The sequence below is a fragment of the Zalophus californianus genome, chromosome 3 (assembly GCF_009762305.2).
Source record: "Zalophus californianus isolate mZalCal1 chromosome 3, mZalCal1.pri.v2, whole genome shotgun sequence".
Taxonomy (NCBI): domain Eukaryota; kingdom Metazoa; phylum Chordata; class Mammalia; order Carnivora; family Otariidae; genus Zalophus; species Zalophus californianus.
This window is the reverse complement of record NC_045597.1, coordinates 91,366,668-91,438,756: the sequence shown is the minus strand read 5'-3', so window position 1 is coordinate 91,438,756 and position 72,089 is coordinate 91,366,668.

Here is a 72,089-nt window from a genome sequence, read left to right as displayed (position 1 = left end):
TTCTAATATTTTTTAGTGTATTATTCAGGATTTTCTGCATACATTACCTTGTGATCTGTGAATAGAAATAGTTTTTTTATTGTTATGTTAATCACCATATATTACATCATTAGTTTTTGGTGCAGTGTTCCATGATTCATTGTTTGTTCATAACACCCAGTGCTCCATGCAGAACGTGCCCTCCTCAATACCCATCACCAGGCTAACCCATCCCCCTACCCCCCTCCCCTCTAGAACCCTCAGTTTGTTTTTCAGAGTCCATCATCTCTCATGGTTCGTCTCCCCCTCTGACATACTCCCCTATTCTTCCTCTCCTGTTATCTTCTTCTTTTTCTTTTTTCTTAAAATATGTTGCGTTATTTGTTTCAGAAGTACAGATCTGTGATTCAACAGTCTTGCACAATTCACAGCGCTCACTGTAGCACATACCCTCCCCAATGTCTATCACCCAGCCACCCCATCCCTCCCACCCCCAACCACTCCAGTAACACTCAGTTTGTTTCCTGAGATTAAGAATTCCTCATATCAGTGAGGTCATGTGATACATGTCTTTCTCTGATTGACTTATTTCACTCAGCATAACACCCTCCAGTTCCATCCACGTCGTTGCAAATGGCAAGATCTCATTCCTTTTGATGGCTGCATAATATTCCATTGTGTATATATACCACCTCTTCTTTATCCATTCATCTGTCGATGGGCATCTTGGCTCTTTCCACAGTTTGGCTATTGTGACATTGCTGCTATAAACATTGGGGTACACGTACCCCTTCGGGTCCCTACATTTGTATCTTTTGGGTAAATACCCAGTAGTGCAATTGCTGGATCAAACGGTAGCTCTAATTTCAACTGTTTGAGGAACCTCCATACTGTTTTCCAGAGGGGTTGCACCAGCTTGCATTCCCACCAACAGTGTAGGAGGGTTCCCCTTTCTCCACATCCCCGCCAACATCTGTCGTTCCCTGACTTGTTAATTTTAGCCATTCTGACGGGTGTGAGGTGGTATCTCATTGAGGTTTTGATTTGGATTTCCCTGATACCGAGCGATGTTGAGCACTTTTTCATGTGCCTGTTGGCCATTTGGATGTCTTCTTTGGAGAAATGTCTGTTCATGTCTTCTGCCCATTTCTTGATTGGATTATTTGTTCTTTGGGTTTTGAGTTTGATAAGTTCTTTATAGATTTTGGATACTAGCCCCTTATCTGATATGTCATTTGCAAATATTTTCTCCCATTCTGTCGGTTGTCTTTTGGTTTTGTGGACTGTTTCTTTTGCTGTGCAAAAGCTTTTTATCTTGATGAAATCCCAATAGTTCATTTTTGCCCTGGCTTCCCATGCCTTTGGCGATGTTTCTAGGAAGAAGTTGCTGCGGCTAAGGTCGAAAAGGTTGCTACCTGTGTTCTCCTTTAGGATTTGGATGGACTCCTGTCTCACTTTTAGGTCTTTCAACCATTTGGAGTCTATTTATGTGTGTGATGTAAGGAAATGGTCCAATTTCATTCTTTTGAATGTGGCTGTCCAATTTTCCCAACACCATTTGTTGAAGAGACTGTCTTTTTGCCATTGGACATTCTTTCCTGCTTTGTCAAAAATAAGTTGACCATAGAGTTGAGGGTCCATTTCTGGGCTCTCGATTCTGTTCCATTGATCGATGTGTCTGTTTTTGTGCCAGTACCGTACTGTCTTGATGATGACAGCTTTGTAATAGAGCTGGAAGTCCGGAATTGTGATGCCGCCAGCTTTGCTTTTCTCTTTCAAGATTCCTCTGGCTATTCTGGGTCTCTTCTGGTTCCATACAAATTTTAGGATTATTTGGTTCCATTTCTTTGAAAAAAGTGGATGGTATTTTGATGGGGATTGCATTGAATGTGTAGATTGCTCTAGGTAGCATTGACATCTTCACAATGTTGATTCTCCCAATCCATGAACATGGAACGTTTTTCCATTTCTTTGTGTCTTCTTCAATTTCTTTCATGAGTATTTTATAGTTTTCTGAGTACAGATCCTTTGCTTCTTTGGTTAGATTTATTCCTAGGTATCTAATGGTTTTGGGTGCAATTGTAAATGGGATAGACTCCTTGATTTGTCTCTCTTCTGTCTTGTTGTTGGTGTATAGGAATGCCACTGATTTCTGTGCATTGATTTTATATCCTGCTACTTGACTGAATTCCTGTATGAGTTCTAGCAGTTTTGGGGTGGAGTCTTTTGGGTTTTCCACATACAGTATCATATCATCTGCAAAGAGTGAGAGTTTGACTTCCTCTTTGCCGATTTGGATACCTTTGATTTCTTTTTGTTGTCTGATTGCTGTGGCTAGGACTTCTAATACTATGTTGAATAGCAGTGGTGAGAGTGGACATCCCTGCCGCGTTCCTGACCTTAGGGGAAAAGCTCTCAGCCTTTCCCCATTGAGAATGATATTCGCTGTAGGTTTTTCATAGATGGCTTTTATGATATTGAGGTATGTACCCTCTATCCCTATACTCTGAAGAGTTTTGATCAAGAAAGGATGTTGTACTTTGTCAAATGCTTTTTCTGCATCTATTGAGAGGATCATATGATTCTTGTTCTTTCTTCTGTTAATGTATTGTATCACGTTGATTGATTTGCGGATGTTGAACCAGCCTTGCAGCCCAGGGATAAATCCCACTTGGTCATGGTGAATAATCCTTTTAATGTACTGTTGGATCCTATTGGCTAGTATTTTGGTGAGAATTTTTGCATCCATGTTCATCAAGGATATTGGTCTGTAATTCTCTTTTTTGATGGGGTCTTTGTCTGGTTTTGGGATCAAGGTAATGCTGGCCTCATAAAATGAGTTTGGAAGTTTCCCTTCCATTTCTATTTTTTGGAACAGTTTCAGGAGAATAGGTATTAATTCTTCTTTAAATGTCTGATAGAATTCCCCTGGGAAGCCATCTGGCCCTGGGTTTTTGTTTCTTGGGAGATTTTTGATGACTGTTTCAATTTCCTTAGTGGTTATAGGTCTGTTCAGGTTTTCTATTTCTTCCTGGTTCAGTTTTGGTAGTTGATACATGTCTAGGAATGCACCCATTTCTTCCAGGTTATCTAATTTGCTGGCATAGAGTTGCTCATAATATGTTCTTATAATTGTTTGATTTCTTTGATGTTGGTTGTGATCTCTCCTCTTTCATTCATGATTTTGTTGATTTGGGTCATTTCTCTTTTCTTTTTGATAAGTCTGGCCAGGGGTTTATCAATATTGTTAATTCTTTCAAAGAACCAGCTCCTAGTTTCGTTGATCTGTTCTACTGTTCTTTTGGTTTCTAGTTCATTGATTTCTGCTCTGATCTTTATGATTTCTCTTCTCCTGCTGGGTTTAGGCTTTATTTGCTGTTCTTTCTCCAGCTCCTTTAGGTGTAGGGTTAGGTTGTGTATTTGAGACCTTTCTTGTTTCTTGAGAAAGGCTTGTATTGCTATATACTTTCCTCTCAGGACTGCCTTTGCTGTATCCCAAAGATTTTGAACAGGTGTGTTTTCATTTTCATTGGTTTCCATGAATTTTTTTAATTCTTCTTTAATTTCTTGGTTGACCCATTCATTCTTTAGTAGGATGCTCTTTAGCTTCCATGTATTTGAGTTCTTTCCGACTTTCCTCTTGTGGTTGAGTTCTAGTTTCAAAGCATTGTGGTCTGAAAACATGCAGGGAATGATCCCAATCTTTTGGTACCGATTGAGACCTGATTTGTGACGTAGTATGTGATCAATTCTGGAGAATGTTCCATGGGCACTAGAGAAGAATGTGTATTCCGTTGCTTTGGGATGGAATGTTCTGAATATGTCTGTGAAGTCCATTTGGTCCAGTGTGTCATTTAAAGTCTTTATTTCCTTGTTGATCTTTTGCTTAGATGATCTGTCCATTTCAGTCAGGGGGCTGTTAAAGTCCCCCACTATTATTGTATTGTTGTCAATGTGTTTCTTTGCTTTTGTTATTAATTGCCTTATATAATTGGCTGCTCCCATGTTCGGGGCATAGATATTTACAATTGTTAGATCTTCTTGTTGGATAGACCCTTTAAGTAGGATATAGTGTCCTTCCTCATCTCTTATTACAGTCTTTGTTTTAAAATCTAGTTTGTCTGATATAAGGATTGCCACCCCAGCTTTCTTTTGGTGTCCATTAGCATGGTCAATGGTTTTCCACCCCCTCACTTTCAATCTGGGGGTGTCTTTGGTTCTAAAATGAGTCTCTTGCAGACAGCATATTGATGGGTCTTGTTTTTTAATCCAATCTGATAGCCTGTGTCTCTTGATTGGGGCATTTAGCCCATTTACATTCAGGGTAACTATTGAAAGGTATGAATTTAGTGCCATTGTATTACCTGTAAGGTGACTGTTAACTGTCTGTTCTCTGTGTTCGTTTCTGCTCTTTGCTGCTTTTAGGTTCTCTCTTTGCTTAGAGGACCCCTCTCAATATTTCTTGGAGGGCTGGTTTCGTGTTTGCAAATTCCTTTAGTTTTTGTTTGTTCTGGAAGCTTTTTATCTCTCCTTCTATTTTCAGTGATAGCCTAGCTGGATATAGTATTCTTGGCTGCCTATTTTTCTCCTTTAGTGCTCTGAAGATATCTTGCCAGTCCTTTCTGGCCTGCCAGGTCTCTGTGGATAGGTCAGTTGCCAATCTAATATTTCTACCCTTGTAGGTTACATATCTCTTCTCCTGAGCTGCTTTCAGGATTTTCTCTTTGTCTCTGAGACTCGTAAGTTTTACTATTAGATGTCAGGGTGTTGACCTATTATTATTGATTTTGAGAGGGGTTCTCTGTGCCTCCTGGATTTTAATGCCTGTTTCCTTCCTCACATTAGGGAAGTTCTCTGCTATAATTTGCTCCAATATACCTTCTGCCCCTCTCTCTCTCTCTCTTCTTCTTCTGGGATCCCAATTATTCAAATGTTGTTTCGTCTTATCGTATCACTTATCTCTCGAATTCTGCCCTTGTGATCCTGTAGTTGTTTCTCTCTCTTTTTCTCAGCCTCTTTATTTTCCATCATTTGGTCTTCTATATCGCTGATTCTCTCTTCTGCCTCATTTATCCTAGCATTTAGTGTCCCGATTTTTGATTGCACCTCATCAATAGCCTTTTTGATTTCGATTTGGTTAGATTTTAGTTCTTTTATTTCTCCAGAAAGGGTTTCTCTAATAACTTCCACGCTTTTTTCAAGCCCAGCTAGTATCTTTAAAGTTATGATTCTGAACTCTAGGTCCGACATCGTACTAATGTCCGTATTGAGTAGGTCCCTGGCTGACGGTACTACCTCTTGTTCTTTTTGCTGAGGTGATTTCTTTCGTCTTGTCATTTTGTCCAGAGGAGAATATATGAATGAGAGAACAAAATGCTAACAGGTTTACAACGTCCCCAGCAAATATACTGTATACAAATCAGAAAAGACCTGAAACCAGGAGAAAAGAAAGGGAAAGAAAGAAAAAAGAAAGAGAAAAAGAAAAAAAAAGAAAAAAAGATAAAAACAAAAACAAAACAATACAAAAAAAGCAGAATATGATCAAATATGATCAGGCTAGTGCATAGATCAGTGCTACACACTAGTTTTTGGGCATATTTTGGTCTGTTAAAAAAAAGAGCCTCCTAAAATTTTAAAGGAAGAAAGACATATATGTACAAAATAAGGGTTGATACAATGAAGGGATGGAAGATGACTGTAAAGATGAAAATTATAAAAGATTTTATAAAAGGACTTGGTAAGATAAGTTGTTTGAAAAAAGAAAGAAGATTTAAGAAAAAAAGAAAAAAAAAGGAAAAAGGGAGAGAATGTGATCAGGCAGGAGACTAGAACAAAGCCATACACTAGTGATTTAGGGTATATTTTGATCTGTTAGAAGAAACTGTACCTCAAAATTTTAAAGAGAGAACAACTTATATATATATGCCAAAAATAAGGGTAACTACTATGAAGGGATAAAATATGACTCTAAAAATGAAAAATAGAAAATGTTTTTTTTTTTTTTAAAAGGGATTGATAAGATGTTGGTTGAAAAAGGGAAAAAGAAAAATAAAAAAAAACAGTCAACAAAAATTAACTTTGATGAAATAATGAATCATGGTAAAAAAAAAAAAAAAAAGCCATGAATCTATGTGCAGTATTCCCCTAGCGCTGGAGTTCTCCCATTCTCCTTGATCGATCAACTTAGTTTTGGCTTGCTGGCTGTTTGTGCTGATCTTCTGGGGGAGGGGCCTGTTGCTGTGGTTTCCAAATGTCTTTGCCAGAGGCGGAATTGCCCCGCCCTTGTCGTCCGGGCTAAGGAAGCTGCTCCGGTTTGCTCTCAGGAGCTTTTGTTCCCTGCAAGCTCTCGGTACAGCTTTGGAGGACCAGGGCAGAAATGGTGGCCTCCCAATCTCCACCCGGAGGAGCTGAGAACTCGGGGCCCCGCTCCTCAGTGTGCCCCCAGGGAAAAGCAGTCACTTCCGTGTCCCCGGTCTCCGGCCGCACTCCGTGCTCACCCGGCCCGTGACCGAGCGTTGCTATCTCTGGCACCCGACCCCGCACGGAGTCTCCAAACCCAGCAGATCCCTGCAGTGCGTTCCCGCACCGCTCCTCCCCGGGAAGGAAGGGGAGTCTCCCCGGATCTGCTGCTTGTTGGGTCCCTGCTGGGGGAGCCGTGCCCCGACTGGGCCGCAGATCACAGTTTATGGCAACCCCGAGCTGAGAGCCCGCGCCTCGGCTCCGTCTCTGCAGCCGGCTTCCCCGCTCTGATACCTGGGAGCTCTGGCGCACTCAGGCACCCCCGGTCTCTCTGTGACCCCGAGGGTCCTGAGACCACACTGTCCCGGGAGGATTCCACCTCCCGCTTAGCCACTGCAGCGACGTCCCTCCGCCGAGCCAACTTCTAAAAGGTCCGATTTTGTGCTCCGCGGCTCTATCACTTGCCAGAAGCGGCCGGCGGAGGCCCCTCCCCCGCCGTGTATCCTCCCGAATATCGCCTCGGATTCACTTCTCCGCACGCCCTACCTTCCAGTAAGTGGTCGCTTCTCTGTTCAGAGAGTTGTTGCTACTCTCCTGTTCGATCTCCTGTTGAGTTCGTAGGTGTTCAGAATGGTTTGATCCCTATTCAGCTGAATTCCTGAGACCAGACGAAATCTAGGTCTCCTACTCCTCCACCATCTTGCTCCGCCCCTCCCTGTGAATAGAAATAGTTTTGCATCTTCTTTTTCAATCTGGATGCCTTTTAATTCTTTTTCTAACTTACTCGCCTGAATTAGAACCTCCAGTACAATGTTGAACACAAGTGGCAAGAACACACTTCCTTGCCTTGTTCCAGATCTCATGGGAAAAGCATCAAGACTCACAATAAAGTGGGACATTAACTGGATTTTTCAAAGATGACCTTCATCGGATTGAAAAAGTTCCCTTCTATTCCTGGTTTGTTTAGTGTTTTTATCATAGAAGTGGGTTGTATTTCATCAATGTGCTTTCTGCATTTATTGAGATGATTATATATATATATTTTTTATTCTATTGACATGATTTCTGGATGTTAAACCATGCTTACATCATCCCTGGGATACATTGTACTTGGTGATAGTATATAATTCTTTTTTTTTATATATTGACAGATTTGGTATACTGGTGTCTTGTTAAAGATCTCTGTGGTCCATATTTCATAAGAGATACTGGTTTGTAGTTTTCTTTTTTCATGATGTCGTCATGTGGTTTTGGCATCAGGACAATACTGGCCTCATAAAATGATTTGAGAAGTGTTTACCTTTTCTACTTTTTTTTTTTTTGCAAGCATTGGTGAAGAATTTGGTGTTTATTATTCTTTAAACATTAGGTAGAAATTACCACTGTGTAGACTTTTCTTTTTGGGTGTCCTTTTGCTTACTAATTCAAATATTTTTAACTTGTCTATTCACATTGGCTATTTCTTCTTGATTTGGTTTCAGTAGTTTATCTCTTTCCAGGAATTTATCAATTTTATCTAAGTTATCTAATTCATAGGGATAAAATTGAACATAGCTTTCCTTTATAATCCCTTTTATTTTTGCAAGGTTGAAAATATTCCCTCTTTCATTTCTGATTCTTATTTATGTATTTATTTATTTATTTTTTAAAGATCTTATTTATTTATTTGACAGAGAGAGATACTCAGTGAGAGAGGGAACACATAGGGGGAGTTGGAGAGGGAGAAGCAGGCTTCCCGCTGAGCAGGGAGCCCGATGTGGGGTTCGATCCCAGGACCCTGGGATCATGACCTGAGCTGAAGGCAGACACCTAACGATGGAGCCACCCAGGTGCCCCTCATTTCTGATTCTAGTGATTTGAGTTTTTGTACTTTTTTCTTGGTCAACTTAGCTAAATGTCAATTTTGTTGATTTTTTTTAAGTATCATACTTTTATTATCATTATTCTTGTTTTTCTAGTCTTTATTAACTTCTATTTATTTTTTATTTTCTTTTTCTTTTTTATTTGCTTTAGGCTCAATTTTCTCTTTTTTTCTGTCTTAAGATTTAAGGTTAGATTATTATTTGTGGTCTTTCTTATTTTTAATATAAATATTTAGAACAATCAATTTACCTATATGTCTGCTTTGGCTGCATCACATAAATTTTAGACTGTTGTGATTTTATTATCATTTATCTCAACGTATTTTCTATTTTTCCATTTAATTTCTTCCTTCACTGATTAGTTTTTTGGAGTGTATCATTTAATTTATACATACATTTTAGTTTCTCAAATTTCCTTCTGTTATTGATTTCTTATTTTATTCCACTGTAGTAAAAAATAACGTATTTTGTTTTAACTTTATCTTTTTGAATTTATTGAGGTTTGTTTTTTGGGCTCTCATATGGTCTGTCCTGGACAATGTACCATGTGCACTTAAGTAGAATGTATATTCTGCTATTGTTGGTTGGAAGGTTTTATAGACATCTGTTAACTCAAGTTGGTTTAAAATCTTATTCAGGGGCCCGTGAGTGTCTCAGTCCGTTAAGCGGCTGCCTTCAGCTCACGTCGTGATCCCAGGGTTCTGGGATCGAGCCCCACATCCGGCTCCCTGCTCGGCGGAGAGCTTGCTTCTCTTCTCCCCCTGTCTGCCTCTCTGCCTACTTGTGCTCTCTCTCTATCTCTGTTAAATAAATAAATAAAAATCTTAAAAAAAATAAAGTGTTATTCAATTCCTCTATTTTATTTCTGATCTTCTGCTTAGTTGCTCTTTTCACTACTGAAGATGTGGTTTGAAGTCTGTACTATTGTTGAATGGTCTATGTCTTACTTGTTTCTGTCAGTTTTTTAGTTTATGTGTATAAGGGCTCTGTTTTAGGTGAATGTATATTTATAATTATTATATCCTCTTGGTGAATTGGCCCTTTATCACCATGAAATGTCTCTCTTTTTCTCTGGTAACATATTTTTGTTTTAAAATCTATTTTGTCTGAAATTATTGTAGCTACTCCAGCTTTCTTGTACAGTAGTCCCCTGTTATCCATGGTGGATATGTTCTAAGACCCCCAGTGGATACCTGAAACCATGGATAGTACTGAATCCTATATATACTACATTTTCTCCTATACATACATACCTATGATAAAGTTTAATTTATAAATTAGGCACAGTAAGAGAGTAACAACAATAATACAATAGAACCATTATAATATATTGTAATCAAAATTATATGCATGTGGTCTCTTTCTCTCAAAATATCTTGTATTGTACTCATCCTTCTTCTTGTGATGATATGAGATGATAAAATAAGATGAATGACATAGGCATTGTGATTCAGGATTAGGTTACTACTGATTTTCTGATGACATGTCAGAAGGAAGATCATAGGATTCTTGACCACAATTTACCACAGGTAACTGAAATCACAGAAAGCAAAACCATGGATAAAGGGGAAATACTGTATTTTCTGTTTCATGATATATTTTTTCCATCCTTTTACCTTCAATCTATTTGTATATTTGAATCTCAAGGGTATCTCTTGTAGAAAGTATATTGCTGGATCTTTTTTAAATCCGTTCTGCCAATGTGCTTTTTTTTCTTTTCTTTTTTTTCTGTTTCAGAAGAATTTATTTATTTAGATCATTTTTAGGGTCACAGCAAAATTAAGAAGATAGAGATTTCCCATATATCTCCTGATCCTACACACCCATAGCCTTCCTTATTATCAACATCCCCCCAACACAGTGGTACATTTGTCATATTTGATGAAACTGTATTGATGCATCGTGTTCACTCAAAGTCCATAGTTTACCTAATGGTTCACTTTTGATGTTGTATATTTCATGACTTTGGACAAATGTATAATGACATGTATCCATCACTATGGTTTCATACAGAGTATTTTCACTGCCCTAAAAATTCTCTGTGTTCTTCCTATTTATCCCTCCTTCATCCCTCGCCCCTGGAGACCACAGATCTTTTTACCTTCTCTGTATTTTTGCCTTTTTCAGAATGTCATATAGTTGGAATTATATGGTTTATCATTTTCAGATTGGCTTCTTTCACTTAATAGTATGAATTTTAAGGTCTTCCATGTCTTTTCATTTTTTGATAACTCATTTATTTTAGTGCTGAATAATATTCCATTGTCTGAATGTATCAGTTTATTTATCTATCTACTGAAGGACATCTTGGGTTGCTTCCGGGTTTGGATAATTATGAATACAGTTGCTATAAACATTTGCATGCAGGTTCTTGTGGGAACATAAGGGTTTTTTTACATTAATTAATTAATTAATTAATTATATTTAAATTCAATTAATTAACATATAGTGTATTATTACTTTCAGAGGTAGAGTTCAGTGATTCATCAGTTTTATATAATATCCAGTGCTCATTACATCATGTGCCCTTCTTAATGCCCATCATCCAGTTACCCCATCCCCTCACCTCCCCTCCCTTTCTAAGGTTTTCATGCCTTTTGTTAAATACCAAGGAGCTCAGTTTTGGGGTCATACAGTAAGAATATGATTAGTTTTATAAGAGACCACCAAACTGTCTTTGAAAGTGATTCTATCATTTTTTGCATTTTGACCACCTCCTGTAGCTCCGTGTCCTCTCTAGTATGGTATTTCTGCCAATGTGCTTTTGATTGGACTATTTAATCCATTCATTTTTAATATTATTATAAACATAGGTACATTTATATTTCTGAACTTTGTATTTTGTTTTTGTTTTTGTGGCACTAAAAATAATAGCTTTCATCTACCTACTATATTGTACACAAAAGCAACTGTCGTCCTCAGTGATTTTTGATAAAATGTTTTCATATATACATATATCTGTTTAGGTTGGTTACTTTTGTCTTTTTGTTAATTTTTGTGTCAAAAATGTATTGTGTAAATCGTGGCCTAAAAATATATCTGATTATTTGGTAGTCAGTTTAGAGGAATTGTTTTTCATTTTTTATGTTCAGTTATTACATATATTTTTCAAAATTAAGTTTTTCAAAGCTACAGTATATCCCATTGACATTTTTATTGAAAAAGCATTAAATTTATAAATTAAGTTGAGATTGACTTGGTGTCTTTATAACATTAAGTCTTCTCCTATACAGAGATGGCATGATATATTTATTCAGATTTTCATTTATATTAATAGATAAAGAATTATTTATGTAAGATATAACCTCTTTCTTATTGTTAGGTTAATTCCTAAATACTGTATTGTTAATTTTATTGTTGGTATTGTGTCTGGTATTTTATTACTCTTTTCCCATTTTTCTTTTTTCATTATGGGAGTTGAGAAACACTTCTGATGTTTTGTTACCTAGCAATTTGGCTGAACTTTTTTTTAATTAGCTTTAATATTTTGTCAGTTTTGTTTTTTTGTAAGTGATCATATCATCTGCACATACAGTAACTCTATTTCTTTTTTTTCCAATCTTGATAATTGTTTTCTCTAATTATAGGCATCCTTTTCATATTACTTAATTTAAATGAAATGTTTCTTCAGTTTCTGTATCAAGATGTTTGTTGTGAGGTTTCTATAAATACAATTTGTCAGATTGTAGAAATTCTCTTCTAGTTCTATTTATCTGTGAATTAAGTTTGCAAATACATATTAACCTTATCAAATGCTTTTTAACCCTCTACATTGTGATTTGGTGTTTTTCTCTTAAATCTGTTAATTTGGTGAGATAAAAATATAGTCATGTAATTATTTCTTTGGTTTTGCATTCCTGAGATGAACCTACACAGTTATAAAATTACGTTTTGCTTAATATACTAGGGGGTTGAATAAACTAATAAATTATTTAAGGTTTTTGCATCTCTGCTCAAAAGAAAATCAGCTCACTTTTTAAAATCTCTTTGAATTTAATTCTGACTTACGTGTCAATGTAATTTTAACTTCACTTAAAAATCTGGAAATTTTCTCCGTTTTTCTAGTTTTGGGAACAACTCATATGTATGACTTTGTTCTTTGAAGTGTGGGAAAATCCACCTGTAAGCTATTTAGGCCTGGGGATTTAGGGAGGTGGGAGACTGCTGACAATTTCATGTTTTTAATTGTTATTTTTCTATTTAATTCTTCTATCTCTTGTGCCAATTTCAGCAGCTAGTGTGTTTCTTATGCTATATATTTTTCCATGTTAAACATATTTTTTGTCTGTGGCCAATCCTTTTCCAAATATTTAATTTTTTTTCTATATTTGTGGTTCTCTCTGCCTCCTTCTCTTTCTTGTTCTAATGACTTCTCCCTCTTTCTATTGTTAATGTTTATTTGTTCTGTTTTACTGATATGTCATTTCAGAAATTTATTTTATGTTAATAATTATTCTTATTGTTTTCTCTACTTTGTAGATCTGTAATATCTTTTTTGATTCCTTTTCCTGTGTCTTTCAGTTTATTATTTAATTTCTTGAGGCAAATACATCAACTCATTCATTTTCATTTCTTTTTTCTAATAAGTATCATTTTTCCCACTAAGTAAACATTTGGATATTTTGAAATTTAACTGAAATTTGCACTAAGTACTTCAGAGTTGGCTCATAATTTCACCTTTAACTCACTGGTTAAATGGAAGTATGCTTTTAAATTTTCTAAATTTGAGGATGTTTTTAGTTATCTATTTGATAGTGATTTTTTGATTGATTGGATTGTGATGAGAGAAAATAGTTTGTGTATTGAAATGTATTAAGACTTCTTGCATGACCTTTTTCATTATTCCACATATTTGAAAGAAATATTGAATCTTAAAGAATGGCAAAAAATTGTAAACATATCAGTTAAACTGAACTTGTTAAGCATGCTACTCAATTCTTTTATAACCTAGGATAATTTTGAGAATATTGTATTTTGAGGCATGCATGTATATGTTTGTGTTTGTGTGAATTCCAATTACATTTGTAGATTATATATTTTTCTGTTACTTGTCATATAATATGTAGTCGAAAGCTATATAATTATGTGATATATGATTATGGTTATTGTATCCACTTGGTATAGATCTTTCCTTTAATCAATATGCTCTGATCCTTTTTATCACACTTTCATTTTTATTTGAATGTTATTTTGTCATATTAAAATGATCAACTTGCATTATTTAACATGTTAGCTATTCCTTTGTTTTCCCCTCTTTTTGTTTTCAACCTTCTTGTGATCTTTTTTCTTCCTATTTAAAAATACATATTATTAGTTCTATATTATTAAAACTTATGAATGTATGCTTTTAATTTAATATCTCAAATACCAAATACCGTTTGTAAATTCAGTTATATATACCAAAATGACAGATGAAGGTGAACTTATTTTTCCATTTTCCTTCATATTTTGCAATTATCATGCTTTTTCTTTTTCTACTGCTGCTTTGTAAATTACACATTTTATTTTTTGATAGTAACACCTAATTATTAAGGACTGTATGTGTGCAGATTTTCCCAATTATTAAGGATTATCAGTACCTAGATCATCTGCTAATAGGAAAAGCTATAGTTTTATCATGCTTTGTAACTAAGCTACCTTTAACCTCCCTGAGCCATTGTGTTGACTTTGTCTGGTTTTAATCTCAAGTTGTTACAGGTGTTCCTTGTGAATATTTTTAACTATCAAAAATATTAATCCCCCAGTGATATTTCATATGTTCTAAGACACATTTTAAAAAGCAACATTTGTTTTAATTAAATTAGTATCCATCTGAATATAAATGCGGTAGGGAAATATCTTGTCATAGTTTAATATTTTGGGGGGCACATAAAATAATAGTACATCACCTAATGTCATTTCTGGTTCAACTAAATATGATGTTTTCTTTGCCTGTCTTTGATACCCATTCTTGTTTTTTCATGGGATCATTTAACACATCATGTAACACTTCTCCTCAAAGTTTTATCAGACAAAATCTCTGTCTCATACTCTTTCTGGGTCTTTGTATGCCTTTGTAGGGGAGAAGCTATAAACCCTTTCAATCAAAATCTGTCATTTAAAAATATATATATTGATTTAAAAATATATTATTATAACTTTGTTCCTATTTACTCTTCTGTTTAGACAGAATGGCTCTTCTGTTTTTACATTTTTTTTTTTTTTTTTAGTTATCATTCATAGTTTTCACCCTTTATGCTACTTTTGGAGAGACCCTCTTAATCTTATTTTTCAGTTTACTAATTTGCTCTATGAATCTATCTATTCCTTAATTCAACCCATTATTATCAATTTGAGCACTAAGTATTAAAAAAAACAGTTTCATCTTATAGGTGGAAAGGAATTGAATGACATATGCAACCAAAATATAAAGTTTTCAGTTACATTATGAACATGGCTTAGCTCTAATCTGTTCTGTAAACTTTATGCTTAGACTGACTTCCATCATGGTAGGAAAAAATGGTTTTAGGTCTTGTGCCACATCATCCAGAGTAATTCAGAAGCATCTTTTTCTCCCAAGTTTGCAAAGGAATCTTGATAGTCACTTTGATTTGACCACCTTAGGTTATATACCAACACACAAATCAATTACTGTGGCCAGGGAGCCAAAAAATGTTGCTTGGTTATTGAAGGCCATATTCTCTTTAAGAACCACACAGGTCCTGGGGGAAATCATGGGCCTTTGGCAAATTAGGGTAATGATGCTAAAGGGGCAACCAGTTGGTGCTGATGAATTACTTTGAAAACATTATTTTCATGTCCAATGTCTCCAATTGTTTCTTATTCATACAGCTTGTTCTTTCTTCATGTTTGTAAATGCCTTTTATTAAATTTCTGAAATACTGTGCTTCCTTCTATTATAAATAGGTTTTTTTTTTTGCTCCCCCCCCCGACAATATTTGACCTACATCAATACCTTATGACTGTTTTGCTCCAAGCTTAGGTTTATTTTCTCTAAACTATCTGCTGTCTAGACTTGCTCTTCTCTTGGTAAAATGGAAGACTGGAGATTAAGACAGTTGTGTGAACTGAGTATTGTGGTATGGACTCAAACACCTTGTTTTTCATGACTTTTTTGTACCAAAACATATTCCTCCATGTACCAAGGCACTTCTCTTGCACCCTACCTTAGTTTTAATGGCCTGGTCCAAAGGAAAGTTGTGTGGATACACACTAATTGGTCTATGTGCACCTGTTCTTTTCTTTGCCTGATTCTGGCATTATCTTCCTGTCTCCAGGTGACACCATTGAACTCTTACCAGGGACATGGATGTGGTGAATCTTCAGGTGAGGGGCACACAGAGGTACATGTTTGTAGGACTCAATATTATGAATGTTTATCTGGTCAGCAACACCAACCAACATTCTCAAATACCATCAGCTTTTGCTCAGAGTGTTCTGTCAGGAGGCAAAAGGTGTAGCTCCAGGCTTCTACAGGTAACCTCCTTCAGCTGGTCTCAGATTCCACTCAGGCATGTTGGCCCCTACCTCTATCCCTCTTCCAGCCACCATTCTCCCTTACAGAGAGACCCCACCATCATCGGTCTTCCAAGTATTCCTCTAAGTGTGGTTCCCACTAGTGTCCATTCTGATACCTTGTGTTTCTCTAGTGTCTCCACTTTTGGTGTGAGGAACAGTGCAGGCAGCTGCAGCATAATATTGTATCTAGATCCAAATTGGAAGCCTTTTTGATTCCTTTCTGATAAAGGTGAATCTCTTCTATCATTTGCCCCCTCTCTTCTGACAAGATGGATAATCGGGGTTTGATTTCTTATCACTCCATGGGAGGTGAGACTTTTAAATAGGCTTATTTACTCAGAGAAAAAGAAAAATATAATGGTGTGTAATTTCAAGCACAAAAACACTTGACACATATATAATGATATACATGTAGCTCTCATATATCACAATCTATGTGAATACATACCACACTTGTAAGACCATACTCCATAACATAAAATAACATCTAATGGTACAAATTGTTCTTGTTCTTTGTGGTGGGCATTTAAAAAATAAATGAATAAAATCAGGAGGATCTTCTTAGGAACTTTGAAAAGCATCTGACAAGGGCACAGATCATCAAAGAGCTTTCATCATAAGGGTGAACTGAAATTTGTAGAAAGAAAAAGTTAATGTGCTAGTCATATAATATCAGAGAATGTTACACCAATCATAAAATGTTGTGATTTCCTATTCTCATTGTTGGTTTACTTTGAAAAATTTATTCTCCTTGTTGCTGATATTTAAAGTCAGTTCTTTAAGTAAACTCTTAAAACAAATACGGTATATAAATGAATTCAATGACTTTTTGTTTCACCAAATCAAGGTCTGTTTGGTTTTCAAGTTTTACATTAGGCTGAAGATACAAGCAGCATTAATTCAGCTAATAGTACGAAGATTTGCAGGCCTTTTTTTATTACAATAATTTTGCCAAAGTTTTTGTGAGTTTTCTTTTTTTCTCTTACATGTATGTGTACACACACTTAAGATATTAGGCAGTGTAAAATAAGCCATATAAATTACTTTGTTCTATTTCATTTCTCCTTTGCAGTTTATCATATAATCTTTTACATGAAGGCTTACTCTATCAAATTAGTTTATTCACTAGCTTTCTTTCATGCATGCTTTGTGCTTTCCCACTCCATTAATTTGCTAATGAGAGTTTTGAGCTGAAAAAAATCTTTGGTCCTATTTATCTACATCTTAGTCATGTCTGAAATTTCACATTTCTTCCTTTTTCAGAAAACTTTCCATACAACTCGAATTCTAATTGACTGTGAGATTATCCTCATTTCACTCCCATAATTTTATATGTCCACTAAAAATCTCCATGATTGATATCTCAAAGTCCTGTAACATATGGTAAGAAACCTGTGGTCTGAGTAGGGATAGACAGGGAAAGCTTGAAGGAAAACACTTTGATTGAATTAAGAAGACAAAAACCAAATCAATGATCAGTCAAATAGAGAGGACTGAGGGACAAGGTCTTGAGACAAAATTGGAATGAAAGAAACAAGGAAGATAGAAAAATTTTGGGTTGAGTAGGCAAAAACAGGTAATGTACATGAATTTAGAAGTTGTGATCTAGCATCACATACATTTTATTTTATAACATTGCTACTTACACATGTAATTGTATGTTCAGTACTTAACATTCTTGGAGACCATGACCTCCTTGAGGACAGGGATTATGTGTGTTTGCTCAAGAATGACTGTCAGAGCCTAGAACAATGCCTGGGTAAGATGGGGTCAATTGAGAAAGCATTAGGACCAGAAAAACAGTGTTTAGCTAAAAATAAAACAAAACTCTTTTATTTCAAAGATTATGGTGTTATTCTGGGAAGAAACTAGTAGGTGCTTAACAGACAATGGTTCACCGTGGAGAGGAGGAATTCAGCTCCCATAAAGCCAAATGATTGCTTGATACATAGAAACCAAAAGAAAAAACTCAATTCAGACTAAGTTTGAAACTTCTTAGTAAATATGAATCAGCATATTCATTGACTAAATGCTGTCTACCCTTGTATTGTCAACTCTAGTCTTCTGGCTTTTTTTTTTTCCCCAAACACTATCTGTTTTATCCCTACAGTAATTTTATGGGTTTACACTTACCATTTTTGTCAATATCACAAAACACTTTGAGATTGTAGCTGGGTACAAATGCTTACTATCCAAGGAAACCACAAACATGACTAGCTGATGACTTGAAACTTGTTCTTTTCTGTTGTTTTCAAGTTATGCTTTTTAGTTGTAAGAGTGCTGACACTTCAGGTCTCACCACCTTGGATGTTCCCCTCCTTCCCCCCGCCCCGCTGTCAGGACTCTTTGGGATGTGAGAAGAAAAAGCATAGTTTTGTATGTGCAGATGAAAAGCAAGGTCATGTTATAGAAACTCTAAAACATATGTTAATAGTAAGAGTGCAAGATCTTTTGGATTGTCATTATAAGAAATGGAGCTATGTAAAGTATATATTTTTCTTTATATTTGAAATTTTTACATCTCGTTCAGACTTGAAATTGTAACAGTTTTATTTCTTTACTAATTTCTTCAGTGTCTATTCATTCTTACTTGTTCAAAACTTAATTTAAAATTTAAACCTTAAAAAATTTAATTAATAACACATCCAAAATTTCATAGAAGGTGAAACAGGAATCAAACTCTATTTTTTTAACTATAAAAGAGCTAAAATCCCAAGTCACAAAACAGATTGAAGAACAATGAAATAAAATCATTGATGATCAACTACAAGTGTATATGGGTGGAAGCAGATGGGGTAAGATATTCTATCTTCATTATATATTACCTCTACCAATACTAATAATCTCAAAAAGCTTATAGGGTCAGGTGGCAGGAGCTCTTTTATACCTTATTTGGTTCAAAAAGTCAGAAAAGAGGACCTAAATAAAGATTCAGGCACACAATAATAGTAATAGATTTTAAATATATTTGATATTAAAAATAAACACTAAGAAAACTTAAATAATTAACTTTTGGGGGTGCAGAGAGGGAAGAAAAAGATCTATATTAATTTCATCTTATCTCCTGCTAGAAAATTAATAAATAGTGTCTGAAGAAATACAGGTTTATAAATTTATCCATTGCTGGATAGCAATCCACCCCAAACTTCAGTGTGTTAAAAAAACAATTTTTTTTGTTTTGTTTTTACTTACACACAGGTCTGTCAGCCATTTGAGCTGGGATTAGCTAGACAGTTCATCTGTTGGTCTGTTTTTTTTTTTATAAAGAATTTATTTATTTATTTATTTGACAGAGAGAGAGAGACAGCAGAACAGCAGAAGCCAGGGGAGTAGCAGGCAGAGGGAGAGGGAGAGGCAGTGCTCCCTCCTGAGCAGGGAGCCCGACATGGGGCTCCAGCTTGATTCCAGGACCCTGGGATCATGACCTGAGCCAAAGCAGACACTTAACCGACTGAGCCACCCAGGCACCCCTCATCTATTGGTCTTAATCAGAGACTGTGTCTACAGTTAGCTATTCCATATGGTTACATCCTCCATTAAGCTACCCCAGGCTTCCTATTGTGACAGTTTTGCATAACAGAGAGGCATACATCATTACGAAGTGCTTTTCAAGTCTCTGATTGCTTCATGTTTACTGATGTCCCAGGAGCTGAATAAGTCACATGGTCAGATCAGGAGTCAACAGGGGAGGGGGCCACACAAGAGTATGGACACAGGGAAGGATAATTAACAAGAATATATGAAGTTATAGTTATAAAAATAATCACTACAACAAAAATACAGGCCTTCTTAATTTAGAAGAAATATATGTCCTTCTCAAAAAAAAGAGACCAGATTTTGAAATTTATATATATATATATCCTATAGTATCAGAAATTAGAATATAAAACATGATAGAACAGAGGTCTCCTAAATCTGTCATAGCAATAAATTTAAATGAGCTAAATTTTCCTACTAAAAGATAAATGTTTTCAAACTGCATCATATAATAAAACTCAATTCTATGCTATGTAAAAAGAAAACTTTAAAAAGAATTCAGAAACATTGTAATTTTATGTTACTGGAAAAAGCATGGTACAAAGTTGTATGTATAAATGTATTTAAACTATTTTCAATGTGCCTGTAAATACTTAAATATTAAAATATAAAGATGAATAAAAATTTGCTACTGAAAATTAAAAATAAAAAAGATGTTAAAATCCTTTTCAAAGTAAATTGTAATCATAAAATTTTAGGCAAGATAGAATTAAACAAGATAACAAAAAACATTTCACCATATTATAGGACTCAGTTTACAAAAGAGATATAGTGTTATTTATGCACCAATAGTGTAGTCTTGTCAATATTTTAAGCAAACACTATAAGTGGTGCATAGATAAATCTAGGAAAAAAAATTGTATAAGTAAAATCTTTTGATTGATTTCTTGCCACCATAATGAAGACCCAAACATATAAATAGATTGAAAGTGAAATGATGCAAAAAGATATTCCATGCAAATAATAACCAAAAGACAGCTGAGGTAGCTACAGTGATATCAGACAAAATCAAATTTAAATTAAAAAAAAGATTACAAGAGACAAAGTAGGACAATATATATTAATACAATATTCAATACAGTAAGAAGATATAACAGTCACTAACCTAGTAATAGACCATCAAAATATATGAAGTGAAAATTGATAGAATTGGAGGGAAAAATAAACTAGTCTTCAATAATATTTGCATACTTCAAATATTCTCACTCTCAATAAGGGGTAGAACAATGAGACAGAAGATGGTTAAGGACATGATGACTTGACCAATACAACAAATCAACCAGATATAAAAGCCACATACAGAACACTCTATCCAACAACAGAATACACATTATTCTCAAACGCATATGGAGAATTCTCCAGAATAAACTCTATGTTAGGCCACAAATTATGTCTTGGCAGAGTTAAAAAGATAGATTTTATGCAAAGTATGACAACAGGATAATGTTAGAAATCAATAACAGAAGGGAAACCGCAACATTCACATGTATGTGAAAATGAAAAACCATGCTCTTAAAACAAGTGGTGGATCAAAAAATATCTTAAGCAAAATTAAAAATACTTAGAGATGAATGAAAACAAAAACACAGCAAACCAAAACTTATGGGATGCAGCAAAAGTGGTGCTCAGGGATATATTTATAACTATAAAAACTTACATTAAAAAACAAGAAAGAGCTCAAATCAACAACATAACTTTACAACTTGAGGAACTAGAGAGAGAGAAAAACAAATTAAACCCAACAATAGTAAAGGAGAGCAATAATAAACATTAGAGCAAAATAAATAAAATGGAGCAGGAAAATAATAAAGAAATTCAATAAAACTAAAGTTGGTTTTCCAAAACCAACAATTGTTCCAAAACAACAATAAAATTGACAAATCTATAGCTAGATTTGCAAAGAAAAAAGAGAGGAGCTTCAAATTATTAAAATTAGAAATGAGAGTGGGCACATTACTACTGATTTTATAGAAATAAAAAGAATTTTAACAGAATACTATAAACAGTTGTCCACCAACAAATTGGATAATCTAGGTAAAATGGAAAAATTAATAGAAACATGAAACCTACCAAAGCCTGCATTCCAAAGTAATAGAAAATCTGAATAGACATATAACTACTAAGAAGATTTAATCAGTAATAAATAATCTTTTGACAAAGAAATGCCCTGGACTTGATGGCTTCACTGCTGAATTCTACCAAACATTTAAAGAACTAACACCAATCCTAAAACTTTTCCAAAAAACTGAAGAAGAGAATACTTCTTAACCCATTCTATGAAACAAGTATTGACCCTGAAACGAAGCCAAAGATACTACAGGAAGACTATAACAAATAACTCTTATGAACATATATTAAAAATTTTTTCAACAAAATACTGGCAAACTGAATTCAAGAGTTTAGTCAAAGGATTATATATCTAATCAAGTGGGATTTATTCCTAGAATGCAAGGATAATTCAACATACGAAAATTGATCAATGCAGGGGTCTCTGGGTAGCTCAGTCAGTTGAGCAGCCAACTCTTGATTTTGACTATGGTCATGATCTTAGGGTTGTGAGATCCAACCCACTTTAGTCTCTGCTCCGTGCAAAGTCTGCTTGTCCCTCTCCCTCTGCTCCTCCTTGTGCTCTCTCTCTCTCATTCTTTCTCAGAAAGAAGAAGAAAGAAAGAAAGAAAGAAAGAAAGAAAGAAAGAAAGAAAGAAAGAAAGAAAGAAAGGAAGGAAGAAGAAAGAGAAAGAAAGAAAGGAAGGAAGAAGAAAGAGAAAGAAAGAAAGAAAGAAAGAAAGAAAGAAAGAAAGAAAGAAAATAAATTTAAAAAATCTTAAAAAAAGAAAGAATTGATCAAATGCAATACACCACATTAACAGAATGAAGGGAAAAATAAACATATTTCTGCATCATAAGTAATGCAAAAAAGCATTTGACAATATTCAGGGCCCTTTCATGATAAAAAATAAAAAAAAACCACTCAATAGACAAGTAATAGAAGGAATCTACTTCAATATTATAAAAATCACATATAAAAAACACAGTGAATATTATACTCAATGATAAAAACTGAAAGTTCTTCTCCTAAGATCAGGAACAAGAGAAAGATATCTACTTTTGACACTTCTATTTAGCATAGTACTAGAAGTCCTAGTTAGAACAATTAGTCAAAAAAAAAAAAAAAATAAAGGTATCCAAATTGGAAAGGAAGAAGTAAAATAATCTTTGTTTATAGATGTATGACCTTATATGTAGAAAACTTTCAAGATTCTATAAAAAAATACTGATAGAACTAATAAACTAATCCAGCAAAGTAGCAAGATACAAAATCTACATGCAAAAACTAGTTGCATTTCTGTACACTAACAATGAACAATCTGAAGAGGAAATTAAAAAAAGTTTCATTTACAATAGCATTACAAAGCATAAAATACCTAATAATTAACCAAGTAGGTAAATGACTGTACAGTGAAAACTACAAACATTGTTGAAAGAAATTAAAGACATAAATAAATGGAAAGATATCCTGAGTTCATGAATTTGAAGACATAACATCATTAGATAGTAATACTACCCAAAGCAACCTACAGATTTAGTGCAATCTGTTTTCAAAATGCCCCCCAAAAGTTTTTTTTTAAATAGATTCCACACCTAGCATGGAGCTTAATGTGGGGTTCAATCCCATGACCCTGAGATCAAGGCCTGAGATAAAATCAAGAGATACTTAACCAACTGAGCCACCCAAACACCCCTCAAAATGTTTTTTTGTAGAAACAGAAGAATCCATCCTAAAATTCATACCCTTTAGAGTCAAAATAATACTGAAAAAGACTAATAATGGATTTATACTTTCTGATTTCAGAACTTATCACAAAGTTTTGATAATCAAAACAACATGGTACTGGCCTAAAGATAGGCCTATAGACCATTAAAATAAAAATAGAAAATCCAGAAATAAATACTTGCATATATGGTCAAATGATTTTTTTCTTTTATGATAGAGCAGACTCTTCAATGGGAAAAGACAGTCTTTTCAACAAATAGTGCTGGGAAACCTGGATATCCACATGTAAACCAATAAAGCTGGACTTTTATTTAACACCATATACAAAAATTAGCTCAAAGTGGATCAAATACCTAAATATAAGAACTACGAGGGCACCTGGGTGGCTCAGTCAGTTAAGGGACTGCCTTCGGTTCAGGTCATGATCCCGGAGTCCCAGGATCGAGTCCCGCATCAGACTCCCTGCTCAGTAGGGAGCCTACTTCTCCCTCTGCCTCTACCCCTCCCCTGTCTCATGCTCTCTCTCTCTCACTCAAATAAATAATTAAAATATTAAGAAAAAAGAACTATTAAAAGAAAAAAAAGAACAAGTACAGTGAGGATGTGGAGAAATCAGAACACCTGAACACTCCTGGTGGGAATGTAGAATAGTGCAGCCACTATGGAAAACAGTATGACAGGTTTTTTTTTTTTTAATTAAAAATAGAATTACCATATATGATCCAGAAATTCTACTTCCAGATATAGACCCAAAAGAACTGAAAGTGGGTCAAAGAAATACTTGTATACCCATGTTCATGACAGCATTACTCACAATAGTCCAAAGCTGAAAGCAGCCTAAGTGTCCATCAGTGGATGAATGACTAAACAAAGTGTGGTATATACACGCAGTGGAGTATTGTTTAGCTTTAAAAAGGAAGTAAATTCCGGGGAGCAATGCAAACAAAAAATGAAACTGGACCACTTTCTTACATCATACACAAAAATGAATTCAAAACTGATTAAAGACCTAAATGTGAGACAGGAAATCATCAAAATCATCAAAGAGGCAGTAACCTCTTTGACATTGGCTGTAGTAATTTCTTTCTAGATATGTCTCCCAAGGCAAGGGAAAGAAAAGCAAAAATAAACTTTTGGGACTACATCAAAATAAAAAGCTTCTGCACAGTGAAGAAAACAATCAACAAAACTAAAAGGCAACCTACAGATTGGGAAAAGATACTTGCAAATGATTTATCTGGTAAAGGGTTAGCATACAAAATATATAGAGAACTTATAAAACTCAATATCCAAAAAACAAATAATCCAATTAAAAATGGACAGAAGGCATGAACAATTTTTTCCTTCAAAATTTTATTTAAATTCTAGTTAGTTAACATACAGTGCAAAATTGGTTTCAGGAATAGAATTCAGTTGTTTATCATGTACATGCGACATCCAGGGCTCATCATAACAAGTACTATCCTTAATACCCATCAGCCATCTAGCCCATCACCCATTCACCTCCCTCCATCAACCCTCAGTTTGTTCTCTATTGTTAAGAGTCTCGTATGGTTTGCCTCCCTTTCTTTTTTTTCCTTTCCTCATGTTCATCTGTTTTGTTTCTTAAGTTCCACAAATAAGTGAAATCATATGGTATTTGTCTTTCTCTGACTGACTTATTTCACTTAGCATAATACCCTCTAACTCTACCCACATTATTGCAAATGGCAAGATTTCATTCTTTTTGATGGATGAGTAATAGTCCATTGTATATACACAACCTCCCACCTGTCAGAATGGCTAAAATCAACAACACACCTGTTATTTCTTATGCTGTTGATTTTAGCCATTCTGACAGGTGGGAGGTGGTATATATTTTTTTTAAAGATTTTATTTATTTATTTGACAGAGAGAGAGACAGCGAGAGCAAGAACACAAGCAGGGGGAGTGGGAGAGGGAGAAGCAGGCTTCCCACGGAGCAGGGAGCCTGATGCAGGACCTGATCCCAGGACCCTGGGACCATGACCTGAGCCAAAGGCAGACGCTTAACAACTGAGCCACCCAGGCGCCCTGGGAGGTGGTATATTAACATGCTTTTGATTTTGTATTTCCCTGATGATGAGTGATGTTAAGCATCTTTTCATGTTTCTTTCGGCCATCTGGATGTCTTCTTTGGAAATATACCTATTTATGTCTTCTGCCCACTTCTTAACTGGATTATTTGTTTTTGGGTATTGAGTTTGATAGGTTCTTTAAAGATTTTGGATACTAACCCTTTATCAGACATGTCATTTGCAAATATCTTCTCCCATTCTGCAGGCTGCCTTTTAGTTTCATTGATTGTTTCTTTCACTGTGCAGAAGATTTTATCTTGATAAAGTCCCAGTAGTTGATTTTTGCTTTTGTTGCCCTTGCCTCTGGTCATGTGTCTAGTAAGAAGTTGCTATGACCAAGGTCAAAGAGGTTGCTGCCTGTGTTCTTCTTTAGGATTCTGATGGTTTCCTGTTTCACATTTAGGTCTTTCATCCACTTTGAATTTATTTTTGGGAATGGTGTAAGAAAGTGGTCTCACAAACCCAGACACATAGGTCAATGGGACAGAATAGAAAATCCAGATATGGACCAAAACTATATGATCAACTAATCTTCAACAAAGCAGGAAAGAATATCCAGTGGGAAAAAGATAGTCTTTTCAACAAATGGTGTTGGGAAAACTGGACAGAAACATGCAGAAGAATAAAACTGGAACAGATATTTCTCCAAAGAAGACATCCAGATAGCCAATAGACACATGAAAAGATATTCATTATCACTTACCATCAGAAAAATGCAAATCAAAATTACAATGAGATATCACCTCACACCTGTCAGAATGGCTAAAATCAACAACATATGAAACAACAGGTGTTGGCAAAGATGTGGAGAGAAAGGAATCCTCTTGCCCTGTTGGTGGGAATACAAAATGGTGCAACCACTCTGGAAAACAGTATGGAGGTTCCTCAAAAAATTAAAAATAGAACTACCCTATGATCCACTGTTAGATAGTAGGGAGGGAGAGAGAGAGGAAGAGAGAGAGAGACAAACCAAGAAACAGAATCTTAGCTATAGAGAACAAACTGATGATTACCAGAGGGGAGGTGGATGCAGGGCGTAGGTTAAAAAGGGGATTAAGGAATACACTCATAATGTATGGAAGTGTTGAATCACTATATTGTACACCTGAAACTTATATAACACTGTATGTTAACTGGAATTAAAATAAAAACTTAAAAAAGGAAGTATATTCTGACACCTGTTACAACTAAATAAACCTTGAGGATGTTATTGTAAGTGAAATAGCCAATCACAAAAAGACAAATACTGTATAATTCCACTTATGTGATGTACTTTGAGTAGTTAAATTCACACAGGCAGAGAGTAGGATGGTGGTTTCCAGGGGTGGGGACGGGGTGGGCGGGCGGAGAATGGAAGGTGACTATTTAAGGGGTATAGAGAGCATCAGTTTTACAAGATGAACAGAGTTCTGGAGATGGATGGCTGGAGTTCTGAGAGAGTGATGGTTGGACAATAATATCAATGTTCTTAATAGTACTGAACTGTACACTTACAAATGGCTGAGATGGTAAATTTTGTGTATTTTACCACAAAAAAGTTCTTTTTAAATTAATACAAATATTTGGAGTTAGGTTGAACAGGTACAGTGATTCAGTTTTGCAAGATGCAATAGTTCTGGGGATGGATGGTGGTGATGGTTTCACAGTAATGTGCATGCCCTTAATACTACTGAGCCATACACTTAACAGTAGTTAGGATGTTACATTTTATGTTATGTGTATTTTACCACAATAAAAAAATTGTCATATAAAACCTTATCACATGAAGTTTTCATATGACTTTTTTTTTTTTTTTTGCATTAAACATGTGTCTGGCACAAATCTTGTAATGGTGTTAAGGTACATATTTGCTTTACACTAAATTCAAGGCTAGTAACAACTTCAATAAGGAAGCAATAGACACTTCTCTCCCCTTTCACTTTATGGAATATACAGAGTGAGAAGATTTGTGTTGTTGTCACAAATTTCAGCCTAGAAATTTTGCCCAGGCTTTAAAAACTGTTCATCACTTTATTGAAAACATGAAATTCCTAAAAACAAACAACTAGCACCAAATAAGTCTTAAGAATATCATGGTGGAGCCATACAGAAATAAAGTCATTTCCAACTTCAGTAAAACTCCAGAATTTGTTCAAATTTATTTAAAAATGCATGTTTATTAAAGAAACTGGGGGAAAGCATCCAAAGGAGTAGAAAAGTGTTCATAGTTCACAATCACAGTTACATGTGACTTTTGTATTACTTCTTTCCAGAATATTTCTATGCATTTTAAGTAGTCTTAAGTATACTGTAAAATGTGGAATTATTTCTGGCTTTTTCACTTTATATAATAATGGTTTCTCACGAGCATTTGTTTCTGAGACTGTGCCGTGTGTCTGGTTAGATTTGTTAATTAAGAAATTATTAAGCGCCCAGTGTGTTCCAGACGATTCTGTATACTGAGGAAGTTACAAGAAAAATGGAACTCATGAAATTTAGAGTCAAATTTACAATGCAGATGAGCAGATTAAGGTACAAATCCAAGGGGTTTTCCAGAAGGCAAAATCTGTAATATTCTCAAGCAGGGTTAATCAGTCCTTCCCACTGTACTTTCTAATTCAGGCCCTCATTCCTTTATCCTCAATTCTAAAATCCTGGAAGCTCTTAACTGATTTGGTGGTGAAACCTGAGCTGACCTGAACTCTTTGGGGAGCAAATACGAACTGAGCAGATGTGATGCTATTTATAGTCTCTAGCACATTTAGCATGAATGTTCACAGATTCCCTGAAGAATCATCAATGTGTTTGCTTATTGACTGCTGCCTTAGACAAAGGGCATCATATGCTTTAAGTCATATAAGCACTGCATTATCTTTTCTTAAAATTAAAAAGTTCCAGATTCCAAAACAAATCTGTTCTAAATGTTTCAAATAGATTATGGGCCTGCACTTATTTCTTCCCTGGTTTTTATATCAGTGGATTGCAATACTTCCATGTCATCCTTGGTAGACTCTGATCTTCTGGAAAAGTTGACTTATTTCACTTTTGTACCCCCAGTACTTTGTGCATAATAGATGTGTAATTAATATTTGTTGTGGCCTGCTGTATCTGGCAAGAATATCAGGCACTGAATCGTGCACACTAGGATAAGGAGAAGCATTCTGGGACCCATTTCTGAGGCTTTAGATTTGCAGGGGCTATCCTCTGATGGCATTTCAGGGCATGCCCATCATTTTCTTCCTTGGAGGTTGAACTCCAGCTAAAGTTTTAGATTTTTAATGTTACATAGCAACAGTGCTGAGGATGTCAAATTCTCATACACTTTTATCATTTACCATGTTTCTAGATGATCAGATCATCTGGTTTGACAAATACTGTTATATTGGAATTTTGCTTTCTTGCTGTGTCTTGAATCCATGACTTTAAGTCAGGGACTCATGTTCGGGTAATCTTTTATTTTCTTGTTCAGGTTCACTGCAGCTAGAGTATTCTTTCTAAATGTAAACTTTTTTTTTCAAATATAAATACATCTCCTTTGATTAAATCCAAAATTACCTCTAATTTCAGTTATTTTCCATTTTCCCAAGTTCCAGCAGCTTTGTTCATTTCCTTCTGCAATTGGCAATCCACTTTCTTCAAATTCTGAGCTCTTTGGAGAGAGGCATCTTACTTTATTCATTTGTGCATTCCAGTGTTCAGAATCATATTTTATATATGTAGATACTGAGCAATTTTTGGACAAACTTTTAAAAATTATTGCCAGTGTTCTTTTATGCACATTTAGCTACACTAACAAATCTTCAATAAAACAAAACAAAACAAAAAACTAAGTGATAGGAATGAGGCAGTACATGTAAGATATTTATGGCCAGAGGACCGCAGATCCCACTCAGCTCCACTTTGGTCATAGACCACATGGGGAGGAAGTGAGTTGCAAGTGACTGGCAGGAACAAGTGCAAAGCTGAGATCTGGTGCCCATTCTGCTGAATCTCAGCTGTAGTCTTGCCTCCAATTAAGCTGAAAATTATGATAGACCCTAGGTGGATCCCTTGCATAGAACAAGCACTCATAAAACATCTATTGATTGGGGCACCTGGGTGGCTCAGTTGTTAAGCATCTGCCTTCGGCTCAGGTCATGATTCCAGGTCCTGGGATCGAGCCCCGCATCGGGCTCCCTGCTCAGCGGGAAACCTGCTTCTCCCTCTCCCACTCCCACTGCTTGTGTTCCCTCTCTCGCTGTCTCTCTCTCTGTCAAATAAATAAATAAAATCTTTGAAAAAAAATAAAACATCTATTGATTATTACCCTGAGAAAACAGATCCCTATTAAAAGGAAATGCTCAGATTGGCAGAAAAGATATGTGAAATAAGGCTAACCCTTACCATCACCATATTTCCTTTAAAATCATGCTTGAAAACCAGTGTGGTTTCATTTCAATCCCTTAAAGAGGTGTTAATTTCTACTCTTCGCTTTTAAGGGCCTGAAGAGGAACTGGGAAAGGCCATTTGGCAGGGACAGGACTGGAAGTTAAAGCAAGACATCAGAATTCTTAGAAGAAAAGGAGTGAGGAGTCATTCTTATATTTGTTACTTGTATGTAATTTCCTCTGGCCGATTTTAAGAAATTTTTTATTACTGGTTTTCAGAAAATTGCTTATGATATGCCATACTCTAATTTTTTTTTCATGTTTCCTTTGCTTGGGGTTTGTTGAGCTATTGGATCTATCCCCTTATAGTTTTCATTAAATTAGGGAAATGTTTAGCCATTGTTTCTCCCAATACTTTTTTTTTTCTGCCTCCCTCTCTCTCATCTCCTTTAGGGACTCCAAATATATTAGGTTGCTTGAAGTTGTCCCATGGGTCACTGATGCTGTCTTTTTCCCCCCACCAGTCTTTTTTGGTCTGTTTCCTTTTGATTTGTTTCTCTTGACATATCTTCATGTTTATAAGTTTTTTCTTTAGCAGTGTCAGTGTCTAATCTGCTGTTGACCCATCCATTGTATTTTTCATCTTTGACACCACAGTTTTCATATCTAGAAATTCAAATTTGATCTTTTTAAATATTTTCCTGCCTTTTCTGAACATATTTAACATTTTCTCTAGTTTCTTGAGCATATGCAATGTAGTTATAATAACATTTATTGCCCTTGTGTACTAAATCCATTATCTTAATCATTTTTAGGTTAGTTCTGAGCGATTGATTTTATTCACAATTGTGCATCATGCATCATTCTTTCCTGATTCTGTACATGCCTAATGATTTTTTTTATTATGTTGTGTTAATCACTGTACATTACATCATTAGTGTTTGATGTAGTGTTTCATGATTCATTGTTTGCATATAACACCCAGTGCTCCATGCAGAACATGCCCTCTTTAATACCCATCACCAGGCTAACCCAACCTTTCACCCACCTACCCTCTAGAATCCTCAGTTTGTTTTCCAGAGTCCATTGTCTCTCATGGTTCATCTCCCCATCTGATTATTTTTTATTGTGTTATGTTAATCACCATACATTACAACATTAGTTATTTTTTTATTATGTTATGATAATCACCATACATTACATCATTTGTTTTTGATATAGTGTTCAATGATTCATTGTTTGTGTATAACACCCAGTGCTCCATGCAATACATGCCCTCTTTAATACCCACACCAGGCTAACCATTATCCCCACTCCCCTCCCCTCTGAACCCTCAGTTTGTTTCTCAGAGTCCATAGTCTCTCATAATTTTTCTCTCCCTCCAATTTCCCCCCTTCATTCTTCCCTTCCTGCTATCTTCTTCTTCTTCTTCTTTTTTTTTTTTTTACCATATAATATATTATTTGTTTCAGAGGCACAGGTCTGTGATTCAACAGTCTTACACAATTTACAGTGCTCACCATAGCATATAACATCCCCAATGTCTATCAGCCAGCCACCCCATCCCTCCCACCCCCCACCACTCCAGCAAACCTGTTTGTTTCCTGAGATTAGGAATTCCTCATATCAGTGAGGTCATATGATACATGTCTTTCTCTGATTGACTTATTCGCTCAGATAATACCCTCCAGTTCCATCCACGTCATAAAAAATGGCAAGATTTCATTTCTTTTGATGGCTGCATAATCCATTGTATATATATATATACAATGGATATACAATGGAATATATATATATGTGTGTATATATATATATATATATATATATATACACACCACAACTTCTTTATCCATTCATCTGTCAAGGGACATCTTGGCTCTTTCCACAGTTGGCTATCGTGGACTTTGCTGCTCTAAACATTGAGGTGCACATACCCATTCGAATCTCTACATTTGTATCTTTGGGGTAAATACCCAGTAGTGCAATTGCTGGATCGTATGGTAGCTCTATTTTCAAGGTTTTGAAGAACCTCCATACTGTTTTCCAGAGTGGCTGCACCAGCTTGCATTCCCACCAAGAGTGTAGGTGGGTTCCCCTTTCTCCACATCCTGACCAACATCCATCATTTCTGACTTGTTAATTTTAGCCATTCTGATTGGTGTGAGGTGGTATCTCATTGAGGTTTTGATTTGGATTTCCCTGATGCTTAGTGATGTTGAACACTTTTTCATGTGTCTGTTGGTCATTTGGATGTCAATGTCTGTTCATGTCTTTGGCCCATTTCTTGATTGGATCATTTGTACTTTGGGTGTTGAGTTTAAGAAGTTCTTTATAGATTTTGGATCCTAGCCCTTTATCTGATATGTTATTGCAAATATTTTCTCCCATTCTGTCAGTTGTCTTTTGGTTTTGTTGACTGTTTCTTTTGCTGTGCAAAAGCTTTTTATCTTGATGAAGTCCTAATAGTTCGTTTTTGCCCTTGCTTCCCTTGCCTTTGGTGATGTTTCTAGGAAGAATTTGCCATGGTTGAGATCGAAGAGGTTGCTGCCTGTGTTCTCCTTTAGGATTTTGATGGACTCCTGTCTCACATTGAGGACCTTCAACCATTTTGAGTCTATTTTTGTGTGTGGTGTAAGAAAATGGCCGGTTTCATTCTTCTGCATGTGGCTGTCCCATTTTCCCAACACCATTTGTTGAAGAGACTGTCTTTTTTACATTGGACATAATTTCCTGCTTTGTTGAAGATGAGTTGACCATAGAGTTGAGGGTCCATTCTGGGCTCTCTATCCTGTTCCATTGATCTATGTGTCTGTTTTTGTGCCAGTACCATACTGTCTTGAGGATGACAGCTTTGTAATAGAACTTGAAGTCTGGAATTGTGATGTTGCCAGCTTTGCTTTTCTTTTTCAACATTCCTCTGGCTACCTGAGGTCTTTTGTGGTTCCATACAAATTTTAGGATTATTTGTTCCATTTCTTTGAAAAAAGTGGATGGTATTTTGATGGGGATTCCATTGAATGTGTAGATTACTCTAGGTAGCATTGACATCTTCACAATGTCTGTTCTTCTAATCCATGAGCATGGAACATTTTTCCATTCCTTTGTGTCTTCCTCAGTTTCTTTCATGAGTATTTTATAGTTTTCTGAGTACAGATTCTTTGCCTCTTTGGTGAGATTTATTCCTAGGTATCTTATGATCTTTTTTTTTTTTGGTATCTTATGATTTTGAGTGCAATTGTAAATGGGATCGACTCCTTAATTTCCCTTTCTTCTGTGTTGTTGTTGGGGTATAGGAATGCCACTGATTTCTGTGCACTGATTTTATATCCTGCCACTTGACTCAATTCATGTATGAGTTCTAGCAGTTTTGGGGTGGAGTCTTTTGGGTTTCCCACATAAAGTATTATATCATCTGCAAACAGTGAGAGTTTGACTTCTTCTTTGTTGATTTGGATGCCTTTTATTTCTTCTTGTTGTCTGATTGCTGTGGCTAGGACTTCTAATACTATGTTGAATAGCAGTGGTGAGAGTGGACATCCCTGCCGCGTTCCTGACCTTAGGGGGAAAGCTCTCAGTTTTTCCCCATTGAGAATGATATTCACTGTGGGTTTTTCATAATGGCTTTTATGATATTGAGGTATGTACCCTCTATCCCTATGCTCTGAAGAGTTTTGATGAAGAAAGAATGCTGTACTTTGTTAAATGCTTTTTCTGCATTTATTGAGAGGATCATATGGTTCTTTTTCGGACTTTTATTAATGTTTTGTATCACATTGATTGATTTGCAGATGTTGAACCAACCTTGCAGCCCAGGGATAAATCCCACTTGGTCGTGCTGAATAATCCTTTTAATGTACTGCTGGATCCTATTGGCTAGTATTTTGGTCAGAATTTTTGCATCCATGTTCATCAAAGATACTGGTAATTCTCCTTTTTGATACGGTCTTTGTCTGGTTTGGGGATCAAGGTAATGGTGTCCTCATAAAATGAGTTTGGAAGTCTTCCTTCCATTCCTATTTTTGGAAAAGTTTCAGAAGAATAGGTATTAATTCTTCTTTAAATGTTTGGAAGAATTCCCCTGGGAAGCCATCTGGCCCTGGGCTTTTGTTTGTTGGGAGATTTTTGATTCCTACTTCAATTTCCTTAGTGGTTATAGGTCTGTTCAGGTTTTCTATTTCTTCCTGATTCAGTTTTGGTAGTTGATACCTCTCTAGGAATGCATCCATTTCTTCCAAGTTATTTAATTTGCTGGCATATAGTTGCTCATATTATGTTTTTATAATTTTTTGTATTTCTTTGGTGTTGGTTGTGATCTCTCCTCTTTCATTCATGATTTCATTTATTTGGGTCCTTTCTCTTTTTTGAAAAGTCTGGCCAGAGGTTTGTCAATCTTGTTAATTCTTTCAAAGAACCACCTCCTAGTTTCGTTGATCTGGTCTACTGTTCTTTTGGTTTCTATTTCATTGATTTCTGCTCTGGTATTCATTATTTCTCTTATCCTGCTGGGTTTAGGCTTTATTTATTGTGTTTTATCCAGATCCTTTAGGTGTAGGGTTAGGTTGTGTATTTGAGACTCTTCTTGTTTCCTGAGAAAGGCTTGTATTGCTCTATACTTTCCTCCTAGGACTGTCTTTGCTGTATCCCAAAGATTTTGAACAGTTGTGTTTTCATTTTCATTGGTTTCCATGAATTTTTTAATTCTTCTTTAATTTCCTGGTTGACCCATTCATTCTTTAGTAGGATGCGCTTTAGCCTCCATGTATTTGAGTTCTTTCCGACTTTCCTCTTGTGATTGAGTTCTAGTTTCAAAGCATTGTGGTCTGAAAATATGCAGGGAATGATCCCAATCTTTTGGTACCAGCTGAGACCTGATTGGTGACCTAGGATGTGATCTATTCTGGAGAATGTTCCATGGGCACTCGAGAAGAATGTGTATTCTGTTTCTTTGGGATGGAATGTTCTGAATATATCTGTGAAGTCCATTTGGTGCAGTGTGTCATTTAAAGTCTTTATTTCCTTGTTGATCTTTTGCTTAGATGATCTGTCCATTTCAGTCAGGGGGGAGTTAAAGTCCCCCTCTATTATTGTATTGTTGTCAATGTGTTTCCTTGATTTTGTTATTAATTGGCTTATATAAGTGGCTGCTCCCTTGTTAGGGGCATAGATATTTACAGTTGCTACCTTTTACTTGGATAGACTCTTTAAGTATGATATAGTGTCCTTCCTCATCTCTTATTACAGTCTTTGGTTTAGAATCTAATTTGTCTGATATAAGTTTTGCCACACTAGCTTTCTTTTGGTGTCCATGGCATGGTAAACAGTTTTCCATCCCCTCATTTTCAATCTGGGGGTGTCTTTGGGTCTAAAATGAGTCTCTTGCAGACAGCATATCAATGGGTCTTGTTTTTTAATCCAATCTGATAGGCCTGTATTCTGATTGGGGCATTTAGCCCATTTACATTCAGGGTAACTATTGAAAGATATGAATTTAGTGCCATTGTATTGCCTGTAAGGTGACTGTTACTGTATATTGTCTGTGTTCCTTTCTGGTCTATGTTACTTTTAGGCTCTCTCTTTGTTTAGAGGACCCCTTTCAATATTTCTTGTAGGGCTGGTTCTGTGTTTGCAAATTCTTTTAGGTTTTGTGTGTCCTGGAAGCTTTTTACCTCTCCTTCTATTTTCAATGACAGCCTACCTGGATATAGTATTCTTGGCTGCATATTTTTTCTCGTTTAGTGCTCTGAAGATATCATGCCAGTCCTTTCTGGCCTGATAGGACTTTGCAGATAGGTCTGTTGCCAATCCAATGTTTCTACCATTGTAGGTTACATATCTCTTCTCCTGAGCTGCTTTCAGGATTTTCTCTTTGTCTCTGAGACTCCTAAGTTTTACTATAAGATGTCAGGGTGTTGACCTATTTTTATTGATTTTGAGGGGGGGTTCTCTGTGCCTCCTGGATTTTCATGCCTTTTTCCTTCCCCAAATTAGGGAAGTTATCTCGGACATCTTACTAATGTCCGTATAGATTAGGTCCCTGGCAGTCGGTATTGCCTCTTGTTCTTTTTTTTAGGTGATTTTTTTTGTCTTGTCATTTTGTCAGAGGAGAAGAGATGAATGAAAGAACAAAATGCTAACTGGTTAACAATATCACCAGAAAAATATACTCTATACAAATCAGAAGAGTCTTGAAACTGGAGGAAAAGAAATGGAAAGAAACAAAAAGGAAAAAAAAAGAAAAAGATAAAAATAAATAAACAAACAAACAAAAACACAGAATGTGATCAAATATGATCAGGGTGGTGCATAGATTAGTGCCACACACTAGATTTTGGTTGTATTTTGGTCTGTTAGAAGAAAGTGCCTCCCAAACTTTTAAGGAAGAAAAACTTATATGTGTATAAAAATAAGGGTTAATACAATGAAGTGATGAAATATGACTGTAAAATGAAAATTATTAAATATGTTATAAAAGGAATTGATAAGAAGTTGGTTGAAAAAAGAAAGAAGAGGATTAAAAAAAAAGGAGAGAATGTGATCAGGCAGGAGACTAGAACAAAGCCATACACTAGAGATTTAGGGTATATTTATGTCTGTTAGAAGAAAATGTATCCCAAAATTTTAAAGAGAGAACAACTTATATATTTATATACCAAAAATAAGGGTAACTACTATGAAGGGATAGAATATGACTCTAAAAATGAAAAATAAAAAAGATTTTTAAAAAAGGGATTGATAAGATGTTCATTTAAAGAGGGAAAAAGACAAATTAAAAAAGAAAAAGAAAGTTAAAAAAAATTAACTTTGAAAGACTAAAGAATCGTGGTAAAAAAGCCATGAATTCTATGTGCAGTATTCCCCTAGCGCTGGAGTTCTGCTGTTCTCATTGATCGGTAAGGTTGGTCTTGGCTGGCTGTTCTTGCTGATCTTCTGGGGGAGGGGCCTGTTGCCGTGGTTCCCAAATGTCTTTGCCGGAGGCAGAATTGCCTCTCCCTTGCCGGGTCCGGGCTAAGTCATCTGCTTGGGTTTGCTCTTGGGAGCTTTGTTCCTTGCAAAAGTTTTGTTCCTTGTTCCTTTTGTTCCCTGTTTCTGTAGAGCTTTGGAGGACAACAGTGAAATGACGGTCTCCCAATCTCTGCCTAGAGGCGCCGAGAACTTGGGGCCCCACTCCTCAGTGAGCTCCCAGAGAAAAGCAGTCAATCACTCCTGTCTCCCTGGCCTCTGGCCGCACTCCATACTCACCCGGCCTGTGACCGGCTCTATATCTGGCACACGACCCCGTGTGGAGTCTCCAAACCCAGTAGAGTCCTGCGGTGCGCTCCTGTGCTGCTCCTCCTGGGGGAGGAAGTGGAGTCTCCCCAGATCTGCCTCTTGTTGGGTCCCTGCTGGAGGAGCAGTGGCCCAACTGTGCCACGGATCACGGTTTATTGGAAACCCAAGATGAGAGCCTGCTCCTCAGCTCTGTCTGTGTAGCCAGCTTTCCTGCTCCAATCCCTGGGAGCTCTGCCGCACTCAGGCACCCCCGGTCTTTCTGTGACCCCGAGGATCCTGAGACCACGCTGTCCCAGTGAGGGTTCTACCCCCCACTTAGCCACTGGAGTGACGTCCCTCTGCAGAGCAGACTTTTAAAAGTTCTGATTTTGTGCTCTGCTGCTCTATCACTTGCCAGTAGTGGCTGACGGAGGCCCCCTCCCCTGCCATCTATCTTCCTGAATATTGCCTCAGATTCACTTCTCTGCACATCCTACCTTCCAGAAAGTGGTCGCTTTTCTGTTCAGACAGTTGTTGCTATTCTTTTCTTCGACCTTCTGTTGAGTTTGTAGGTGTTCAGAATGGTTTGATCCCTATCTAGCTGAATTCCTAGGACCAGATGAAATTTAGGTCTACTCATCCGCCATCTTACTCCTCCCATGCCTGGTGATTTTTAATTGAATGCCAGACATTGTAAATTTTACCATGTACTCTGGCTGCCTTGGATTCTCCAGCTTCCTAGCTTCATCTCATTTCCAGGATAATTCCAAGCTTCACCTGAGTTCCCTGTCTCTGTATTGTAACCTTGAATTTTTCTCCAGGCAGTAAATTGGTACATGTGTTGGCCCATCTCATTTGTTTTCCAGCTCTTGGAGATCACAGTCCTTTGTTGCTTGATCTCTACTCTCTCCAAAACTATTGTTTCACATATTGTGTCCAGTATTTTCATTGTTTCTGGCAGAAAGGTAAATATGGTCTCTGTTACTCCATCTTTTCCAGAATTTGATATCTAAAGGGAATATTCAGAAGAAATTAATATATTGATTTGGCATAGAGAATGCAAAGTAAAGCAGTGGAATTCTGATATACTACTAGAAAAATATTTTGGAAGAAGTTTTCAGTTAGTCCTAAAGTTACCCATAGAAAGGCATGTTTTATTTGGTGAAGCCAGAGAAAGCTCCTCTCATGTAACTGAACATAACCACAGCTCTGTACTAGGAGAACAACCTTCCAGAAAGTAGTCACCCAGAGAGACTGAACTGCAGAACCATCCAAGGCAGGGATACTAGCCCCAAGATACTGGCTACAGCCCACAGGGGAGGTTATAAAAAACCAGTAGAGGTGAGAATGCAGGAATGTAGAAGAGAGAACAAGAGAGAGAGAGCCAGGCCATCAACAGGTTGGCCAGAGTGGGAAGAGATGCAACGTAAAGATGAGTCTGAGGTCTGATTCCAACTGCACAGGAGGATGGCATGCATTCAAGGAAATCTAAACCTGCAGGATGAAGAATAGGTTTTGAGAAAAGATGATCTATTAACAGAGCACTTAAATTTAATTATTTAGGCTTTTAAGACCAAAAACAATCAAATGACCTATCCAAAGACACACTTTCCATGAGTGGGACAAGAATACAACCTCCTTTCCATTAGCCTGCAGTATTTTTCACTTGACACCTTCTTTCTCCTTAGTATTTGTTCTGATTAGCAATTTTTTTAAACTTCCTCCTTGTGTCTAACTTGATTCTTTTTAAGTAAAGCAAATCTATGTTTCCATCCTTTTTCTTGTGTTTCACTCGGCATAGGGATAAGTCCTTTACTTAAAGATAATTATGCAATTGGCACTTTGTATTATTTTCTTTGGGATAAAGAGTCTTATTTATTTGTGTATTTTCCTGTGCATAAGATCTGGTTGAAACTAGTTTGAATTAACTATGCCTGTGCCATTAGTGAAGGCCATTACTGCACTTGGAAATTTCATTTCAGAAACTAAATGCTTACAAATTGATTTGCTCTAGTTTCAGTGAATTACTGATCAGTCTGAGTACAAAATACCAATTACTGGTACCTTATGTGATCCAACACTGCTAGGCAGTAACCTTGTGCAACACAGAGGTGGGCAGGGAACTGTCTGCCTTCTCAGTTTCTCAGCTGTCCCTTCTCTCCCACATCCTGTCTCTCAGAAACATGTCTATTACAGCCTGTGCTCAAATTTATTTTAGGGTTCAGCACAAATGGATGAGAGTTCCATTCCAGTTGAAATGGAATGTACATTATTTTTAAATTACTTTCATACATTCTCATTTAGAACCCACAATAAGAAAATATATTGTTCTCATATTGATAACAATTAAAACACTGAGTCTAGGAAAATTCCAGCAACTCACCAGAGGTTCTACAACTAGGAAGTGAAAAAAGAATGATCCATTTAGCTAGATTATATTGCAAGGTCTTCCACCACTCCCTTTATGTCATTGAAGACTGATTCCAGAGTCATTTCAATTATTTTTACTTTAAATTTTTTATTTTTATGTAAATCATCATACATTACATCATTAGATTTTGATGTAGTGTTCCATGATTCCTTGTTTGTGAATAACACCCAGTGCTCCACGCAGAATGTGCCCTCTTTAATACCCATCACCGGGCTAACCAGTTCCCCCCAACCCTGCCCCTTTAGAACCCACAGTTTGCTTTTCAGAGTCCATCTTCTCTCATGGATCCTCTCCTTCTCTGATTACTCCCCTTCATTCTTCCCCTCCTGCTATCTTCTTCTTCTGCTTTTCTTCTTAACATATATTGTATTATTTGCTTCAGAGGTACAGATCTATGATTCAACAGTCTTGCAAAATTCACAGCCCTCACCATGGCACATACCCTCCCCAATGCCTATCACCCAGCCACCGCATACCTCCCACCCCCCCACCACTCCAGCAACCCTCAGTGGGTTTCCTGAGATTAAGAATTCCTCATATCAGTGAGGTCATATGATACACGTCTTTCTCCGATTGACTTATTTCACTCAGCATAACACCCTCCATTTCCATCCATGTCGTTGCAAATGGCAAGATCTCATTCCTTTTGATGCCTGCATAATATTCCATTGTGTATATATATCACCCCTTCTTTATCCATTCATCTGTTGATGGACATCTTGGCTCTTTCCACAGTTTGGCTATTGTGGACATTGCTGCTATAAACATGGGGGTGCACGTACCCCTTCGGATACCTACATTTGTATCTTTGTGGTAAATACCCAGTAGTCCAGTTGCCGGATTGTATGGTAGCTCTATTTTCAACTGTTTGAGGAACCTCCATACTGTTTTCCAGAGTGGTTGCACCAGCTTGGATTCCCACCACCAGTGTAGCAGGGTTCCCCTTTTTCCACATCCCCACCAACATCTGTCGTTTCCTGACTTGTTAATTTTAGCCATTCTGACTGGTGTGAGGTGGTATCTCATTGAGGTTTTGATTTGGATTTCCCTGATGACGAGCGATGTTGAGCACTTTTTCATGTGTCTGTCGGCCATTTGGATGTCTTCTTTGGAAAAATGTCTGTTCATGTCTTCTGCCCATTTCTTGATTGGATTATTTGTTCTTTGGGTGTTGAGTTTGGTAAGTTCTTTATAGATTTTGGATACTAGCCCTTTATCTGATATGTCATTTTCAAATATTTTGTCCCATTCTGTCGGTTGTCTTTTGGTTTTGTGGACTGTTTCTTTTCCTGTGCAAAAGCTTTTTATCTTGATGAAATCCCAATAGTTCATTTTTGCCCTTGCTTCCCTTGCCTTTGACAATGTTTCTAGGAAGAAGTTGCTGTGGCTGAGGGCGAAGAGGTTGCTGCCTGTGTTCTCCTTTAGGATATTGATGGACTCCTGTCTCACGTTTAGGTCTTTCAACCATTTGGAGTCTATTTTTGTGTGTGGTGTAAGAAATGGTGCAGTTTCATTCTTCTGCATGTGGCTGTCCAATTTTTCCAACACCATTTGTTGAAGAGCCTTTTATCCATTGGAGATTCTTTTTTTTAAAATTTTTTTATTGTTATGTTAATCACGATACATTACATCATTAGGTTTGATGTAGTGTTCCATGATTCATTGTTTGTGCATAACCCAGTGCTCTACGCAGAATGTGCCCTCTTTAATACCCATCACCAGGCTAACCCATCCAGCACCCCTCTCCCCTCTAGAATCCTCAGTTTGTTTTTCAGAGCCCATTGTCTCTCATGGTTCGTCTTCCCCTCCAACTTCCTCCCCTTCATTCTTCTCCTCCTGCTATCTTCTTCTTTTTTTTTTCTTAACATATATTGCATTATTTGTTTCAGAAGTACAGATCCCTGATTCAACAACCTTGCACAATTCACAGCGCTCACCATAGCACATACCCTCCCCAATGTCTATCACCCAGCCACCCCATACCTCCCAACCCACCCCCACTCCAGCAAATCTGAGTTTGTTTCCTGAGATTAAGAATTCCTCATATCAGTGAGGTCATATGATACATGTCTTTCTCTGATTGACTTATTTCACTCAGCATAACACCTTCCAGTTCCATCCACGTCGTTGCAAAAGTAAGATCCCATTCCTTTTGATGGCTGCATAATATTCCATTGTGTATATATATACCACATCTTCCTTAACCATTCATCTGTCGATGGACATCTTAGCTCTTTCCACAGTTTGGCTATTGTGGACATTGCTGCTATAAATATCGGGGCGCACGTACCCCTTCGGATCCCTACATTTGTATCTTTTGGGTAAATACCCAGTAGTGCAATTGCTGGATCGTATGGTAGCTCTATTTTCAACTGTTTGAGGAACCTCCATACTGTTTTCCAGAGTGGTTGCACCAGCTTGCATTCCCACCACCAGTGTAGGAGGATTCCCCTTTCTCCGCATCCCCGCCAACATCTGTCGTTTCCTGACTTGTTAAATTTAAGCATTCTGACTGGTGTGAGGTGGTTTCTCATTGAGGTTTTGATTTGGATTTCCCTGATGACGAGCGATGTTGAGCAGTTTTTCATGTGTCTGCTGGCCATTTGGATGTCTTCTTTGGAAAAATGTCTGTTCATGTCTTCTGCCCATTTCTTGATTGGATTATTTGTTCTTTGGGTGTTGATTTTGATAAGTTCTTTATAGATTTTGGATACTAGCCCTTTATCTGATATGTCATTTTCAAATATTTTGTCCCATTCTGTCGGTTGTCTTTTGGTTTTGTGGACTGTTTCTTTTCCTGTGCAAAAGCTTTTTATCTTGATGAAAATTCCAATAGTTCATTTCTGCCCTGGCTTCCCTTGCCTTTGGCGATGTTTCTAGGAAGAAGTTGCTGTGGCTGAGGTCGAAGAGGTTGCTGCCTGTGTTCTCCTTTAGGATTTTGATGGACTCCTGTCTCACGGTTAGGTCTTTCAACCATTTGGAGTCTCTTTTTGTGTGTGGTGTAAGGAAATGGTGCAGTTTCATTCTTCTGCATGTGGCTGTCCAATTTTCCCAACACCATTTGTTGAAGAGACTGTCTTTTTTCCTTTGGATATTCTTTCCTGCGTGGTTGAAGATCTGTTGCCCATAGAGTTGAGAGTCCATTTCTGGGCTCTCGATTCTGTTCCATTGATCTATGTGTCTGTTTTTGTGCCAGTACCATACTGTCTTGAGGATGACAGCTTTGTAATAGAGCTGGAAGTCCGGAATTGTGATGCCGCCAGCTTTGCTTTTCTCTTTCAAGATTCCTCTGGCTATTCGGGATCTCTTCTGGTTCCATACAAATTTTGGGATTATTTGTTCCATTTCTTTGAAAAAGGTGGATGGTATTTTGATGGGGATTGCATTGAATGTGTTGATGGTTCTAGGTAGCATTGACATCCTCACAATGTTTGTTCTTCCAATCCATGAGCATGGAACGTTTTTCCATTTCTTTGTGTCTTCTTCAATTTCTTTCATGAGTATTTTATAGTTTTCTGAGAATAGATCCTTTGCCTCTTCAGTTAAATTTATTCCTAGGTATCTTATGGTTTTGGGTGCAATTGTAAAGGGATCGACTCCTTGATTTGTCTCTCTTCTATCTTGTTGTCGGTGTATAGGAATGCCACTGATTTCTGTGCATTCATTTTATATCTTGTTACTTTACTGAATTCCTGTATGAGTTCTAGCAGTTTTGGGGTGGAGTCTTTTGGGTTTTCCACATACAGTATCTTATCATCTGCAAAGAGTGAGAGTTTGACTTGAGAGTTTGTTGATTGGGATGCCTTTGATTTCTTTTTGTTGTCTGATTGCTGTGGATAGGACTTGTAATACTATGTTGAATAGCAGTGGTTATAGTGGACATCCCTGCCGCGTTCCTGACCTTAGGGGAAAAGCTCTCAGCCTTTCCCCATTGAGAATGATATTCGCTGTAGGTTTTTCATAGATGGCTTTTATGATATTGAGGTATGTACCCTCTACCCTATACTCTGAAGAGTTTTGATGAAGAAAGAATGCTGTACTTTGTCAAATGCTTTTTCTGCATCTATTGAGAGGATCATAATGATTCTTGTTCTTTCTTTTGTTAATGTATTGTATCACGTTTATTGATTTTCAGATGTTGAAGCAGCCTTGCAGCCCAGGGATAAATCCCACTTGGTCGTGGTGAATAATCCTTTTAATATACTGTTGGATCCTATTGGCTAGTATTTTGGTGAGAATTTTTGCATCCATGTTCATCAGGGATATTGGTCTGTAGTTCTCCTTTTTGATGGGGTCTTTGTCTGGTTTTGGGATCAAGGTAATGGTGGCCTCATGAAATGAGTTTGGAAGTCTTCCTTCCATTTCTATTTTTTGGAACAGTTTCAGGAGAATAGGTATTAATTCTTCTTTAAATGTCTGCTAGAATTCCCCGGGGAAGCCATCTGGCCCTGGGCTTTTGTTTGTTGGGAGTTTTTGATGACTGCTTCAATTTGCTTAGTGGTTATAGGTCTCTTCAGGTTTTCTATTTCTTCCTGGTTCAATTTTGGTAGTTGATACATCTCTAGGAATGCACCCATTTCTTTCAGGTTATCTAACTTGCTGGCATAGAGTTGCTCATAATATGTTCTTATAATTGTTTGTATTTCTTTGGTGTTGGTTTTGATCTCTCCTCTTTCATTCATGGTTTTGTTGATTTGGGTCCTTTCTCTTTTCTTTTTGATAAGTCTGGCCAGGGGTTTATCAATCTTGTTAATTCTTTCAAAGAACCATCTCCTAGTTTCATTGATCTGTTCTACTGTTCTTTTGGTTTCTAGTTCATTGATTTCTGCTCTGATCTTTATGATTTCTCTTCTCCTGCTGGGTTTAGGCTTTATTTGCTGTTCTTTCTCCAGCTCCTTTAGGTGTAGGGTTAGGTTGTGTATTTGAGACCTTTCTTGTTTCTTGAGAGAGGCGTGTATTGCTCTATACTTTCCTCTCAGGACTGCCTTTTCTGCATCCCAAAGATTTTGAACAGTTGTGTTTTCATTTTCATTGTTTTTCATGAATTTTTTTAATTCTTCTTTAATTTCCTGGTTGACCCATTCATTCTTTAGTAGGATGCTCTTTAGCCTCCATGTATTTGAGTTCTTTCTGACTTTCCTCTTGTGATTGAGTTCTAGTTTCAAAGCATCGTGGTCTGAAAATATGCAGGGAATTATCCCAATCTTTTGGTACCAGTTGAGACCTGAGTTGTGACCTAGGATGTGATCAATTCTGGAGAATGTTCCATGGGCACTAGAAAAGAATGTGTATTCCGTTGCTTTGGGATGGAATGTTCTGAATATGTCTGTGAAGTCCATTTGATGCAGTGTGTCATTTAAAGTCTTTATTTCCTTGTTGATCTTTTGCTTAGATGATCTTTCCATTTCAGTCAGGGGGGTGTTAAAGTCCCCCACTATTATTGTATTGTTGTCAATGTGTTTCTTCGCTTTTGTTATTAATTGCCTTATATAATTGGCTGCTCCCACGTTAGGGCATAGATATTTACAATTATTAGATTTTCTTGTTGGATAGACACTTTAAGTAGGATATAGTGTCCTTCCTCATCTCTTATTACAGTCTTTGTTTGAAATCTAATTTGTCTGATATAAGGATTGCCACCTCAGCTTTTTTTGGTGTCCATTAGCATGGTAAATGGTTTTCTACCCCCTCACTTTCAATCTGGGGGTGCCTTTGGGTATATATTGAGTCTCTTGCAGACAGCATATGGCTGGGTCTTGTTTTTTAATCCAATCTGATAGCTTGTGTCTTTTGATTGGGGCATTTAGCCCAATTACATTCAGGATAACTATTGAAGGGTATGAATTTAGTGCCATTGTATTGCCTGTAAGGTGACTGTTACTGTATATTTTTTGTGTTCCTTTCTGATCTATGCTGCTTTTAGGCTCTCTCTTTGCTTAGAGGACCCCTTTCAATATTTCTTGGAGGGCTGGTTTCGTGTTTGCAAATTCCTTTAGTTTTTGTTTGTCCTGGAAGCTTTTTATCTCTCCTTCAATTTTCAATGAGAGCCTAGGTGGATATAGTGTTCTTGGCTGCCTATTTTTCTCGTTTAGTGCTCTGAAGATATCATGCCAGTCCTTTCTGGCCTGCCAGGTCTCTGTGGATAGGTCTGTTGCCAATCTAATATTTCTATTTTAGGTTACATATCTCTTCTCCCGAGCTGCTTTCAGGATTTTCTCTTTGTCTCTGAGACTCGTAAGTTTTACTATTAGATATCGGGGTGTTGAATTACTTTTTCATTTTGAGAGGGGTTCTCTGTGCATCCTGGATTTTGATGCGTGTTTCCTTCCTCGCATTAGGGAAGTTCTCTGCTATTATTTTCTCCAATATACCTTCTGCCCCTCTCTCTCTTTCTTCTTCTTCTGGGATCCCAATTATTCTAATGTTGTTTCATCTTATCGTATCACTTATCTCTTGAATTCTGCCCTCGTGATCCTGTAGTTGTTTCTCTCTCTTTTTTCAGCCTCTTTATTTTCCATCATTTGGTCTTCTATATCGCTGATTCTCTCTTCTGCCTCATTTATCCTAGAAGTTAGTGCCCCCATTTTTGATTGCACCTCATTAATAGCCTTTTTGGTTTCGACTTGGTTAGATTTTAGTTCTTTTATTTCTCTAGAAAGGTTTCTCTAATAACTTCCACGCTTTTTTCAAGCCCAGCTAGTATCTTTAAAGTCATGATTCTGAACTCTAGGTCCGACATTGTCCTAATGTCCATATTGAGTAGGTCCCTGGCTGACGGTACTACCTCTTGTTCTTTTTGCTGACGTGATTTTTTTCGTCTTGTCATTTTGTCCAGAGGAGAAGCGATGAATGAGAGAACAAAATGCTAACAGGTTAACAACCTCCCCTGCAAATATACTCTATACAAATCAGAAAAGACCTGAATCCAGGGTAAAAGAAAGGGAAAGAAAGAAAGAGGAAAAAAAAAACAAAAAGGAAAAGATAAAAACAAAAACAGAACAATACAAAAAAAACTGAATATGATCAAATATGATCAGGGTAGTTCATAGATCAGTGCCACACACAAGATTTTGGGCATATTTTGGTTTGTTAGAAAAAAGTGCCTCCTACTATTTTAAAGGGAGAAAGACTTATATATGTACAAAATAAGGGTTGATACGATTAAGGGATGGAAGATGAGTGTAAAGATGAAAATTATAAAAGATTTTATAAAAGGAATTGATAAGATAAGAAGTTGTTTGAAAAAAGAAAGAATAATGTTTAAAAAAAAGAGAAAAAAAAGGGAGAGAATGTGATCAGGCAGGAGACTAGAACAAAGCCACACACTAGTGATTTAGGGTATATTTTGATCTGTTAGAAGAAACTGTATTGCAAAATTTTAAAGAGAGAAGAACTTACATATGTATGCCAAAATAAGGGTAACTAATACGAAGGGATAAAATATGACTAAAAATGAAAAATAAAAAATGTTTTTTTTTTTAAAAATGGGATTGATAAAATGTTGGTTGAAAAAGGGAAAAAGAAAAATTAAAAAAAACCGTTAAAAAATTAACTTTGAAGAACTAATGAATCATGTTAAAAAAAGCCATGAATTCTATGTGCAGTATTCCCCTAGTGCTGCAGTTCTCCCGTTCTCCTTGATGGGTAAACTTGGTCTTGGCTTGCTGGCTGTTCGTGCTGATCTTCTGGGTGCGGGGCCTGTTGCCGTGGTTCCCAAAGTTCTTTGCCGGAGGTGGAATTGCCCCACCCTTGTCGGTCCAGGCTAAGCAAGCTGCTGGGGTTTGTTCTCAGGAGCTTTTGTTCCCTGCAAGCTCTCGGTACAGCTTTGGAGGACCAGGGGAAAAATGGTGGCCTCCCAATCTCCACTCGGAGGAGCTGAGAACTCGGGGCCCTGCTCCTCATTGTGCCCCCAGAGAAAAACAGTCACTCCCGTGTACCCGGTCTCCGGCTACACTCCGTGCTCACCTGGCCTGTGACCGAACATTTCTATCTCTAGCACCCGACCCCTGTGGAGTCTCCAAACCCAGCAGATCCCTGCGGTGCACTCCTGGGGGAGGGAGGGGAGTCTCCCCGAATCTGCTGCTTGTTGGGTCCCTGCTGGAGGAACAGTAGCCTGACTGGGCCACAGATCACAGTTTATGGCAACCTTGTGCTAAGAGCCCTCGTCTCGGCTCCTTCTCTGCAGCCGGCTTCCCTGCTCCGATACCTGGGATCTCTGCTGCACTCAGGCACCCCTTGTCTTTCTGTGACCCCGAGGGTCCTGAGACCACACTGTCCTGCGAGGGTTCCACCTCCCGCTTAGCCACTGGAACGACGTCCCTCTGAGGAGCCCAATTCTAAAAGTTCCGATTTTGTGCTCCGCGGCTCTATCACTTCCCAGAAGCAGCCGACGGAGGCCCCCTCCCCCGCTGTCTATCCTCCCAAATATCGCCTCGGATTCACTTCTCCACATGTCCTACCTTCCAGAAAGTGGTCGCTTCTCTGTTCAGAGAGTTGTTGCTACTCTCTTCTTCGGTCTCTTTTTGAGTCCGTAGGTGTTCAGAATGGTTTGATCCCTATTCAGCTGAATTCCTGCGACCAGACGAAATCCAGGTCTCCTACTCCTCCGCCATCTTGCTCCGCCCCCCTGTGCCTCCTGGATTTTGATGCCTGTTTCCTTTCCCAAATTAGGGAAGTTCTCTGCTATAATTTGCTCCAATATACCCTCTGCCCCTCTCTTTCTTTCTTCTTCTTCTGGGATTCCAATTATTCTAGTGTTGTTTCGTCTTATTGTATCGTTTATCTCTCGAATTCTGCCCTCGTGATCCTGTAGTTGTTTATCTCTCTTTTTCTCAGCTTCTTTATTTTCCATCATTTGGTCTTCTATATCGCTTATTCTCTTTTCTTCCTCATTGATCCTAGTAGTTAGTGCGCACATTTTTTATTGTACCTCATTAATAGCCTTTTTGATTTCGACTTGGTTAGATTTTAGTTCTTTTATTTCTCCAGGAAGGGTTTCTCTAATAACTTCCATGCTTTTTTCAAGCCCAGCTAATATCTTTAAAATCATGATTCTGAACTCTAGGTCTGACATCGCACTAATGTCCGTATTGAGTAGGTCCCTGGCAGACGGTACTACCTCTTGTTCTTTTTGTTGAGGTGATTTTTTTCATCTTGTCATTTTGTCCAGAGGAGAATAGATGAATGAGAAAACAAAATGCTAACAGGTTATCAACATCCCCAGAAAACATACTCTAATGAAATCGGAAAAGACCTGAAACCAGGGGAGAAGAAAGGGAAAGAAAGAAAAAAGAAATATAAAAAAAGGAAAAGAAAAAGATAAAAACAAACAAAATCTGAACAAAAGAAAAAAAATAGAATATGATCAAATATGATTAGGCTAGTGCATAGATCAGTGCCACACACTAGATTTTGGGTGTATATTGGTCTGTTAGATGAAAGTGCCTCCTAAAATTTTAAAGAAACAAAGATTTTTATATGTAAAAAATAAGGGTTGATACAATGAAGGGATGGGATATGACTGTAAAGATGAAAATTATAAAAGATTTTATAAAAGGAATTGATAAGATAAGAAGTTGTTTGAAAAAAAAGAAGTTTAAAAAAAATGAAAGAATAAAGGGGAGAGAATATGATCAGGCATGAGACTGGAAGAAAGCCATACACTAGTGATTTAGGGTATATTTCGATCTGTTAGAAGAAACTGTATCTCAAAATTTTAAAGAGCGGACAACTTATATATATATATGCCAAAAGTAAGAGTAAGTACTCTGAAGGGATAGAATATGACTCTAAATATGAAAAATAAAAATGTTTTTTTAAAAAGGGATTGATATGATGTTGGTTGATAAAGGGAAAAAGAAAAATTAAAGAAAAAAACAGTTAAAAAATTAACTTTGAAAGACAAATGAATCATGGTAAAAAAGCCATGAATTCTATGTGCAGTATTCCCCTAGCGCTGGAGTTCTCCCATTCTCATTGATTGGTAAACTTGGTCTTGGCTGGCTGTTCATGGTGATCTTCTGGAGGAGGGGCCTATTGCGGTGGTTCCCAAATGTCTTTGCCGGAGGTGGAATTGCCCCACCCTTGTCAGTCCAGGCTAAGCATTCTGCTTGGGTTTGCTCTCGGGAGGTTTTGTTCCCTGCAAACTCTCGGTACAGCTTTGGAGGACGAGAGTGAAAATGGCGGCCTCCCAATCTCCGCCCTGGTGGAGCTGAGAACTCGGGGCTCTGCTCCTCAGTGCGCCCCCAGAGAAAAGCAGTCAGTCACTCCCATCTCCCTGGTCTCTGGCCGCACTCCGTGCTCACCCGGCCTGTGACTGAGCCTTTCTATCTCTGGCACCTGCCTCGGTGTGGAGTCTCCAAACCAAGCAGATTGCTGCGGTGTGCTCCCACAGCTCCTCCCGGGAGAGGAAGGGGAGTCTCCCCAGCTCTGCCGCTTGTTGGGTCTCTGCTGGAGGAGCAGTGGCCCGACTGTCACCAATCATGGTTTATGGCAACCCTGAGCTGAGAGCCCACATCTTGGCTCTGTCTCTGCAGCCGGCTTCCCCGCCCCGATACCTGGGAGCACCCATTTTCTTACTAACTGACTGAGGTGAATGATCAAATGACACTATGATCTGCCATTGTCCAGTATCTCCAGACTTCTCCATTATGTCCCTTGGACTTAACACTCTGGGGTCGCCAAACATTGTGAGAAACTTCTTGTACCAGCCAGACGTTTCTTTTTTGCTTTGTGTTTGCCTTGAGCATTTTCCCCCTCTCCCTCTATTTACTTAGTAATTCTTATTTACCTCATAATTCTTATTCCTCCTTTTTGCCTTTTGGGGATTAACTTTTGCTTCACAGGCAGTCGTGTTGGTCTGTAAGTCAAAGTGCTTTATCTTCCTCCAGGCAAGAAGTGGAATGTCTTGAGTGGAGGGAGTTAAAGAAAGAAAAACTACTGGAGTTCGTTCACCCTAGTAGAGGTTTTCTGGTGAGAGAGCCAGGTTTCCTGGAGAGTTCCATGCCTGTAGCTCTAGTCTTTCCATCAGTTCTCCAAACCAGTGAGAGTTAGTGCTCACCAGTATACCACACACTCCCCTGCATTTCCTCTCCTTTGCAGTTATTTTGGTGCCATGTGACTTTTTCTGGCCAATAGACTCTGAGCGGAAGTGATATGGTTAACTTCTGGGCCAAGCAGTTGAAAATCATTGTGAATCTTCTTTTCTTCTCTATTTAAAGACAGTCTGTGGCAAAACTACAGAATGGAAGTAGTTTAAAGTCCCGGATCACTGTTTGGTGGATACCCCACCTGTATTAGAGTGACATAAGCATAAATCAAACCTTCGCAGGATTCAGCCACTGTGATTTCGGAAGATTGTTGTCACCCTGTTTAGTGCTAAGTACTCCAACCAGCACAACTACTTTCTATTTTTTCAGTCAAATCATTTTCTGCTTTAGTTACCAGAAACCCTTTCTTTTACTTATACCTGGGGAACCTACATTGGTACATCATCCCCTTAGCACCAAAAGTAAAGCAGAGTTATGATTATTTGTTTATCACTTCGCTTCCCTTACTAGATTGTGAGCAATTTTAATGCAGAGACTGTGTTTTTGTTTTTGTTTTTGTATTGCAAGGTGACTAGCATAGTACATGGTACAGAAAGAATCTCCCTTCAGGCTTGCTAAAATAAGAAATGATTTTCTCCTTAGTATATTTCACTTGATTTTCATTTAACTTGATAAAAATAATGTTTTGATCCTTTGGAATGAAACCAAGGTGGGATTACATTCCAGCTCAGCCACTGGTTGACTTTTATTAGGTTAATTAATTTTTCTGATCTTCTAGTTCCTTATTTATAAAATGGGGACAAAAATATGATGAACTCAATTGGTGAGATTGAATAAGAAAATGTATACAAATCCTTAGCATGGTCCCTGATACACAGTAAGAACTGAGTAAACAGCAGCTATTTTTACTATTAGTATGTTAATGACCAGAATTCTTTTGATTAATCCAATTGTGTTTTCCCTAACCATTGATACAGCCTAGGTGGCAAGAGAATCCAATGGACTTTCTCCTAGATCTTCTCTTCTGGACCTAATCATTATCTTTTTTGCTTAAGACAAAGCCATTTCTCTCAGCCGCTCTCCTGGTCTACTATCTTGTTGCTATACTCTTCCAAGAGGGCTTCTCTCTTGATGTAAAAGTAGTTAGCAATTCCTCAGGACCTTATTTTCATAACAAATAGGAATTCTTATTATTCAAATGAAATCTTTCTTATGAAGAGCTTAGAGATATATATTTGGTAAATGAGAAAAAACCATCTTTTCAATATTTGAGGGTGAAGTATAGTCTATTTTTCCACAGATCAGCTTCCGGGCAGCTAACCTATTGGCAGCACTCACTGTTGAATGGTTCACATTCAGCGACGAGACCAGAAGTAATGATTCAAATTCAACAGAGGTCAGAAATGATCAGAAGTTATGATTCCTTGGCAGCTGCTTGATGTTCAATATTAAGCTGCTTTAGCAAACCTCTCCCTTATTCTTGTGGCCAGATGCCATAAAGCATGAAAAAAAAAACATAAATGAAAAAACATTTCCCCCTTTTCACACCTGCCACCTGCTACCCACCCTAAGTGGAAGTCACAAAGGAAGGGATTTAAATGAGCTGAGAGACCTGACGGAGCTCTCCTGGGTCAGAGGTGCGTTGCATTTGCACACCTAGGGGAACTTACTTTGCTAATGTACCTGCTCCATAAATTACTCTGGAGGAAATCACTTCATTATTCATGACTTAAACATTCCTGTTGCAAAATGGTGATCTATGTCGTGTACCGTTGCATTACCAATTCAATTATTCTTTTGTCATGCAAACTCCCTGAGCTGTGACAAGGGGTGGGGCAGGCTCTTCACAGCTGGCAATCTGTAGTGCTGTCCAGAAGCCACTTTCTTCAGGCTGCAGTGCGCTGGAGAATTTACGAAATGGCTCTCAGGGAAGATGTCTGTCAATGATGGGAAATTGATGATCACTATCTAAACATTTAGCAGCCCTTCATCAGTTATAATGTGGCCATCTTCAACTTGCCTTCCTTAACTGATAGCATTTCATGCTTTCTGGAATGAATTTGGAGGTACAAGAGAGAACAAAGCCTGCCCCACCGAATCTATCACAATAACATTCATTTTCTTGTTGCTTTCCATTTTCTTAGTGTTCTGAAACCAATTTTACAGGGAAGAAATGCCTCAGTGTTTTTGAAGAGGTCTTTTTCATGTTGGTAATATAAAGGATGGACTTTGAGGTTGATATGGTGGCCAAACAAAAATACATGGCAAGATTGAATTTTAGTTACTCACATAGTTGTTTTAGCCTCATGGTACCAAGCATCCATTTTGTATAATGGTATAGGCAATTGTGTTCCTTCCTTCTGGATGGATTAAAATGGTAAGATGTGGTTGGTGTGACTGGACATAGACAATGGGGCATTTCTAAATTTCAGACACTATAATGCTTTTACATAACTTTATATTAGAGAATTATCAAGATTTACCAATGCCTTCATATTAGTAGAGAAACAGAGCCCTGCATTAGGAGCTTCATGGCCAGGATTTAAGGGTGGAAAACCTGATGCATGTTCTTTTACTTTCTTGTTTTTTTTTTTTCTTTCTCTCTCTTTCTTCCTTTCTCCTTTCCTTTCTTTTTTTCTCACTCAGTGCTCCCTATTACTGAACTGGTACCTTGGCAAAAGAAGCTTGAGGAGTAGTGAGTCACTCAGATCTACAATAAAACTATTTCAGCCTGAGTTTGGGGGGGGATGTGAACATTTAGTCATTATGTTTATGGGAAGTGGCATGTAACACTCAAAATTGCCTCATGTGTTATTATTTCTATTTGGCTGTTAAGGAAATAGATTTTCAGAGAAATCAATGACTTGCTCAAGATTAACAAGGTCAGTCGGTCTCCAAAAAGACTTTTCTTTACACTATATATCCATAAAACCCCTAATACTATAGATATCATGCTTTCAAATAAATATAGGGCAAGATCTTTTTATTTTATGTATTTTTACTTTTATTTATTATTATTTTTATTGTTATGTTAATCACCATACATTACATCATTAGTTTTTGATGTAGCATTCCATGATTCATTGTTTGAATATACACCCAGTGCTCCATGCAGAACCTGTCCTCTTTAATACCCATCACCAGGCTAACCCATCCTTCCACCCCCCTCCCCTCTAGAATTCTCAGTTTGTTTCTCAGAGTCCATAGTCTCTAAGGGTTCGTCTCCCCCTCCGATTTCCCCCCCTTCATTCTTCCCCTCCTGCTATCTTCTTCTCCTTTTTCTTCTTTTTAACATATAATGTATTGTTTTCTTCAGAGGTACATCTCTGTATTTCAACAGTCTTGCACAATTCACAGCGCTCACCATAGAACATATCCTCCCCAATGTCTGTCACCCAGCCACCCCATCCCTCCCAACCCCCACCACTCCAGCAAACCTCAGTTTGTTTCCTGAGATTAGGAATTCCTCCTATCAGTGAGGTCAAATGATACATGTCTTTCTCTGATTGACTTATATTGCTCAGCAAAATACGCTCCAGTTCCATCCACATCGTTGCAAATGGCAAGATTTCATTTTTTTGATGGCTGCATAATATTTCATTGTGTATATATATATATATATATATATATATATATATATACACACACATATATACCACATCTTCTTTATCCATTCATCTGTCGATGGACATCTTGGCTCTTTCCACAGTTTGGCTATTGTGGACATTGCTGCTATAAACATTGGGGTGCACATACCCCTTCGAATCCCTACATTTGTATCTTTGTGGTAAATACCCAATAGTGCAATTGCTGGATCGTATGGTAGCTCTATTTTCAACTGTTTGAGGACTCTCCATACTGTTTTCCAGAGTGATTGCATCAGCTTGCATTCCCACCAACAGTGTAGGAGGGTTCCCCTTTCTCTGCATCCCCGCCAACATCTGTCATTTCCTGACTTTGTTAATTTTAGCCATTCTGACTGGTGTGAGGTGGAATCTCATTGAGTTTTGATTTGGATTTCCCTGATGCTGAGCGATGTTGAGCACTTTTTCATGTGTCTGTTGGCCGTTTGGATGTCTTCTTTGGAAAAATGTCTGTTCATGTCTTCTGCCCATTTCTTAATTGGATCATTTGTTCTTCAGGTGTTGAGTTTAAGAAGTTCTTTATAGATTTTGGATCCTAGCCCTTTATCTGATAGGTCATTGCACATATCTTCTCCCATTCTGTTGGTTGTCTTTTGGTTTTGTGGACTGTTTCTTTTGCTGTGCAAAAGCTTTTTATCTTGAAGTCCCAATAGTTCATTTTTGCTGTTGCTTCCCTTGCCTTCTAGGAAGAAGTTGCTGCGGCTGAGGATGAAGATGCTGCTGCCTGTGTTTTCCTTTAGGATGTTGATGGACTCCTGTCTTACATTGAGGTCGTTCAACCATTTGGAGTCTATTTTTGTGTGTGGTGTAAGGAAATGGTCCGGTTTCATTCTTCTGCATGTGGCTGTCCAATTTTCCCAACACCATTTGTTGAAGATACTGTCTTTCTTCCATCGGACATTCTTTCCTGCGTTGTTGAAGATGAGTTGACCATAGAGTTGAGGGTCCATTTCTGGGCTCTCTATTCTGTTCCATTGATCTATGTGTCTGTTTCTGTGCCAGTACAATACTGTCTTGAAGATGACAGCTTTGTAATAGAGCTGGAAGTCCGGAATTGTGATGCCGCCAGCTTTGCTTTTCTTTTTCAATATTCCTCTGGCTATTCGGGGTCTTTTGTGGTTCCATACAAATTTTAGGATTATTTGTTCCATTTCTTTGAAAAAAGTGGTTGGTATTTTGATGGGGATTCCATTGAATATGTAGATTGCTCTAGGTAGCATTGACATCTTCACAATATTTGTTCTTCCAATCCATGAGCATGGAACGTTTTTCCATTTCTTTGTGTCTCCCTCAATTTCTTTCATGAGTATTTTATAGTTTTGTGAGTACAGATCCTTTGCCTCTTTGGTGAGATTTATTCCTAGGTATCTTATGATTTTGAGTGCAGTTGTAAATGGGATCGACTCCTTAATTTCTCTTTCTTCTGTCTTGTTGTTGGTGTATAGGAACGCCACTGATTTCTGTGCATTGATTTTATATCCTGCCACTTTACCAAATTCCTGTATGAGTTCTAGCAGTTTTGGGGTGGAGTCTTTTGGGTTTTCCACATAAAGTATCATATCATCTGCAAACAGTGAGAGTTTGACTTCTTCTTTGTTGATTTGGATGCCTTTTATTTCTTTTTGTTGTCTGATTTCTGTGGCTTGGACTTCTAATAATATTTTGAATAGCAGTGGTGAGAGTGGACATCCCTGCCATGTTCCTGACCTTAGGGGGAAAGCTCTCAGTTTTTCCCCATTGAGAATGATATTTGCTGTGGGTTTTTCATAGATGGCTTTTATGATATTGAGGTATGTACCCTCTAGCCCTATACTCTGAAGAGTTTCGATCAAGAAAGGGTGTTGTATTTTGTCAAATCCTTTTTCTGCATGTATTGAGAGGATCATATGGTTCTTGTTCTTTCTTTGATTAATGTATTGTATCACATTGATTGATTTGCAGATGTTGAACCAACCTTGCAGCCCAGGGATAAATCCCACTTGGTCATGCTGCATAATTCTTTTAATGTACTGCTGGATCCTATTGGCTAGTATTTTGGTGAGAATTTTTGCATCCGTGTTCAACAAGGATGTTGGTCTGTAATTATCCTTTTTAATGGGGTCTTTGTCTGGTTTGGGGATTAAGGTAATAGTGGCCTCATAAAACGAGTTTGGAAATTTTCCTTCCATTTCTAGTTTTTGGAACAGTTTCAGGAGAATAGGTATTAATTCTTCTTTAAATGTCTGATAGAATTCCCCTGGGAAGCCATCTGTCCCTGGGCTTTTGTTTGTTGGGAGATTTTTGATTACTGCTTTAATTTCCTTAGTGGTTATAGGTCTGTTCAGGTTTTCTATTTCTTCCTGGTTCAGTTTTGGTAGTTGATACATCTCTAGGAATGCACCCATTTCTTCCAGGTTATCTAATTTGCTGGCATAGAGTTGCTCATAATATGTTCTTAGAATTGTTTGTATTTCTTTGGTGTTGATTGTGATCTCTCCTCTTTCATTCATGATTGTGTTGATTTGGGTCATTTCTCTTTTCTTTTGGATAAGTCTGGCCAGGGGTTTATCAATCTTGTTAATTCTTTCAAAGAACCAGCTCCTAGTTTCGTTGATCTGTTCTACTGTTCTTTTGGTTTCTAGTTCATTGATTTCTGCTCTGATCTTTATGATTTCTCTTCTCCTGCTGGGTTTAGGCTTTATTTGCTGTTCTTTCTCCAGCTCCTTTAGGTGTAGGGTTAGGTTGTGTATCTGAGTCCTTTCTTGTTTCTTGAGAAAGTCTTGTATTGCTCTATACTTTCCTCCTAAGACTGCCTTTTCTGCATCCCAAAGATTTTGAACAGTTGTGTTTTCATTTTCATTTGTTTCCTTGAATTTTTTAAATTCTTCTTTAATTTCTTGGTGACCCATTCATTCTTTAGTAGGATGCTCTTTAGCCTCTATGTATTTGAGTTCTTTCCGACTTTCCTCTTGTGATTGAGTTCTAGTTCCAAAGCACTGTGGTCTGAAAATATGCAGGGTATGATACCAGTCTTTTGGTACCAGTTGAGACCTGATTGGTGACTTAGGATGTGATCAATTCTGGAGAATGTTCCATGAGCACTTGAGTAGAATGTGTATTCTGTTGCTTTGGGATGGAATGTTCTGAATATATCTGTGAAGTCCATTTGGTCCAGTGTGTCATTTAAGGTCTTTATTTCCTTGTTGATCTTTTGCTTAGATGATCTGTCCATTTCAGTCAGGGGGGTGTTAAAGTCCCCCACTATTATTGTATTGTTGTCAATGTGTTTCTTTGATTTTGTTATTAATTGCCTTATATAATTGGCTGCTCCCATGTTAGGGGTATAGATATTTACAATTGTTAGATCCTCTTGTTGAAACAGCACTTTAAGTAAGATATAGTGTCCTTCCTCATCTCCTATTACAGTCTTTGGTTTAAGATCTAATTTGTCTGATATAAGGATTGCCACCCCAGGTTTCTTTTGGGTCCATTAGCATGGTAAATAGTTTTCCACCCCTTCACTTTCAATCTGGGGGTGTCTCTGGGTCTAAAATGAGTCTCTTTCAGACAGCATATTGATGGGTCCTGTTTTTTTATCCAATCTGATAGCCTGTGTCTTTTGATTGGGGCGTTTAGCCCATTTACATTCAGGGTAACTATTGAGATATGAATTTAGTGGCATTTTATTGCTTGTAAGTTGACTGTTACTGTATATTGTCTGTGTTCCTTTCTGGTCTATGTTGCTTTTAGGCTCTATCTTTGTTTAAAGGACCCCTTTCAATATTTCTTGTAGGGCTGGTTTCGTGTTTGTAAATTCCTTTGGCTTTTGTTTGTCCTGGAAGATTTTTCTCTCTCCTTCTATTTTCAATGACAGCCTAGCTGGATATAGTATTTTTGGCTGTATATTTTTCTCATTTAGTGCTCTGAATACATCCTGCCTGTCCTTTCTGGCCTGCCAGGTCTCTGTGGATAGGTCTGTTGCCAACTAATGTTTCTACCATTGTAGGTTACATATCTCTTCTCCTGAGCTGCCTCAGGATTTTCTCTTTGTTTCTGAGACTCGTAAGTTTTACTATTAGATGTTGGGTTGTTGACCTATTTTTATTGATTTTGAGAGGGGTTTTCTGTGACTCCTGGATTTTCATGCCTGTTTCCTTCCCCAAATTAAGGAAGTTCTCTGCTCTAATTTGCTCCAGTATACCTTCTGCCCCTCTCTCTCTCTCTTCTTCTTCTGGGATCCCAATTATTTAATGTTTCATCTCTTGTAACGCTTATCTCTCGAATTCTGCCCTCGTGATCCTGTAGTTGTTTATCTCTCTTTTTCTCAGCTTCTTTATTTTCAATCCTTTGGTCTTCTATATCACTAATTCTCTCTTCTGCCTCATTTATCCTAGCAGTTAGAGCCCCCATTTTTGATTTCACCTCATTAATAGCCTTTTTGATTTTGACTTGGTTAGGTTTTACTTCTTTTATTTCTCCAGAAAGGGTTTCTCTAATAACTTCCATGCTTTTCTCAAGCCCAGGTAGTATCTTTAAAGTCATGATTCTGAACTCTAGGTCCGACATCGTACTAATGTCCGTATTGAGTAGGTCCCTGGCAGTCGGTACTGCCTCTTGTTCTTTTTGTTGAGGTGATTTTTTCCATCTTGTCATTTTGTCCAGAACAGAATCGATGAATGAGAGAACAAAATACAACTGGGTAACGACGTCCCCTGAAAATATACTCTAAACAAATCAGAAAATACCTGAAATCGGGGGAAAAGAAAGGGAAAGAAAGAAAAAGAATAAAAAAGAAAAAGAAAAGGATAAAAACAAACAAAAACAGAAGAAAACAAAACAAAACAAAAAAAGAGAATATGATCAAATATGATCAGGCTGGTGCATAGATCAGTGCCACACACTAGATTTTGGGTGTATTTTGGTCTGTTAGAAGAAAGTGCCTCCCAAAATTTTAAAGAAAGTAAAACTTATATATGTACAAAAATAAGGGTTAATACATTGAAGGGATGGAAGATGACTAAAGATGAAAAGTATAAAAGATTTTATAAAAGGAATTGATAAGAGAACAAGTTGTTTGAAAAAAGAAAGAAGGTGATTTAAAAAAAAAGGGAGAGAATATGATCAGGCAGGATACTAGAACAAAGCCATACACTAGAGATTTAGGGTGTATTTTGATCTGTTAGAAGAAGCTGTATCTCAAAATTTTAAAGAGAGAACAACTTATACATATGTGCCAAAAATAAGGGTAACTACTTTGAAGGGATATAATATGACTCTAAAAATGAAAAATAAAAATGTTTTTTAAAAAAGGGATTCATAAGATATTGGTTGAAAAAGGGAAAAAAAATTAAAAAAAAAAACGACAGTTAAAAAAATTAACTGTGAAAGACTAAAGAATCATTGGAAAAAAGCCATGGATTCTATGTGCAGTATTCCCCTAGCTCTGGAGTTCTGCCATTCTCATTGATCAGTAAACTTGGTCTTGGCTGGGTGTTCTTGCTGATATTCTGGGGGAGGGGCCTGTTGCCATGGTTCCCAAATGTCTTTGTTGAAGGCAGAATTGCCCTACCCTTGCTGGTCTGGGCTATGTCATTTGCTTGGTTTTGCTCTCGGGAGCTTTTGTTCCCCGCAAGCTTTCCGTACAGCTTTGGAGGATGACAATGAAAATGGTGGCCTCTTAATCTCTGGCCCAGTGGAGCCGAGAACTCTGGGCCCCACTCCTAAGTGCGCCCCCAGAGAAAAGCAGTCAATCACTCCCGTCTCCCTGGTCTCCGGCCACACTCTGTGCTCACCGAGCCTGTGACTGAGTGTTTCTATCTTGGCACATGACCCTGTGTGGAGTCTCCAAACCCAGCAGATCCCTGAGGTGTGCTCCCGCGCCGCTCCTCCCAGGGGAGGAAGGGAAGTCTCCCTGGATCTGCCTCTTGTTGGGTCCCTGTTGGAAGAGCAGGGGCCCGACCGTGCCACGGATCATGGTTTTTGGCAACCCTGAGCTGACAGCCCATACCTCTGTTCTGTCTCTTTATCCAGCTTCACGGATCTGATACCTGGGAGCTCTGCCACACTCAGTCACCCCTGGTCTTTCTGTGACCCCAAGTGTCCTGAGACCACACTGTCCTGCGAAGTTTCCACCCCCCGCTTAGCCACTGGAGCGAGGTCCCTCAGCGGAGCCGACTTCCAAAAGTTCCTATTTTGTGCTCCGTGGCTCTATCACTTGCTAGATTTGGCTGATTGGGATCCCCTTCCCCACCGTCTATCCTCCCAAATACCACCTTGCATTCACTTCTCCGCATGTCCTTCCTTCCGGAATGTGGTCGCTTTTCTGTTCAGAGAGTTGTTGCTATTCTTTTCTTTGATCTCTTGTTGAGTTCGTAGGTGTTCAGAATGGTTTGATCCCTATCCATCTGAATTCCTGGGACCAGATGAAATCCAGGTCTCCTACACCTCTGCCATCTTGCTCTGCCCCCACGATCTTTTTAATTTAGTACTGCTGGTCAGTTCTAGTGCAAAGATGGATCGAGCTTGTTCAAATTTGGTACCATCTTTAACAACAATAACACAAAAATCATAAAGGAGCTCATCAAGCAAGGGACCCTGAAGATTAAGCTTATTAGCTGCATAGTATAAGTCCACCTCTCAATAAGGGTCAAGAAAAGAGATGAGATATTTCCAAGTGTGTTTCATGTCATCCAGGGCTCCTTGAAGTAAAATAGTGTGATTGCAGGTAGTTCCAACTGTGCCTTCTCACTGAGGCAGCTACTCTTAACAACATGGCTTTTTCGTGGATGAACCTTGGCTGTTACATGTCATTGAAGAAGTGGAAGGATGGCGACTGCCTTTGGAAAGAGCCAGTAGTTCTTGCCGAAGGGACCAGCATTGCCAATAGAAAATGAGAATCTTTTTGGAAGAGTTAGTCTTCTGCTTACAAACAGCCAGCATTTTAGGATAATGTTTCAAAGTAGCTCCAGTGCCCAGCATTGCATGTCCTTTAAAACAAAGCTACTACAGCCAATGACAACAACAACAAAAACTAATTTCAAATTATTCAAAAACTTCTGTTCTGAGTTAATATAAGCCCTTTAGAAGAGTGGCTTTCCAACTTTTTGATAAACACAGAATGAATACGTTTTGGATCATGGTTCAGCTATATGTATCTGCATATATGTATGTGTGTATATAATACAGAAAATAGTACATGCTTACTGCATGCACTGAAATCTAATAACTTCTAATCTATTTAATTTTATTCTAATTTGTTAAAAATTCTAGTTCTGAAAAACTCTTGGTTTAGAATACATAAATACATATTAGGAAAGCTTTAATAGTCTTTAAAAAAAAAAAAGATTCGTTTTTTCCCCTTCCGCTGATGGCTTATTGCACAAGCATTTCACATAATCTCCATTCGCAGGAACATTTTCTTCTAGTTATCAAGACCAATAAAGTATAGAGTGGAGAATGTGTGAAGGTCCTTGATAGTTTTTCTGTCTCGTCACCTTTCTCTCCCATCCCTCAATTTCAAACTCTCCTCCTGGGTCTCAGCGGCTTATTGTTTTCCCAGGGAGGGCATATTCTAAACTTCATCTCTGTAGAATGTAAGTCTGAATCTTTTTTATTATTTTTTTTTATTTGAGGATAGTTGACACACAATGTTACATTAGTTTCAGGTGTGCAACATAATGATTCAACATCTCATACCTTATGCTGCGCTCACTACAAATGTAGCTGTCATCTGTCACCACACAATGTATTATAATATCATGGACTATGTTCACCATGCTGTACCTTTTATCCCTGTGACTTATTCATTTTATAACTGGAAACCCATGTGTACACTCCCCTTCCCCTGTTTTGCCCACCCCCTCAACTGCCCCCTTTTGGCAACCATGTTTGTTCTGTTTATTGTGGGTCTGATTCTCCTTTTTCTTTGTTTATTCATTTATTTTGGTTTTTATGTTCCACATGTAAATGAAACATATGGTTTTTGTTTTTCTCTGTTTGACAAATTTCACTTAGCATAATGCCCTCCAGTCTTTTTCTTTACTGAGAGTTCACAAACTAAGAAGAGGAAGCTGGGAGAGATATCTGCCTACAGCACAAAAATACCACTATTTGTGCTGCTACTGAATTTGTTTGTGTATGAGAAAGACCAGGTTCGTTATGCTGATTTTGTGTGCGAGACAAAGGTGCAAGGATTGTGCCTGCATACTAGTGTACCTCCATCCAGATCAGGAGTAGCTGCCAAATATATACAACTACAATGGGTGAGGCATTACTCATTCACCTACTTGAATTACCTGTAAATACCTATATGAAACTGAAAGGTAGAAATCATTATTTCCATTTGATGGGAGCATATCTAATGCCTGTAGATATTGAATGCAACATCCAATGGTCTCTCTCCAAGTTGTCATTAGAGTGGAAGCCATAGGCCTGACTTTGACTGGAGTGAAAACTATTGACTCTTTATAGGTAATATTCTCCAATGTCCTTCTCCAACTACAATTAAGAAATAAGAATCTGTCTCATGTGTGAACTAATACAATGTTTTTGGTCAAACTGAGTGAATAATTGTAAATTAAAAAGCTTATTAAGTTGAACCCCAAAACAATATATCCTTTTTATTTATTCCTTCAGATATGCTCCTTGAGTTTGAGGCATTGGCAAAAGGTCCACAGCATATGACCTCCTGTAAGCCTCCTCCACTTTTACTTTTATTTTTTAATCCTCTTTTGGCCAGCTTGTAAGTCACTTGAGAGTAGTTCTTGGTAGCTTTCTGTTTGTTATTAGATTTGGTAGAATGCTATTACAGTCTTTTAAAAATGAGCAATATTTAGATCTTTTAAAATTCCCAAACCTGAAATATAAAAAGTATATTTTTTAAATAAACAAGCATCTTAGCACTTTGTATTTACATTTGCAAGAGTGAAATCTTTTTCTTTTTAACAATTTTATTTATTTATTTGACAGAGAGACAGAGAGAGTCAGAGAGCACAAGCAGAGGGAAAGGCAGAGGGAGAGGGAGAAGCAGGCTCTGCACTGAGCAGGGAGCCCTATGCGGGACTTGATCCCAGGACCCTGGGATCATGACCTGAGCCAAAGGCAGACGCTTAACCATCTGAGCCACCCAGCAAGAGTGAAATCTTATCTTTCCATTTCTTATATCTCCATGCAACACACTATGACCATAAGAGAGAAAATCAGCACAGGTGGGCTGTAACCTGGTAAATGGGTTGGTGAGACAGCCCAAGCAGCTGTGTCCAATCACCACTTATTTTGTCAAGTGACAGTCACTTCCCTATAGAGTTCCATGTACATGAAATATTTTTCAAGATTATGACTCAAAAATACTTTGGAAGTGGCCAAAATATGAATAAAAATGAGATTTCTCAAGGTGTTATTTAAAACTTGCTATTGTGTTAAAATAAAATTCCAATTCTTTTTAATTTGGAGGAAAAACACATCTCTTTATATTCAAGAACGATTTAAATGAGCAGGTTAATTGAATTTTGAAAAATATCATTTTCTTCAATAAAAAATAATTCGTTTAACTTAATTTTAAACACCTGGAACATTTGTAATAATACCCTGAATGTTTGGCCTAGGAGATTAAAGAGGAATAAAAGGAAGATAAAGAAACAGAGCTGATGTAGGGAGAAAAGTAAACAAAGAAAGAAACTTGAAGATTAAAAAGTCTTAGGAATATTTGAATTAGTGAAATGATAAATCCATTGAAGAAAGACAAATGATGGATAAGTTATTACATTTTAAACTTTCAAGTCAGAATGGCCAAAATGTGACAGTAAATACACATAAGTTATGGAGCAAAATATGGGAAAAGTTCTGCTTCAGATATTAATTAAACAATAATTGAACGGATGCTTATAAACACCAAGTGTTCTGCTTGTCATTGAAGATATTAGAAAGGAATCCTTGGTCTAGGATTTCAAAAAGTTTATAATCGAACAGGGAGGCAGATTTGTAAATAAGCTATTAAAATGCAATGTGTTAAATCCTTCAAAAGATATATGTAAAATTCAGTAGGAATATCATCCTAGTTATTAGTTTCATCAACTTTACAACTAAGCCGTGAGGATGGACTGCCGAGTAATTCCTATTGGTTTTCTCATGTTCCTGCAGAGTCCAACCCTTCTGAGCAAAAGGCACATTCGAATAGCAAATATCTTTGGAAACTACAGAAGCTGTATCCCTCCAGAGAGACATAGAGACTCTCTTTGCCTGGAAAATCCCAGGGTAGTATACATAAAGCCCTCTCCTTTCCTTCTCCAGAGACGTTTGCTTATATTCCGGGATAAGAACCCTAGGGATGCATTTCCCTACGCCCCTCGAGGAGAATTACTGCTAGTTCAGGATAATTAGTAATTTCTCTCTGGAGGGTACAATGGGCACGTTTAAGAATAACCTTCACAGCTCAGTCTGTTAATGGTATGGCTCCTTTCCTGAGGTGTACGCATGTGCAGCTAAAATCCTGCCGTTGTTAAGTCACCATGAAGGGATCAGGGCATGGGGAACCTATGCAAGACCCTGCTCTGGCTAGTGTTTTTCACGTGAGTAATAAACCATGCATTTCTGTATTACTCTGACCCAGGAGTCTTGAGGTCTTATATACATGCACACGCATGCACTCATGGGTATGTATCAGTCTGTGTAAACACATATATGTATGTATGTTTATATTTATATCATCACCAGCCATATACTTCAGTTTTACTCTCTGATAAGAGAAGTATATTGTCAGGCTTTAAATTGTGTCCTCCAAAATATCATACGCTGAAGTCCCAACCCCCAGTACCACAGAACGTGACTTTTTTTTTTTTTACTTATAAACTAGGTTTTATTTAAGATATGGTGAAATAATATTATTTTTATAATTTTTAGTTTAATTTTTCTTTTTTTTAAATAATTTTTTTGTTATGTTAATCACCATACATTATATCATTAGTTTTTGATGTAGTGTTCCATGATTCATTGTTTGTGCATAACACTCGGTGCTCCACGCAGCATGTGCCCTCCTTAATACCTATCACCAGGCTAACCCATCCCCCCACCCCCCTCCCCTCTAGAACCCTGTTTGTTTGTCAGAGTCCATTGTCTCTCATGGTTCGTCTCCTCCCCTTCATTCTTCCCCTCCTGCTATCTTCTTTTTTTTTTCTTAACATATATTGCATTATTTGTTTCAGAAGTACAGATCCGTGATTCATCAGTCTTGTACAATTCACAGTGCTCACCATAGCACATACCCTCCCCAATGTCTATCACCCAGCCATCCCATACCTCCCAACCCCCAGCACTCCAGCAACCCTCAGTTTGTTTGCTGAGATTAGGAATTCCTCATATGAGTGAGGTCATATGATACATGTCTTTCTCTGATTGACTTATTTCACTCAGCATAACACCCTCCAGTTCCAACCACGACGTTGCAAATGGCATGATCTCATTCCTTTGGATGGCTGCATAATATTCTATTGTGTATATATACCACATCTTCCTTATCCATTCGTCTGTCGATGGACATCTTGGCTCTTTCCACAGTTTGGCTATTGTGGACATTGCTGCTATAAACATTGGGGTGCACGTACCCCTTCGGATCCCTACATTTCTATCTTTGTGGTAAATACCCAGTAGTGCAATTGCTGGAGAGTATGGTAGCTCTATTTTCAACTGTTTGAGGAACCTCCATACTGTTTTCCAGAGTGGTTGCACCAGCTTGGATTCCCACCAACAGTGTAGGAGGGTTCCCCTTTCTCCACATCCCTGCCAACATCTGTCGTTTCCTGACTTGTTAATTTTAAGCATTCTGACTGGTGTGAGGAGGTATCTCATTGAGGTTTTGATTTGGATTTCCGTGATGCCGAGCGATGTTGAGCACTTTTTCATGTGTCTGTCGGCCAATTGGATGTCTTTGGAAAGATGTCTGTTCATGTCTTCTGCCCATTTCTTGATTGGATTATTTGTTCTTTGGGTGTTGAGTTTGGTAAGTTCTTTATAGATTTTGGATACTAGCCCTTTATCTGATATGTCATTTTCAAATATTTTGTCCCATTCTGTCGGTTGTCTTTTGGTTGTGTGGACTGTTTCTTTTCCTGTGCAAAAGCTTTTTATCTTGATGAAATCCCAACAGTTCATTTTTGCCCTGGCTTCCCTTGCCTTTGGCGATGTTTCTAGGAAGAAGTTGCTGTGGCTGAGGTTGAAGAGGTTGCTGCCTGTGTTCCTTAGGATTTTGATGGACTCCTGTCTCACGTTTAGGTCTTTCAACCATTTGGAGTCTATTTATGTGTGTGATGTAAGGAAATGGTCCAATTTCATTCTTTTGAATGTGGCTGTCCAATTTTCCCAACACCATTTGTTGAAGAGACTGTCTTTTTTCCATTGGACATTCTTTCCTGCTTTGTCAAAGATGAGTTGACCATAGAGTTGAGGGTCCATTTCTGGGCTCTCGATTCTGTTCCATTCATCTATGTGTCTGTTTTTGTGCCAGTACCATACTGTCTTGAGGATGACAGCTTTGTAATAGAGCTGGAAGTCCGGAATTGTGATGCCGCCAGCTTTGCTTTTCTTTTTCAATATTCCTCTGGCTATTCGGGGTCTCTTCTGGTTCCATACAAATTTTAGGATTATTTGTTCCATTTCTTTGAAAAAAGTGGATGGTATTTTGATGGGATTGCATTGAATGTGTAGATTGCTCTAGGTAGCACTGACATCTTCACAATGTTTGTTCTTCCAATCCATGAGCATGGAACGTTTTTCCATTTCTTTGAGTCTTCTTCAATTTCTTTCATGAGTATTTTATAGGTTTCTGAGTACAGATCCTTTGCCTCTTTAGTTAAATTTATTCCTAGGTATCTTATGGTTTTGGGTGCAATTGTAAATGGGAGCAACTCTTTGATTTGTCTCTCTTCTGTCTTGTTGTTGGTGTATAGCAATGCCACTGATTTCTGTGCATTGATTTTATAGCCTGCTACTTGACTGAATTCCTGTATGAGTTCTAGCAGTTTTGGGGTGGAGTCTTTTGGGTTTTCCACATCCAGTATCATATCATCTGCAAAGAGTGAGAGTTTGACTTCCTCTTTGCCGATTTGGATGCCTTTGATTTCTTTTTGTTGTCTGATTGCTGTGGCTAGGACTTGTAATACTATGTTGAATAGCAGTGGTGAGAGTGGACATCCCTGCCGCGTTCCTGACCTTAGGGGAAAAGCTGTCAGCTTTTCCCCATTGAGAATGATATTCGCTGTAGGTTTTTCGTAGATGGCTTTTATGATATTGAGGTATGTACCCTCTAGCCCTATACCCTGAAGAGTTTTGATCAAGAAAGGATGCTGTAATTTGTCCAATGCTTTTTCTGCATCTATTGAGAGGATCATATGATTCTTGTTCTTTCTTTGGTTAATGTATTGTATCACGTTTATTGATTTGCAGATGTTGAAGCAGCCTTGCAGCCCAGGGATAAATCCCACTTGGTCATGGTGAATAATCCTTTTAATGTACTGTTGGATCCTATTGGCTAGTATTTTGGTGAGAATTTTTGCATCCATGTTCATCAAGGATATTGGTCTGTAATTCTCCTTTTTGATGGGATCTTTGTCTGGTTTTGGGATCAAGGTAATGGTGGCCTCATAAAATGAGTTTGGAAATTTTCCTTCCATTTCTATTTTTTGGAACAGTTTCAGGAGAATAGGTATTAATTCTTCTTTAAATGTCTGATAGAATTCCCCGGGGAAGCCATCTGGCCCTGCGCTTTTGCTTCTTGGGAGATTTTGATGACTGCTTCAATTTGCTTAGTGGTTATAGGTCTGTTCAGGTTTTCTATTTCTTCCTGGTTCAGTTTTGGTAGTTGATACATCTCTAGGAATGCACCCATTTCTTCCAGGTTATCTAATTTGCTGGCATAAAGTTGCTCATAATATGTTCTTATAATTGTTTGTATTTTTTGGTGTTGATTGTGATCTCTCCTCTTTCATTCATGATTGTGTTGATTTGGGTCACTTCTCTTTTCTTTTGGATAAGTCTGGCCAGGGGTTTTATCAATCTTGTTAATTCTTTCAAAGAACCAGCTCCTAGTTTCATTGATCTGTTCTACTGTTCTTTTGGTTTCTAGTTCATTGATTTCTGCTCTGATCTTTATGATTTCTCTTCTCCTGCTGGGTTTAGGCTTTATTTGCTGTTCTTTCTCCAGCTCCTTTAGGTGTAGGGTTAGGTTGTGTATTTGAGACCTTTCTTGTTTCTTGAGAAAGGCTTGTATTTCTCTATACTTTCCTCTCAGGACTGCCTTTGCTGTATCCCAAAGATTTTGAACAGTTGTGTTTTCATTTTCATTGTTTTCCATGAATTTTTTAATTCTTCTTTAATTTCCTGGTTGACCCATTCATTCTTTAGTAGGATGCTCTTTAGCCTCCATGTATTTGAGTTCTTTCCGACATTCCTTTTGTGACTGAGTTCTAGTTTCAAAGCATTGTGGTCTGAAAATATGCAGGGAATAATCCCAGTCTTTTGGTACTGGCTGAGACCTGATTTGTGACCTAGCATGTAATCAATTCTGGAGAATTCTGGAGAATTCCATGGGCACTAGAGAAGAATGTGTATTCCGTTGCTTTGGGATGGAATGTTCTGAATATGTCTGTGAAGTCCATTTGGTCCAGTGTTTCATTTAAAGTCTTTATTTCCTTGTTGATCTTTTGCTTAGTTGATCTTTCCATTTCAGTCAGGGGGGTGTTAAAGTCCCCCACTATTATTGTATTGTTGTCAATGTGTTTCTTCACTTTTGTTATTAATTGCCTTATATAATTGGCTGCTCCCACGTTAGGGCATAAATATTTACAATTATTAGATCTTCTTGTTGGATAGACCCTTTAAGTAGGATATAGTGTCCTTCTTCATCTCTTATTACAGTCTTTGTTTTAAAATCTAATTTGTCTGATAGAAGGATTGCCACCTCAGCTTTCTTTTGGTGTCCATTAGCATGGTAAATGATTTTCCACCCCCTCACTTTCAATCTGGGGGTGTCTTTGTGTCTAAAATATGTCTCTTGCAGACAGCATATGGATGGGTCTTCTTTTTTAATCCAATCTGATAGCCTGTGTCTTTTGATTGGGACATTTCAGCCATTTACATTTAGGGTAACTTTTGAAAGGTATGAATTTAGTGCCATTGTATTGCCTGTAAGGTGACTGTTACTGTATATTGTTGTGTTCTTTTCTGATCTATGCTGCTTTAGGCTCTCTTTTTGCTTAGAGGACCTCTTTCAATATTTCTGTAGGGGTGGTTCTGTGTTTGCAAATTCCTTTAGTTTTTGTTCGTCCTGGAAGCTTTTTATCTCTCCTTCTATTTTCAATGATAGCCTAGGTGGATATAGTGTTCTTGGCTGCCTATTTTTCTCTTTTAGTGCCCTGAAGATATCATGCCAGTCCTTTCTGGCCTGCCAGGTCTCTGTGGATAGGTCTGTTGCCAGTCTAATATTTCTACCATTGTAGGTTACATATCTCTTCTCCCGAGCTGCTTTCAGGATTTTCTCTTTGTCTCTGAGACTCGTAAGTTTTACTATTAGATGTTGAGGTGTTGACCTATTTTTATTGATTTTGAGAGGGGTTCTCTGTGCCTCCTGGATTTTGATGCCTGTTTCCTTCCCCACATTAGGGATGTTCTCTGCTATTATTTGCTCCAATATACCTTCTGCCCCTCTCTCTTTTTTTTCTTCTTCTGGGATCCCTATTATTCTAATGTTGTTTTGTCTTATCGTATCACTTATTTCTCGAATTCTGCCCTCGTGATCCTGTAGTTGTTTATCTCTCTTTTTCTCAGCCTCTTTATTTTCCATCATTTGGTCTTCTATATCGCTGATTCTTTCTTCTGCCTCATTTATCCTAGCAGTTAGTGCCCCCATTTTTAATTCCACCTCATTAATAGCCTTTTTGATTTCAACTTGGTTAAATTTTAGTTCTTTTATTTTTCTAGAAAGGGTTTCTCTAATAACTTCCACGCTTTTTTCAAGCCCAGCTGGTATCTTTAAAGTCATGATTCTGAACTCTAGGTCCGACATCGTCCTAATGTCAGTATTGAGTAGGTTCCTGGCAGACAGTACTACCTCCTGTTCTTTTTGCTGAGGTGATTTTTTTCGTCTTGTCATTTTGTCCAGAGGAGAACAGATGAATGAGAGAACAGAATGCTAACAGGTTAACAACGTCTCCAGCAAGTATACTCTATACAAATCAGAGAAGACCTGAAACCAGCGGACAAGAAAGAGAAAGAATGAAAAAAGAAAGAGGAAAAAAAAAGAAAAAGAAAAAGATTAAAAGAAACAAAAACAGAACAAAACAAAAAAAACCAGAATATGATCAAATATGATCAGGTTAGTGCATAGATCAGTACCACACACTAGCTTTTGGGCATATTTTGGTCTGTTAGAAGAAAGTGCCTGCTAAAATTTTAAAAGAAGAAAGACTTATATATGTGCAAAATAAGGGTTGATACAATGAAGGGATGGAAGATGACTGTAGAGATGAAAATTATAAAAGATTTTATAAAAGAAATTGATAAGAAGTTGTTTTTAAAAAGAAAGAAGAAAATTTAAAAAGAAAAAGAAAAAAGAAAAAAAGAAAAAAAAAGGGAGAGAATGTGATCAGGCAGGAGACTAGAGCCATACACTAGTGACTTAGGGTATATTTTGATTTGTTAGAAGAAAGTGTATCTCAAAATTTTAAAGAGACAACAACTTATTTATATATGCTAAAAATAAGGGTAACTACTATGAAGGGATAAAAATATGACCCTAAAAATGAAAAATAAAAAGTGTCTTTTTAAAAAAGGGATTGATAAGATGTTGGTTGAAAAAGGGAAAAAGAAAAATTGGAAAAAAAAAGTTAAAAATTAACTTTGAAAAACTAATGAATTACGGTAAAAAAGCCATGAATTCTATGTGCAGTATTCCCCTAGCGCTGGAGTTCTCCCGTTCTCCTTGATCGGGAAACTTGGTCTTGGCTGGCTGTTCGTGCTGACCTTCTGGGGGAGGGGCCTGTTGCCGTGGTTCCGAATATCTTTGCTGGAGTCGGAATTGCCCCGCCCTTGTGAGTACGGGCTAAGCAAGCTGCTCGGGTTTGCTCTAGGGAGCTTTTGTTCCCTGCAAGCTCTCGGTACAGCTTTCGAGGACCAGGGTGAAAATGGTGGCCTCCCAATCTCCACCCGTAGGAGCTGAGAACTCGGGGCCCCCCTCCTCAGTGTGCCCCCAGAGAAAAGCAGTCACTCCCGTCTCCCCGGTCTCTGGCTGCACTCTGTTTTCACCCGGCCTGTGATCGAGCGTTTCTATGTCTGGCACCCGACCCCGTGTGGAGTCTCCAAACCCAGCAGATCCCTGCAGTGCGCTTCCGCACCGCTCCTCCCAGGGGAGGAAGGGGAGTCTCCCCGGCTCTGCCTCTTGTTGGGTCCCTTCTGGAGGAGCAGTAGCCCGACTGGGCCGCAGATCACAGTTTATGGCAACCCCGAGCTGAGAGCCCGCACCTCGGCTCCGTCTCTGCAGCCGGCTTCTCCGCTCCAATACCTGGGAGCTTGGCCGCACTCAGGCGCCCCTGGTCTTTCTGTGACCCCGAGGGTCCTGAGACCACACTGTCCCGTGAGGGTTCCACCCCCTACTTAGCCACTGGAGTGACGTCCCTCAGCGGAGCCGACTTCTAAAAGTTCTGATTTTGTGCTCCGCGGCTCTATCACTTGCCAGAAGCGGCCAACGGAGGCCCCCTCCCCCGCCGTCTATCCTCCCGAATATCGCCTCGGATTCACTTCTCCGCACGTCCTACCTTCCAGTAAGTGGTCGTTTCTCTGTTCAGATAGTTGTTGCTACTCTCCTCTTTGATCTCCTGTTGAGTTCGTAGGTGTTCAGAATGGTTTGATCCCTATTCAGCTGAATTCCTGAGACCAGACGAAATCTAGGTCTCCTACTCCTCCGCCATCTTGCTCCACCCCCCTAAGAATGTGACTTTATTTGGAAAGGGAGTTGTTGTAGAAATAATTAATTGAGGTGAGGTCATTAGGTGAACACTGAGCAATTATGGCTGAGGTCCATATAAAAAGGGAAAATGGGGACACAGAGGCACACAAAAGGAGAATGCCATGTGAAATGAAGGCAGAAATTGTAGTGATGCTTCTGCACACCAACGGATGCCAAA